At 43.2% G+C, this 71,192-nt stretch overlaps 2 protein-coding genes across 3 annotated transcripts; one reads left to right on the forward strand and one right to left on the reverse strand.

Moving 5' to 3' along the window:
• The first annotated feature begins 1,745 nt into the window (after positions 1 to 1,745).
• Positions 1,746 to 29,371, forward strand: AHCY (adenosylhomocysteinase). 2 transcript variants are annotated; one of them, XM_075166278.1, is made up of 10 exons: positions 1,746 to 1,883; positions 3,621 to 3,811; positions 6,069 to 6,144; positions 8,040 to 8,192; positions 14,467 to 14,579; positions 17,474 to 17,681; positions 18,531 to 18,618; positions 19,563 to 19,680; positions 25,417 to 25,611; positions 28,373 to 29,371. In XM_075166278.1, the coding sequence occupies exons 1-10, from the start codon at positions 1,856 to 1,858 to the stop codon at positions 28,502 to 28,504; spliced, it is 1,302 nt and encodes a 433-aa protein (XP_075022379.1). In that variant the 5' UTR covers positions 1,746 to 1,855; the 3' UTR covers positions 28,505 to 29,371. The 2 variants fall into 2 exon arrangements, with proteins under 2 accessions (XP_075022379.1, XP_075022380.1); XM_075166279.1 differs by lacking the exon at positions 1,746 to 1,883 and adding an exon at positions 2,858 to 2,915.
• A 12,506-nt stretch (positions 29,372 to 41,877) lies between these two features.
• Positions 41,878 to 50,615, reverse strand: ASIP (agouti signaling protein). Its single transcript, XM_075166079.1, has 3 exons — positions 50,435 to 50,615; positions 44,668 to 44,729; positions 41,878 to 42,994 (listed from the first exon to the last, which is right to left on the reverse strand). Exons 1-3 carry the CDS (start codon positions 50,613 to 50,615, stop codon positions 42,818 to 42,820), a joined length of 420 nt encoding a protein of 139 aa, XP_075022180.1. The 3' UTR covers positions 41,878 to 42,817.
• Between the last annotated feature and the right edge of the window lie 20,577 nt (positions 50,616 to 71,192).

Genomic DNA, 71,192 nt, shown 5'->3' on the forward strand with positions numbered 1-71,192 from the left:
GAGTTATATGAAATGATGTCTTTGTTCTGGCCTTGCTCATTAATTTAGGAAGGACATTTTATGTGTAGGGGTTGCTGTGGGTTAGTGACATTGACTATAATTGACAAAGTGATGATCAGGTTTGCTAGGGAGGCTGTGGGCTGACACCTGATGCAAGGCACATTTGGAGAATTTTGTTGCCCTTAGGTCACGCTGTATAAGGCAGGGCTGTCGGGAAAGCCCCCGTTTGCCTGTCAGCAGAGGCAGGTGCGCAGGAGCACGCAGAAACTGCAGTCTGCCAGCGATACAACCTTGGTGTCTCGGACAAGTGGGTGGGGAACTGCCAGAGCCTGAACTCCTGTCCTGCTGCTGCCAGGCAGCGCATTAGAGCTGTGACAAAAAGGTTGTTGGTGATGTAAACGAATGAAATGATGAACCTGTCCCAGGGGAACGGACATGCTACTCCTTTGGGCACCTTTTGATTTACAGAACTGCTTGGTATGGTGTCGGGTGTGCAGGGCGCACTCTGAATACCAAACACAAATGCTACCACTTTCACGTGTTCTGGCTGTAGGGCTACAGGTTTCCCAGCGGGACTTCTGTCTTTCTGTGTGGACTGTTCACTGTAGCACCAGTCACTGAAGACCAGCTGCTGCTCAGTAACAAATACGGAGCCTCATTTAGAGGGAGCACTGTGAGTTGGGATGTCGGGATGAACTCTGAACGAAGAACTATTTCAAACTTTGCAAAATAATTCAGTGAAAATTTATACATAAGCATGACGAAATCTTCACTTTCAAATATTTGACAGATAAAGGTGTATAACACCCTGGTTGCAAAGTTCACCCCAGTTTATGACCGAGGCTTATAAAAAATGTATTTTAGATGTTAGAACAGGAGCGAATGTGTGCGTGACCCCCAGACAAGGCTGAAGCAGGGCTCTGCCTCCTGCGTGTGCAGCGGGCATTGGCTGTGGCCGGGGGCAGGGTCCGGCAGGCCTGCCCGCGCTGTTCCTGCCCTGCACCTGGCAAACCAGCTGTGGGCTGGAAAGAGGAACAGGCCACAGCCAAGTCCAAGGTCCAGGCAGATAGAGCGACTCACGCGCAGCACCTTGGCTCCGTCTGCGGGGCATCTCACCAGCGCGCTGCCCTGCCTTGCAGGCCTGGCTGGCTGAGCTGTACGCTGCCCTCGGCCCTGCTGCAGCAAAGGGCCCGTACGCCAGAGTAACTGATTACACTAACGAACTCATGGGATCGTTTGGGGAGCTCCCAGGAGAGCGGGCCGGGGTGTGCTGCCTGGTCAGTGCCCACAGGGGCTCCACGGCCAGATCTGGTGCTGGGGGCCAGGGCCTCTCCCAGCACCGGTGGTGGTGGGCGGCAGGGCCGCTGCAGGTACCAGTGGGCGCCAGAGCCTGCCCTGGCCTGGGTCTGCGGCTCACTCTGGTCCCAGGGCAGAGGAGGCCTCTGGAGCCCTCTGTGGTGGTGGTGCTGGTGGGGGCAGCTCCTGGGGACAGCCCAGGCACGAGGGGGCTCCGGGGCCCTCTCCGGCGGCCCAGCGGCGGCCGGAAGGGCAGGGGGCGGCCGGAGGGGCAGGGGCGGCGGCCGGAGGGGCAGGGGGCGGCCGGAGGGGCAGGGGCGGCGGCCGGAGGGGCAGGGGGCGGCCGGAGGGGCAGGGGCGGCGGCCGATCCCCCTCACGCTCGCAGCGGCCGGGCCTCAGCGCGCACGTGCCGGCGCGGCCCCGGCGCGGCCCCGGCCCGCCCCGCCCCACGCAGGCGGCGGCGCCGCCTCTACTTAAAGCGCGCTCGGGGCCGCTGCTGCCTCCTCCTGCTCCTGCTCCTCCTCCTCTGCCGGCTGCCGCGGCTCGCGCCCCGCCAGCATGTCGGACAGGCTGCCGTACAAAGTGGGTGAGTGCGAGCCCCGGGCCCGGCCCGCCTCTCCGGGGCTCTGGCGGCTCCCCCGCCGCCGGAACAAGCGCGGTGCGTCGGGCCCGGCCCGCTGCGGCGGGGTGCGGGGCCGGGCCGCGGCCGTGCCGGGGAGCCCCGCGGCTGTGGAGGGCAGCGGGGGCTCCGCCGCCCCGGTGGCGCGGCTGGATGCGGCGGCGGGGGGAAGATGGCAGCTGCCTGTTCGCCGTGCCGCCGCGGGGGGCGGGGAGCGGGGGCAGGCAGGGAATCCGGGCTGCGTTTGCACCCGTGCTGCTGAATACCCGCGAGGAAGAAGAAGGGGGCCGCTCGGGGGGCTGCACCGGCCCTCTGAAGCTGCTGTCACTTTCCGCAGCGCGGCACGAGTGGGGTTTCCACCCGCGGTTTTGCTGCTCTCCCGCCCCGGAGCCCGTGGCGCGGGCAGCCCGGCTGCCCCTCCCCAGACCTTCTCCTGCTCCGACTGCCCACCAGAAGCCGTTCGCTGGGGCCAGGCTTTCGCTCCGAACGTGAAACTGCCTTTAAATCTGGGACCTGTGTTACACGTCTCCCTAACGATTTTGGCGGGTATTTTTGTAGACCTGAAACTCCACAAAACCCCCTCATTTTTATAAGGAGTTGTGTGTTCTTTGAAGGCTAAGTTCAAAGAGAAGAACGTTAGTCTGTAAGGCTCAGATTCATAAATAATTTACTTCGGAGGCTATGAACCTAAAATACTACAGGATATATTTTTAAGCAGCCCTGGTAAAACTACTGAGCCCTTAAGAGGGGTAAAATTCAAGACCCTCCCCCCCCCCCCCGGTATAGTTGTTTCCATGGTCCTTCCCTTGCCTGGGCTTTTTTCAGTCCCGCATTGGTGTAAAGGCTGCGCACCAGGCAGCCTATGCGTAGGCAATAGCTTCAGCGGCCCCTAGGCTTCATTCTGGAGCAAAATGCAATTAGCTTGTCTGTATTAAATGCAGCAGTCTGACTCAGAGGTCCTAGTGTTCCTGAGTGCTTTAAACGGCCTATGTTCACGAGGTAGGTGAAAGAAAAGTATCTGACCATGTTCTTTAGTGTAATGGTAAGCTTCTGAAATCTTCTCTGAAAGAGCTAACCGAGTAAGAGGGACACTTGGTGTTGGCCGATGCTGCAGTGGTGCACCTAGGCACTAGCCGTTTGGCCCTTGCCTTTTTAACGCTGGAGTCAGACGTTCATGGTGAGGGCAGTATTTTCTACCCTGAGCTAGCCTGTCGGAAGTCTCTTTTGTTCAGTTTTTGCTGAACCTTTCTATTATAGATCCTTTTTACAAAGGCAGAAGTAGACTTGTAACTAAGGTAGTTATGGTGCCTTGAAAATAATCTTTGTGCATGCAAGGGGGTAGGAACCCTGCAGCTTAGTTCTTAAGAGGAGCTGGCCTGTAAGGAGGAGTGCTTAAGGCTGGGGCTTACTGAATTAATGGGCCTCAGGATGTCTGCACACTAGATCACAGTTGACTAATATGCTGATACATATGTTTTTCAGAGGGACTGTTAGGTTTGGTCTAAACTTGTTTGAAAGCCTGTGTACCATAGTAAAAAAGCTGGGAGTAACCAGAAAAGGGTCTGTTTTTCCCCCAACTCTATCTCCCAGCTGTTGCTGGGTGTTCAGTTCAGCTGTTGCAGCTGATGCCTATCCACAAGTGTGTGAACAGATACCAAGGTCTCAGCTATTTAAGCTCTGACACCTGTCCTCTTCCTCTTGCAGCTGACATCAGCCTTGCAGACTGGGGTCGCAAGGCCATTGAGATTGCGGAGAATGAGATGCCAGGGCTGATGAAGATGCGGGAGATGTATGCTGCATCAAAGCCGCTGAAAGGTGCACGTATCGCTGGTTGCCTTCATATGACTGTGCAGACGGCAGTTCTCATAGAGACCCTTATAGAGCTGGGAGCTGAGGTAAAGTGTCTCTGAGTTTCTCCTTCAGTGTGCTCTTAGGTAATGCTCTGCCTGGGGCACTGCTTCTGCTTATATAACTACCTTAGGGGATCCTGGCAAATGTCTGTACTTTCTGGAAGAGATCTTGCTGCAATCTCCGGGTGGATGGATTATGTCTTCTCTCCTTAAGCAAAAAGCTTGTCACCTGTACTGCGTGCACCTCTGGGATGTGGTATGTGTCTTCCCTCTGGACAAGCTGCACCTTCATGAGTGCCTGTTCTGGGCTGGGTCGCTGGCTTCAGCAGCTCCGTCAGCTGTGTGTACAGCACCCTGAGCAGTGGTGCCGAAAGCTGCTCCCACGCAATTGTGTTGTGCTCGGGCATGCAGTGCTGTTGCTGGTAATGCTGAAGCTCTAGTGACTGCCTCCAGCACAGATTAGCCTGTATTAAGAACCACACCGTGCCCTGGTAAAGTCAGCAAAAACTAATGAAGCTTTCTGAGAGCTCATGCTGGCCCTTGAGCTGTGCAGGAAAACAACAGGGAGGCAGTGTGGTTCAGTGATCGAGGGCTGGGGACTCCACTGACTTTGAATTTGTTGTGTGGCTATGGACCAGTTACCCTGGTCCATATTAAAGACTGAGATACTTATAAGCCATTTACTGCATTGTGTCTTCTGCCTGGCTTGCTGAACGAAGTCCAAACATCATGGCTGAGTGTTCGCTGTACAGGCCATGAGGAGAGCCAGGCATCTGAGCAGAATCCACATGGCTTGCGTGCTGAGCAGGGAGCTGACTGGAACTTGATGATGGATTATGTTCAGTATGTATGTGATCTGAAATTCCTTTTTCCCGAAGTTTAGCTGCTTGAACTTAGGCTGCCCAGAGGTGCTCTATATGGGATCCCTCCCTGGGAAGGATTAAAAGAGTTGAGCAGTGTCATGCTGATCAAAAGGCTCTGGGAGAAGGGGAAGCTCTCTCTCTGTAGCAGCTAAGGCATTTCCTCAAAAAGCGGAGGGGGTAGGTCTAGACAGCATGCTAGGTTAACAAAGATAGAATAAATACTCTGTGCCTCAGAGTATAAGTTCTAAAATTGTAATAAAAATGCATCCTCTTCATAACCAATGACGAAAGTATTAGGCTCCGAGCCTATCAGGTATGCCAGTTATTCTAGAGTCTATGTCATTATCACAAACTGGTGTTACAGATCTGAGGATGCAGAGTTGAAGTGGCTTATGTCTTATATCAAGTGCTTGAAGTGTAAACAATATATAGGTATTCTGCATACTTTGAACTTCATGACATCATCTGATGTCATCTGTACTGATATGGAGGGAGCTTAGAAAAACCCAGGTGAGGAGGTGCAGTGCTTAAGGTCATGAATTCAGTTTTCCTGTGCTCCTTCCAGGTGTGTTTTCACTGACAAGTGGTGGTTGTGTAGGCTCTGATGAGGTGCTTCCTACTGCAGCCCTTACTTTGAAGTGTCAATTCTTGACAAAGTGGGATAAGTACCTGAAAGCAGGCTGAAGGATTATGCCTTATTGCCCTCAAGGTCTGTTACAATTAAGCATGCAAATACCTGCCAGCCAGCCCTGTAGGGAGCAGCGTGAGAACTCATGTGTGGCTCTGGGATGTGGTGGTTTCTGTGCCCGCTGGGGAGCTGCAGTAGGTATGCAGATACTTTTCAATGCAACTCAGCAACATGCTGTTGCTTTTCTAGGTGCCTGAGCCTAGTTATGAAATCTGTGTGGAAAATGCTTAGCTCAGCTGGAAAAGCTACTGGAGCACAGAGTGGGAGCTGGGTGAGCATAATCTTGGAGAATGCCTGTTGATAGAGTGTAGAGTTTCAGCTGCATTTCTGAGTGCCAGCAGGTGTGTTACTGCATGTCCATATCCCTCAGCGGACACTTGCTATGTGGCCGTTCTGAAAATCTGAACTTTATTGACCAAAACTTTCTAAGCCCACCCTACTGTGTACTTCCTGAAGATCTATAGCTGAATGTACGCTCTGGCTCTCTGGCAGAAGCTCTTGTGAGTAAGGAGATGGCTGAATATGTGGCACAGCTAAAGCTCCGTTACATTCTCTCCCAAAGTGACATTATTTTTCCTGGCCTAGTCAGATATTTAGTTTTCACCTTAACTTTGCAGAGCTACTGAGAAAAGCAGGAATCTGCACTAATATGCCTTTCTGCTCTTGCTCCCTTTTTAACTCCTGTGTCTGGAAGAGAGTGCCTGATATCTCAGAACTTTGTTCAGCAAACAAAACTTGAGTTGTTTTCCAGGTACAATGGTCAAGCTGCAACATTTTCTCCACTCAGGACCACGCTGCAGCTGCTATTGCAAAAGCTGGTATCCCTGGTAAGTTTTCCATGTTCTAGTTTGGCTCTGAGTTGGGGTGTACTGCCTGTTCTAGCTAAATCAAACTGTCTACAAATCAGCTCTTCTGAACAAGCTTCAGGATAGAAATAGCCCATCAAAAGCAGTGGCTGTTACAAAACAGGACATCTGATTCAAGCTGTGTTGCATCAGACTATGCATGGCGCTCCTGACAATGGCTGGTGGTAGGCTATGAGAGAGCCTGGCTGTATGTTACCAGGTTTAAGCCTGGTCATTAAGATGATAGAATAGGCTGGCTAATTAAATGGATTAGGTGTGTAGGTGCGTGCAGATGGAGGTGTGTGGTGCTTTCCAGCAAGCTCGGTGCTAAATAGGGGTCGGGGAAGGGATGTTAACTGCAGTGTGCCCTGTTACAGTGACAGGGTCAATACTCAAGATGTTTTAAGGCTAGAGCTAGGCTGGCTGTGTTGCTGCCTAATATCCCTGAAGCGGTTTATGAGGATGCTGCTATTTCGTTATTGTTACCTTCCAATAAAGAGTAATTCCTTGCGGATCAGTATGAATACATTAAGCTGTCTGCTGTGTTACTTAGCTTAGGGACAGGCAGTCCTCATGGCTCTGTGCTGGGAACTGCATGGCCTGAGCCCAGATGTTGGCAGAGGCTAACTCCGGTTTCTGGCAGCCTGGTTCTTTGCTTTGGGAGGTGTCCTTCATTTCTGTTATAATTGGCTATTGCCACAAGTCTTTCCCCAGCTGTGGTCCATTCTAAGGTAACAGAAGAAAGTGGTCCCTTCATTGGCTCCTTTAGCATTCCTAGCTGCAGGCATCACCTCCTCTGCCTCTGGCATGTGATGTCAAAGGACCAGGCAGGACTTTCTAGATCTGATGTTAGGATATTGCCTTTCTCACTGCTCTCAACACCCAAAACTCAAGAGCAGTTTACAGGTGAAGCGTTTGTTTAAGTTTTTGTCCTCTGCCCTTGGTGTCCTTGTTTTGTGGAACTTGCTTTTTTTGTTAATATTGCATTTCATGTACTGAATTTATGAGACCTTGGAGGAACGCTGATCCTTTGGATACAGTATGAGATACTGATGAACACTTCTCCAGAAGGGGCAATTACATGGTTGGCTCTTCATGGCTCAAGAGTTAGTTTTCTGTGTAAACAGTGAAAACATGACAACATAGCCAAATGTTGGGTTATGTAAATCATGTGCCTAATATATGTTTGAATGGCTGAGCACCACTGAGGCTCAAGTATAGCATGAAGCCAGTACAAATGCCTGGAAAGGCAAAAATACTGCTAGATACAACATGCTAGTGGTTGCAGCATGTTGTTAGTGGTAGATGTACTGATATAGAAATATGCCCTAATAAGAGCAGACGAGGCGTGGCAGCTTGGATTTTAGCACTGTGCGAGAAACTAGAATTTAAACTCAGAGTTGCTGAAGAGTTTCTAGTCTGCTGCTTAGCTCATGCTAAAGTCTAGTCCCTCTTTTCTGCTGTGCTAGAAAGTGCTGTGGTTTTGTTTCCATTTGTCTGAATCAATATATCCAGTGGCTATTTCTAATTCCTGGTAACATAGGGCGTATTAAGGGAGCAAGTGGGGTGTTGTAGATGTGAGTCTGCTTTAGTTTGCTTTGCCTTCTCCCTCTTAACATGGAAGAAGAATGAGAGCAGTGAAGTCTCAAAAATTTTGACCAAGTTCGTGGCCTGGAATAGAAGGCGAAGAGATTTCACTCTGCTCATTCTGAGATCTTTTTTTTTTTTAAGGCAAATGTCTTTTCTGGCCTGCAGGCACAGATAATCATCTCTCTGTTGGCTCTGCTACTGAGAGCTGCTGATGAAATCTTCCTTTGGCTGCTTTACTACATGCTGAGTAAGAAACTGGCTAATTGTGTGTGTTTGTTCCCATGTAGTGTTTGCCTGGAAAGGGGAGACAGATGAGGAATATTTGTGGTGCATTGAGCAGACCCTGTACTTCAAGGATGGGCAGCCCCTCAACATGATTTTGGATGATGGTGGAGATCTTACCAACCTCGTTCATACCAAATACCCACAGCTCTTGAAAGGTGACTTGTATTTTGTTTTGTCAGGCACGGTTCTCCCTGGGAGGCAGTCCGTTTCTGTGGGAATTCCCTGCTTGTGTAAAATGGGCTGGGGGAGGTGGGACAGGCATGTGCAAACAGGCTATGAATGAGTCTATGAAAATTGCTTACAGTCCAAGACCAGAATTTCTTATCTGCAGGAGCTGTGTCCATCTCTGCTCTGTAATATATAAGCTACAGTGACCTGTCCTGGCCATCCTTGACAGTGCCCATTACCTGAGAATGACCAGTGGTACTTGCCAAAAGCTTCCTGGAAATGGGCTGTGTTTTAGAATTGCTTAATGTCTGCTTGCAATTAATATTTTCAACATTAATGCTTTTTCTTCCCCATCCTCTTAGTGCACCTCTGGATGAAGTCATGACAACCTGTAGCCTTTCTTGGAAAGGGAACAGTTTTCTACCTTATGTAAACTACAAGGCATTAACTCATCCAGTTTACACCAGTGAAGATGCTGATGGAGTCAGGGTTGGGACTCATGCTTTGTTAACTTACTACCTTCAGTGTAAGTTATAAAACTGAAAACAGATCAGTGTGCTGTTACTAGCACATGTTTATGTGAAAATGTTTATCTGAATGGGGTTTGGCGTGACCTGCAGTAGTAGGCTGATCTGTGCCTGGCAAGTATGACAGATTCTCCTTAGCTCTGCCAGTGTCCATCTGTGCTGCTGCAAGCCACAGATGCCCGGCGTTGCTAAAGGGCGTGTTTGATCTGGGATGTGAAGAAGATTGGATGGTGATATAGGGTGGAAACTAAACTGATACAGTGGGGTGTGCTGATGCTCATTCTTGGTCTGTAGAGGTGAGGTTGCTGTAGAAGCCTGCTGGATCAGCTCTCCTCTGACTCTTGCACTGCTTTAAGAGGAAGCTGTGGGGAAAAAATCTGGAGGCAGCAGGACATGGATAGGGCTGTGTGAGGGGAGGAGTCTGGGGCTGCTTCCCATCCATGTGCTCATGCAGGTAGGGGCACAAGGAAGAGAGGAAACTTCTGAGTGACGGGCCTCACTTTATCCTTCGTCCTCAACCTGATGTCATTAGTAATCCAACAGTCAACATCTCTGTGTTATTTAAACTGTAATGAGAGGTTTTCATTGGTGTCTGCTCAGCCATGCTGGGATCCCCTCTCTTCTGTCAAAGGTCTCTTGCTTCCTAGATTGCCTCTGTCTGATGTTCATGACCTCTTGCTTTCCTGCCATTTGATGCCAAGGAATACCACAATTCTTCATGCCTCCCTGGCATTGTCAGAGGCCAAAAAATACATTTTCCATGTTCATACTCTGTTTTGCAGGGTTGTTTCCTTGCTATGCACATGCAACACCTCAGTTGGTGTCCCTGTTCCTGGGGGTCCTGTGCTGAGCTCCTTTCATACTTCCAGCCCTCCTGCTGTCTGCTTCTTTCTCCCCTCTAGCCCTTTGCTCCCTCTTACTTGTCTTGTGTTCCTGGTGTGGAAGGGACCAGTATAGCACAGTGCAGTAGGGCAGTGGCTGTTGAAATGTCTCCTGTCTTGGCATCCATTGATAAAAAACATCCCTACTGCCTGGGGTTGCTTCCTAAATTCATAGGAATGGCTCTTCCACGGGGTTTTTAAAGAGTCTAGGCAGGGTGCCATACCTGTCAACATTTCCCTTGCCAAAATGTGTGCGCGGTCTGCACTGACCATAGTTCAAAAGACTGATCTCTGCGGAGGGTGACAGAACTTGATCTGTTTTACTTTGCTCCTTGGAAACAGCAAAACTTCCAGAATGGGACCCACTGAGTAGAGTCTTGATCTCATTTAACTGAGCTCTGCGCTTAGCCCTTTGTTGCAAAGACTGCTTAAATGAAGCTGTGTAGCATCCATTTCTTTGTAACTTGAAGATAATAGAGGCTAATATATCCTAAGGGTTCGTGGTGATATTTGACCTCTTTGGGGGAAAGGTAGGACAAGAGTAACATTAGCAGAGCGTGCACAGTGTGTGGGAAGACTGGATTGTTAGCGCGGGAGACGTTTCGGCATGCAGTATCTGAAAGTGCCATTTGCCATTTAAAGGCTGGACAAGTTTTCTGGGCTAATTTCAGAGGAAACTGTCTATCTTCCATGCTTCAGCTGCTTCTAATTTAAACAAGTTAGTTCAGTCCTGGTGTGCAACTAACAGTTGAAAGTAGAGCTCATTCAAGTCTACTTCAACTAGGAGATGTGTTAAATAGCTGTGTGGAAATGCTCAGCAAGCTTTCCCTCTCCCTAATTGTGACTGTTGTTAGAGGGCAGAATGGCCTTTGTGCTATTGGCTTATTCCACTAAACTAAATGCCCTTAAAACCAAGATAAATGAAGGTAGGAGGGGGAAAACTAGAACTGAACAAAGGGGAAAGTCGTGTGAACTCATGCAAGGGAGGTCTCTGGCATCTGTGCAGAAGACTACTGTTGAGAAAGTATGGAGAAGACTGCATCATTGTGATCCATTGATGCAGACTTGCTCATTGATCAGGTAAGAAGTACAGAGGAGCAAAGTAGGTCTGAGTGTTTAGCAAGGCTTTTTCAATTTAATTCAACTTTTTTCTTGCTGTAGGCCCTTTGCTGTTCTCCTGTCACTTAAGTCACTCGGGCATTGAAATTGAGTGGTGTAGGCAGCACTTCTTTCAGCAGAGTTGCGAAGTAGTTTAGAGCAGCTACAGATGTCACCTGGGGGCAGCAAGCAGGTGGCCTTCAGGGAAGGGAAGCTGCTGGTGTGCATGATGTGAGGTTCGCTGAGTGCAATTTTAAAGACAATCTGCTAAGCTTAGCAACGTCAGCCTGGAGAGCTTTTGAAGGGTGACGAGTGTGTCTCCTATTTGCCAGATAGACCAGAACAGAGAGGACAGGTTTGAACTGGAGGTTTCTGCCATGACCTCCCACAGATTTCCTTCACAAGGGGATGATTGTACTTATCTAGGCAGTTGCACTGGAAAATAGATGCTTTTGGGAGGCTTACTACAGATGCTGTATTCCACTGTGCACCAGGCAATGTTCTTTAAGCTGTCCTGTCCCCTCCAAGCAAGCCCTAAACATGCTAAAGCCTAAACTTGTTCTCTCTGCAGGTAACCATGTGGGGATTCTAGTTACCAAAGGCTCTGTGTGAGATCTGTGATGAGACAGACCTCTGTGGGGACAAATCACCCTAATCAAGCTTTATTTCTTTCTAGCGTGGTTGGTCTCACTTCCTTCGTGTGACAGAGTGCCACAGCTTCTACCTGGTGGTCTGGGAAGCGAAAGGGAGGTCTAATGGCTCTGTCGGTCTTAGACTCCATTGAGACATCTGTACAAATTCTGGTTTGAAAACCACTTTGAATCACACTTGGAGATTTAAACTGAAGTTGTCCGTGTTCTTGGCTTGTGTAGCTCATCTAGGCTTAGATCAGTTCGCAGCTTTTTTTTTTTAAGCAGCAGGGATGGGTTTGAACCAGAATCAGCATCTGCATGCTGCTATCCTGACTAGAGGAGTGCGGATGAGGGGGTTGTAGTAGCATCTCCATGCACGGAGTGTGACTGGGGGGGTCCCCCCACAGGGGGGGCGTTAAGGGGGGTGATGTGAGGGGGGGGGGGGCCAGAGTGGCGGGGCTGCCACAGGTCCCTCTGGTTTGGAAGTGGGACGAGCTCGGGCTGGGGGCATGTGTCTCCCAGATGCAGGCTGGGGAAAATGCAGTGAGCTGCGCTTCCCGAGGGCTTAAGCTGTGAACTTTGAAGATGACTTTAACAAACTTTATTCTTTCTCACTTAATTGAGCTCTGGTACAAATTTGGGATTCCTCTTTCCTCCCTTTCACCCCCTTGCTGGGGGGCTGACCTTCGCCCCTGGGTTCCTGGTGGCTGTTGACGTGGCTTTTGTTCCAGCCGGGCAGATAAAACCCTGAGGGTTGGGGCAAAGCACCTGCCTGCCTTGTCCCAGGAACCATGCTCCTGTAGCCTGCTCGGGAGCTGTGCCGGGGAGGCACAGCACCCCTGGGTGCCTGGAGGGTGCAGGTACCCGCTCGGGAGGCGCAGCACCCCTGGGTGCCCGGAGGGTGCAGGTACCTGCTCAGGAGCCGTGCTGGGGAGGCGCAGCACCCCTGGGTGCCCGGAGGGTGCAGGTACCTGTGGCTCTGAAACGCGTGCTCTGGCCTTCCTGCCCTCTGGTGCTGTTGCAGGGTCCTAGTCTAACCTCAAGGAGCCTCCCCGGATGGTGGCTGACCTCTTCATTTGTCCTCTGTGGGCAAAGCCAGGTGCTCGGCTGGAGGTGCTGATCTCTTTAGCTTTGTACCTGCCTTGGGCTGTGCTGATGCTGTTGCTGCCAACAGCGATGATTGTTCTGCGTGCTGTTCAGAGAGGTGATTCTCCAGTTATTCCTCCTGTCCTATAAACTTCTCGTAGGTCTTGGTGGCTGGGGAGGTAGTGACACTTGGGCACTTCTCTTCAATACCCAGAATTAACAGACTACATAAATAATTTTTGGGATTTTGTCGTGGGTTATTGTTGTTGGTTCCCACTTGGTCATCCCTAAAGTAATATTGGCTACTGAGGAGGTGCGTGGGCTGTGGTTGAGGAGCCCCTGCCCTTGCTGCTGGCTGGTGATCTTGGGCTAGTCCTTTGGCCCCTCTGCTTTTGCTATTTGTGAAATAGGAGGGCTAATGCTCACCTTTTTGAAATACTAGGAGGGCTGTGGACAGAGTGTGGATAAAAAAATGTATGTAGGAATTGGGAGTGATTATATGTTATACAGTGAGGGAGAGGAATTAAGAAAAATGACATGAAAAGGAGCAATATTTCTGTCTGTTCATGTGCACTCACATAGGATAACCTGGGCTGTCACCTGCTTCATCAGTAAAAGGGCTTGAACAGGACAATTTATGAATGTTGTTTATTTCTCAGAGTTTTTCCTATAAAAATGACTGTAAAATTATTTTGCTTGTGAGCATCCTTTTAATTTTATTCTGTGAGGTCAACATGAGAGGTCCCTTGCCTGGAGGGCATAAATGTCTGCATAAATCTCTGGTGTAAGTAGAACTTGGTATTAATTGTTTTCATATTTTCTCTGTTCTTGTGAATCTGAATTAGCTCCAAGTGCCACATGGATCCCTTTATAGAGATGTTGCTCGTGTTTGTGGTTTCAGCCTGATTTAGCAGAATTCCTCTATTTCCGCTGATAGTTCATATGTCAGGAAAATAATTGTCTTGCAGCGTGCCTCCGGTCCTTAAAGAACAAACATAATTACTGTATGCTCTACAGTGGAAGTTCAGCCAGACTGGATAGTTTAGTTTCAGATTTATTCTGATTGTCATAAATTATGTACTTTTTTGTGCAGATAGGCTTTCTAAGTAATCAGGGTGTTGCCCAGTGTAGCAACTAGACAGTTTATATACAATGAGATTATTGAGGCGTTAGAGAGGAGAGATACCCAGAAGTCATGTGCAGTAGTGCTGCTTCTGAGCAACTGGCTGCTGTCAAAAGGTGCGTGAAGAGTCAGGACCCTTAAAGCAGGGGGTGCCTTTACAGCTTTGGCTTTTGGTGTAATGTGGAGCCAGGTAACCCCATGACAGTTCCTGTGTTATCAGGATCTTAGTCCATTATATGATATTGGTGTTTCTGCACAGTCCTTTGTCTCTGGTCTCTGCCTCCTGGACTGTTTTCAAGCAAGGATATATTTGAAATACTGTTTTTTGATTGTGCTAGTAATACCCATGAAACTGAAGTTTCATGTAGCTAGTATCCAAATTTAGGGGGGGTGTTGGCTGTTTAATCAGAGCTGAGGTTGATTACAACAGGAGGATTGGGAATGGTGAACTGTGTATTTGATTTTTTTAACTTTTTTTCAGTTGATCCAAGTGCTTTAGATTTAAGTGTGGTTATCTAGGTATCATCTCCTTTCAAGCCACCTTGCAAGAATGGAGTAGGCTGTAGAAACGTCACTGAGGTGAACATCTTGCCCCTTTTGCAGAAGAGTTTTTTTGATCATTTTGTGAGAAAATAGATTAGAGTGGGGTCTTTCCTGATTCCCTGGTCTAGAGCTGGTCCCTTCCATTTTTCCAAAGAATATTTTGTCGTGCTCTTTTAATTGCCTTGTGGGGGAAGAAACTGGTTTGAAGTTTCAAACAACTATTTGAGGATCCAAATGAGGGATCTCATCTCTTCCCTGCTTCCTTCGAAGAGTTTAACTTAGGCCTCTGGAGGATGCTCCCACCACCTGAATGTGTTGGTTTGCAGCAGCGTTAACTCCAACTAAGGTGAATCCTTTCACTCTCCCCACAGGAATTAGAGGTATTTCAGAAGAGACAACCACTGGAGTTCACAATCTGTACAAGATGAAGGCCAATGGGACCCTGAAAGTGCCAGCTATCAATGTTAATGACTCTGTCACCAAGGTAATGCAGCTAGAGCCCTTCTGCTATGTTCTGCTCTCTGACCAGTTTGGTGTTGGGATGTTGTCATTCCCATGCAAGTATTCCTTCTCTTGCCGAGCTATTCCTGACCTGGTACTGAATAGATTTTTCAACATATCCTTGAAGTGAGCCCATGATGTCTGTGATGGGCCATGCCATTGTAAATACCCTGTTTTCAGAACATCAAGGGCTTTTTTTGTATGTAAGGACATGCATTCTTCTGCATTATAATAATGTGAAAACACCTTTGGAAATCATGGCTCCTGGGGTACAGTCAGTTCCTGTGGCAAGGGGCCTCTCCCCTCTGAGTAGCTTCGAGCCCACAGGTAGGTGGCAGGTACCGGCTGGAAAAGAGTGTGACCTACATGAGCTTGTGGCTGGTGAAGGTCGGTTGATCTGAGAAGGTGTATCTGCGAGCGGCAGTTGCAAAGCATAGGGTAGGAGGTATTTATTCCTTGCTTAGCTATATTACTGCTTCCTGAGACAAATCCTGGTGAATTGAGGGATGCGTGGGAGTGGTGTTTAAAGGGTGCTGGTGCTTTTTGGATGCAGATGAATTGTAGTGGGAATTTCAGGTGTACTTAAGGTTTATGCGTCTAGATGTATTTTAAATCTAGTTGCTAAATCTATTTTAAGTTACCATACTAACATTATCCTGTTGGGCATGGCAGTTCTCACTGTTTGGCCTGCTTTCTCTGCAGTTTGCTATCTGAAGAGTATCTCCTTTCTGCGCACAAAGATGCATCTGGCATTTTTATTTCATAGCTAGTGGACTGGAATCCAGCTGATCTTGGAAGAAGCTTGTTTCTCTCTCTTTTCACCTAGATTGTGCCTCCTGCATAATAACTATTAATACTGTTTAGTAGATTTGGAAATCCAGATGTTTCTAAAAAAGCCTCTTGAGTGGATTTGGGTTGAGCTCACTTTATTCTAGGGCCAAAAAAGTGCTTATTTTCAAGTACTGTTTGGTATTTATGTAGTAAAAGATTTGTACTAACCACAGTTACAGATCTCCAGGAAGACATGCAACTGAGCTGACAAATTCTGCTCTCCCAGTTTGATGTTTTCACTTGGTGCCAGGTTCCCATACTATTTCCTGTAGTATTTGGAGAGAGAGGCAGGCAGCATCCAGCTCTGTTCTTCCCTCCTGCCACTCAAATGTATTTTTGGGTGGGACAGATGTCTGCATCTGACACTCTTCTACCTTGCCTGCACAGGCACCTGGAAGGCTTTGATTGCAGTTGGGGGATTTGGTGATCAAATGTGACCATGCTGTCTTCCTCCATAAAAAGGCTTATACTGCAAGGAAAATCTGCTGGAGGACTAGAAAAGAGGATTACCAACTGGCACTAGCTTTGGAATTTGGAAGGATTGGAAACACAAATTTTCTGAAATATTAATGGCAAATGTACCTGTGATAAGACTTACAGGCACTGAGTCAGGAACTTCTGTATCTGAAGTCTAACTTCTTACGCATTAGACCTCGGCCAGCTTCTGAGGCTGGGAGCGATATGCCGCTATACCTCATAACTTGCATAATGCATTGGAGTCACAGCTGCAACATTTTTATATGTGGACTTTACATTTCTTATTGTAAAAATTTTACAGTTGTAAGCTGTAGACTGAAAACCAAACTATAACATCTTACATGTGCTAGATGGCACCAGCCACAGCTGCAAGGTAGGTCCCATTTGAAAGATCAGTGCCCCTACTTGCGTCTAGGTATGCAGTCTTAAGATCGCTTGTAGCAGACAGAGTGCTACCTGTGTTAACTGAAAGCAAGAATGATTGGTGACCTAAAGCTGTAGAAAGCATGGGGCAGGCTTTGAGACCAGAATTTTGCTGTGAATGGTGAGTTCTTTATACCCCTGCCTTGGGAAGTGTAGCATAACTTTGGTGGCCAGAGTTTTTTAAAAATTCTTGGCTTCTGTAACTCTTCAGATAATCAAATCTGTTTATACACCCCATCTTCCTGGTCAAAACAAAGGGTTCAAGGAGAAAAAGGAGGAGCATTACAAAAACCAGTACAGCAGTACATGTTTCTGAGTTTAGGAAGATGGTCAAGTGGAGTACTGTTTGACGTCTGACTTAGCAGGGGAATTTGGATTTGGAGGTCTGGCTGTTAAGCTGATTCGTTAATGTTACAGTAGGAGGATGTTGTGCGATGGGGCATTAGGAAGTGAAATCCAGGGGTTCTTGGTTGCAGTGACCGGTATGGTGAACGGCTACTTGGTGGATTTTTCTAGATCTGAGCAGTGGTGAGGTTTGGCAGTGTTAGTGTAACTGTTCCTGGGGGAAGATGCAATTTTGTTCTTCCTGGGCTGCAGGAACCAATTTTTCATGGTTGATGTGGGCAACTTGCTGCTTCTGCAGGGTGCATGGTGTCTTGCAAAGATAAAAATGTGCGCTAACCAATTGGCCAGATATTCTGCTGGTGTTTTTTGCCTACCTGTAGCACTTGGTTCAGTTCATTGTCTGTTAGACAGCAGCAGAGAACTGGTGAACATCTGCTTAAGGAACTCAGACCTACCTCTGTACGCAGGAATTCTGTGCTTTTACTTGATTAATTCAGGTTACCTCTAACAAGCTTTTAACATGTCCAAGCCCTAGTCAGTAGACGCAACATATTTATGAAATGCTTCTCACCAGGGGTGTGCCGAGTCCTGTATCTGGTATAACTATATAGATTGAAACTGGATAAATAAAAACATCAAACCAGGTTATCTTCTCCCTATCCCTCACTGTGATTAAAGTATTTAGCTGACTGTCAGCCTCCTGGTTTGTAGTACTTGCGTATAAGTCCATTTTATTTCTCTAAGGAATTTTTACTTGAGTGACTTTCATTTGTTCTGAAACTGCTCCTCTTTCTTCCTCAGAGCAAGTTTGATAACCTTTATGGTTGCAGAGAGTCCCTCATCGATGGCATCAAACGTGCTACAGATGTCATGATTGCTGGAAAAGTGGCAGTCGTGGCAGGTTACGGTGATGTGGGCAAGGGCTGTGCTCAGGCCCTGCGGAGCTTTGGAGCCAGAGTCATCATCACTGAAATCGATCCCATCAACGCACTGCAGGCAGCCATGGAAGGTGAGAACTGAAGGAGATGCAGAAATTAATGCATCTCACAGGGGTCTCTGCGTGTCAGTGTAGAGCCATAAGTGATAGTTGGCCAAGAAAGTTTCAGTGGGTTTCAGCCCTGTCCCTGTTGAGGTAGAGGTGTCTCTGTTTAACTGTAGGAATTCTTTCCTTACAGTTAGGGAAGGAGTTTGTTAGTATAGGCCTTGAAGATGTGTTTGGAGTCAAGGATATAGAGAGAGTATAGTGGGGTAAGGCCCCATTTTATAACACCTGGTTTTGAATGGGTTCCTTATCTTCAAGTTGTGCAACTCTAACCTCCAGTGTGGGTTAAGACTTCACTAGGATATCTCCATGGTGAAACACCAGGCCTTACCTTCAGCAGATGTTTTTGAGAGCAATGCTATGCTCTCTGCCTTTCCAGCAGTGCCCACGGCACGCTCTGGAAGCTGTGCTCCTTCTCTTCTGTGGGTTCCTCATGTAACTATGCTTCTTAGTACCAGTTTATCCCATTTCTATTCATACCTGACTAGAAGCTGCAGGTGTTGTGGGTGCACTTCCCTTTGCAACCTTGACCCCGTGAATCCAGTCTGAGTGCTGTGCCAGATACTGCACCTATGGACATAAGATGTTGAATGTATAGATCTACAGATTGGAAACAAGTGAAGGATAGATATTTTTGTGCTACGTTGGTATTTAGTAGGACAAATATGCCCACTACCTTGCATCCTCCATAGGTCAGGTGTTGGCACAGACTTCTCTTACTCGTTCCTTCTCCGTGGTTTTCTAGTTGTAATACTGTAGTCCATTTTTAAATAAGTGCTGGCGGTTGGGTAGAAGAGTAACTCTTTCTCTTTTCAGGTTATGAAGTTACAACCATGGAGGAGGCCTGCAAAGAAGGCAATATCTTCGTTACCACCACCGGCTGCACCGACATTGTTCAGGGCAGGTATGGTCTAGCCACTTGCTTTAGTGAAAGCATACCTGTACAGTTAGATTTTTTTTTTAAAGACAGTCATAACTTGTCAGCAGTGTGGTGAGGGCTAGCACACAGTCTCATTTCTGGACATCAGAATTTAGCATCAGTTTAATGAGAGATCAGGGCTTTGGTCTGTCACTTCTGCTGGATGTTGCTGTATTGCAATTGTTCCTGTCTTACAGCACGTAACGATGGAGAAACAAAAGGTGTAGAGGGATAGATAGATAGACTTCTGGAGAATGAGAGTATCAGGGCTAAATTCTGTGTTAGGACAGATAAATGTGAACAGAAGAGGAGCGGGGGGTAAGGGTTGGAGTGGGGGTAAGGGTTGGAGGGGATTCCATCTATGAGTACACATAGACCCGAAACCAGCCTGTTCTCCATAAACTACCCTGCAGTTTTTCTGTTATCGCTTCTTAGATCTCAATTATAGCCCCTCCACTCTACACAAACTCATTCTTATCTTTGCTGTTATGATTGTACATGTTATAGTGGAAGATCAGATTAAGTGGGAGGAGATAAGGCCATTAGTGTCTAGAGATGTAAAACTGGTGGAACCTTTAAAGTCATTAAGAAAACGATTTCTTCTGTGCAGGAAAGAATAACTGCAGATATTTCAGTTTTGACCAATTAAACAAAGTAGTTTTACTTTCCCTACTGGGACAACATTTTCTCTCCAGTAACCTCTTATATCCTTGGGAGGTGTCCTTCCCTAGAAGCTTGAGAGTTTTTTCCAGTAGACTTCTCATGCCTGGAAGATTACCAGACCCACGCATCTTGTGAGAGTCGAATGCAGTCAGTGAGCCAGGCACTCTTCATTTCTCCTTGAGTAGAGCTATGGACCAGAGCATCTTCTGGTGCTGAAGAAAATATTTTTTGTGCATTCACTTTTGATAGAACTTTCTCTTTTGCAGGCACTTTGAGCAGATGAAGGATGATGCCATAGTGTGTAATATTGGCCATTTTGATGTGGAAGTTGATGCAAAGTGGCTGAATGAAAATGCAGTAGAGGCGGTGAATGTCAAACCTCAGGTAAGACAGCCCTTGCACAAGCTTTCCTGCTAGAAAGAAGCAATAGCTACTCAGTGTCTCTTTCCAGAAAGGGGAGTGTTTCTCTTCAGGTACTTTCTGTTTCTAGCTTTCTTAGAAGCCAGTGTTGCTCTGGGCTGATCAGAATGGAGATTCTGCTTTTCCCCGATTAACTGGAGCAAGCTGCACGTCATATTCTTGTGTTGGTATTAAAGCAATCGGTTCCAGCCAGTGCCCACGTGTACAGCGTGGTTTCTGTTGAGAGGTGCCTGGTACGGATGCATCTTTCTCCATGTGTTCCTGCTTCCATGACAAACAGGAACGTACCTCTTAGTGGTGGTTGTGTAGACAATTAATGGCATCAAGTTAATTCCATACAGAAGTCAGCTTTGATGTTTGGGGTATGGTGAGGAGGTATGGAAATGTGCTTTCTTTGATAGCCCCTAGCTGAAATCAATGCCATAACTCAGTTTCAAAAAGCAATTTAGGTGATGAATACAGAACAGACCATTAGAGACCATATAAAACTTAAGAACAAAGCCCATAGATTGGCTGGTGGCTGATCTGAATTTTCTCTCAGGAAGCTCCTTGCTCATGCACTGCTCTGCACCAGAACAATCTTGGTCCTGGTGCAGAGTGCCAGGATTAGAGTGGATCTCAAGGGAATGTCTTCTGGGATTCTGTTAAGGTTTGAAAAAATTCACACCTTTTTGTTTTCAAAGCATTTTTTTACTTGGAGATTGAAGCCTCAGGAAAGTCTATCTGGAGCTCTGCCAAACTCAGACTTCTCTTCCAGACTTAGTGGCTTCATTTTAGAAACCTGTGTAGACCAGAAGTCTATGTGTGGGCAGACAAGGCGAGATGTTTTATCCTTGCTCAGCTTGCATTCCCACCATGTATTTACTTAAAGCTATGGCTGTAGCTACACAGGAAAATAGGGATCTAAAAATTTCAGCTTTTCAGCTGTGTGTCCTAAAGCAGAGAAACTAAACTAAATCAAAACTGTTTTGTAACCCTAGCATTGAGGGAGAATATTACATAAAGCAAACCAGGCTGTCTGACTTGGCATGGGACTTCTAGTTACCTTTTAAAGAGGGAGTGTGCTTGCTGATAGCAGCATTCTGGGACAGGTTTTCTTTTTTTTTTTTAAAAACACCACACCCAAGCATATGTCTTAGTAGATCTCAATCTGCCCTTCCAGTTTTCATAACTCCCCTGTGGCTTATTTGCCACCCACATCAAACTCCTACTAGGCAGTTGTGAGAGTCCTTTCAGTATCCTGTTTGCTGTTGGGACACTCTACATGGGCTCAACTAGGTAAGAAGTTATACCCTCAAGTTCTCACTACATTCAAGTCTGTTCTTGCCCATGACCTTAGTGTGGAGCTGACTTTGCTCAACAGCTCTTGTCCTAGAGGAGCCTGCAGCTAGCTGCTTGCTTTCTGGTAGCTCGAGTTTTAAAATTAAAGCTGGGACTGCTCAAAAAATAAACCTTGTTGAAGGCTAAATTGGATGTTAATATGGTAACGTACAAACTACCTGCATATGGCCATTCAACGTGGCTCTTGTCCATATGAAAAATTGTCACTGCTGGCAGAGGTAGTAGTCCCTTTTTCTTTATATACTCTGTGTTGCAGGAGCCGGTCTCTCAGATGTATTAGATACGATGAGATGCAGTCTAGTCCAAGGTGTGAAAACTGTAACAAGTTTCTGATTAAAAACAGAATATTACCTTTTCAAAAGGATGGAATTAGGGTCAAGGTCGTCCATATAGCTTAATGCTGAAGACCTACCTCCTACCCTAAATCTCTCTGGTCTGTTACATAAACGGCGGCTGTCGCAAGCAGGATGTTCAGAGTGATGCAAAGGAGATGCGTGCTCACAGAGCAAAAGCTGTGAAAATAGCTGCTCAGCATGCTGTGGGTGCCATGAGTGTTTGCTTAAAAGTCATTAGCTAAAGTTTGTAAAAGGTGTTTCTGACAGACCTGAGTGGACCACCTTTGTCTCAGCTTGATGCACAGATAGCTGAAGCTGGGAGGATCTACTGGGGGAAATAGCACTTTACCCTTGGGCCGTTCTTGTACTTTTCCTTGCCCATCTACTGGTTACCACTGGAGATGGGATGTACCTAGAGGTAAATCTGATCTTATGTGGCCATTCCACATGTTTGAAGCTTTACTGAAGTGTGGATGGCCTATAGTTGTGTACATTGCCAAGCCCAATAAAAGCTGGTCCCTGACTCAGGTTAGTACTTGGGTTTTGTTGACTTCTAGCAGTGGATCTGAAGCACTGTTAACTAGTTTGAATCTCCAGTTGGACTCTGTTATTGGTGTATTTAATCCTATACGTAGCTACACTGTGCTAGTGGTATACCCCTATGCTCCATTTTGTGTCTGTTTAGATTTCTTGTCCCTAAAGACTTTAGACCTGCATGAAAGGTAAGGAGGTACCTGCTGAGTAGGTATTACGTGAACAAGTTCTGTGTAAAAGCTTCGTTATTCTTCGTTTTCATTCTTTACGCCTGATTGCCATGGTGGCTGGGCAGTTGAGCAGGAGTGGACCAATACACATCCTAAAAGCTTACTTGTTTCAAAAGGGGGAGAGGCAGGACTAGGAGGCAAAATGTGACTTTAGAGCCCCAAATTCCATGCTTGAAACAAATTAAAAGGCATTGAGTAGAAATTTGCTGCAATTGCTTGACTCTTCCAGGACATGCATTAACTTTAGGTTTAGAAACAAGCTCCCAGTAGGTATCCTGCAGCTTCTGTCCCTCACCACCTGCATGGGAATGCGTCTGCATGTGTTGGGACCTTTCTCAGGGCAGCAGTGATGAGTCATTACAATAATTGATAGACTTGTTCTTACACTGAAATCTGGGAAGGAAGTTATCAGTTTGCCACTTAGGCCATTGCTGGTGTCTCAGTTTTGTTGCTCAGATTCATCAAAAGGATACTTCTGTGGTCGTCTTGTCCTCAGTCTTTCGGGGGCCTCAAGGGGCGGTCAGTCCCATGTTAAAGGTGTGAGACTGCACTTATCCTTAGAATAACATGTATTTTTTCAATCAATGTTCTGGGTGAGGTATCCTATGTTTTATAATACCAGGTACTAACTCTCTAAATATTCAAATTTTTACTAAGACCTGGCAGCTTTTTTCTATATCCTGTAGCAGGGAGGGGAATATAGTACAAGAGCAAAAATCGCTAACCTCCTATGAAGACATCTGTCTCTTGATCAGAGGATTAATACCAGAGCTGAGAGTTGCTGGACTTCAGCTAGAGGTACAGAGTAATTGTGAAAGTGTCCAACATGGTAGTTTTCAGTACGATATGGTCTCCACTTACAAGTGGTGAGCTGGTGTAGGAAATGTTTAATACTTATTGCGCCATTCTGACTCATCTGTTGCTTTCAAGTTAAGGGGGAAATAGGCTTATTGCTGAAAAACTGGCAGGTTGTTTTGAATATGGGTTTGCACTGCAATCCTGCTCAGCTGCGTTCTGGTATTAGACTGATGTGTAGCGCAAGCTCAACTCTAGAGGGGAAGGAAAGGTCAGGGTGGGATCAATGAACTTTGGCTCTGAAAATAAATCATTCACATATCATGGTGTGGAGGGAAGTGCGAAGCAGCCAGAAAGTCTGGAGCAAGCTAGTTGCTGATGGGGAAAGGGAGGAGGTATTTGTATAAATGTGGAGATAAACTTAATGCTTGGATAACTCGAATTCTACTTCTGTAGCAATTTCTTGAGCTTATGAATCAGTCTGTTTATCTGCCCATCAATGAGATGTGTTTCCACAGTACTGACTTAAGCCTCTGCTGGTACCACTACTATTTTGTATTTATTTCTGTGCAAAGACATTAATTGGCATTTTCTGCGTTGCCCTGTGCATTGAAAGAGTCATGTCAGCAGTTGCTGAAGGTATGTGATTCCATGCACAAGCCAGCAGCTGTCCAGGTGCAAGTTGTGTGGATATTACATGGATATAATATTTTGACACCTAAACCACCTGATTCAGACTTCAAAACTGAAGTGCTACTTACTGCTACCTTGTAGTAATTTAATCTGTAAATACAATATTTAATGTAAGTAATATTGTAGTTGTTCTCAGGGTTTTTAGTGTTCTGCTTTCTGTATGCTTCCTTCTTTGTTTCATTACTTCCTCCCATAATCTTACGGTAGTCCATATGGTATTTTTTGGGTGGACTGTCACCAATGGAGAATCAGCATCCATAAGAAGTATTGCAACTGCTCAGTGGAGAGCATTCTTACTAACCCTACCTTGCTGTACTGCTCCTGGACAGGAAAAATTAAGAATGTTACTTAGGGCTTCTGTTTGAGGTGGTTACTGTCTACATATGTGGGGCTGAACACATAATAATCTGTTATATGAACCCAAGAAGTAGAAAGTAGTGCTGCGATTGAAGCACAGCTGGGGAAGACAGCTGGAGGCACAGACCTGCTCTGCAGGCAGAATATCTGTTCTAATAAATTGGTTTCTATTGGTTTACTTATTACAGCTCTGCTAAGGACCTGCACAGAGATGTTTTTTCAGAAGATTGTATTGTTACAATAAAAACTCCATCCCACATGGCTTTTAACTTACAGGCCAAAGCTTTAAGAATAAAACTGAAAGTGATGTGTGTTTTGCTTCATATCAAATAGCTTTTGAGACTAAGAGTATAAATACAGCTGTGGGGAGGGACCCTTTTAGGTCTTTCACAGTTGCTGTGCTATGACAGCATAAGATAAATGGACTTGTCTAAAGCATTAACCTTTGTCAAAGTTGGTCGCTGATTATCTTTTAAGTCTTTCTAAAGGTTTGCTCTACTCCCACATTCTTGGCGCGACATGAGCAATAAATACCAGTGAATACTGAATATTCTTGTAACTTATAGGCCATATTGGCATTTCATTCTGGGCTTTGATACTGTAATCCCCTACAGGGGTGAAGGCAGGGGAGAGAAGAGCTAGTGACTGGTAGAAAGGAGAAGCAGAGTTGACTTTAACACTGCAGAAGCCCAATCTGGCTGAGACAGTTGAGGCACGTACTAAGTGACATTATCTTCTGAATCGTGTGGGACTCTCATATAGCTGAAGACCTGACTCCTTAGCCCATCTGAGACTTGATTCTGTGTGCAGAGTCCAGTTGTCCCTAGCATAGCTTGGAAATTGGTCTGAGTGGAGGGCAGCGTCTCTGGCCCCTTGAGAGCAAAAGAGGGTACACCAGAAGCTGGGACAGCTGTTTATTATTACTGTAACGCACTGGCCTTATGGAAGTGGGAAGAGTTACAGGGAATTAGTTTCAGCAGGCAGAGGACTCTGGCTCCTACCCCTGTGTTAGATGCAAAGGCTCTGCGCTGTTGCATGCAGAGGTGTTCCCTCTTCTCTCCACACCAGTTGTTACCATTAGGCATACATGAACTGCATTTTACTGCTAGCAGCATGCTCCCCACCACAGCCGTCTGACACAACATGCATGTGGAAAAACCAGAAGAACTGGATAACTGGTTAAATATGAAACAGATGCTAAGATTCATGTTGTGTGAAGTCCAGAATAGCTACAGGCTTAGCAAACACGGTCTGGGAATTGAGGGGGGGGGGGTGGGTCTCAATTGTCATCAAAGTCTGTGTTGCAAGCTCACTGCTGAATTGTTGATGTGGAAAGAAAGCCCACCAAGCTTTGCATGATTTAAAAAGCTCTCTTTACCCTGACATCACACTGCTCTTGCTTTTTTCCCACCCAGGTGGATCGCTATACACTGAGGAATGGCCGTCATATTATACTGCTAGCGGAGGGCAGACTGGTCAACTTGGGCTGTGCCATGGGTCACCCTAGCTTTGTCATGAGCAACTCCTTCACCAACCAGGTGCTGGCACAGATCGAGCTGTGGACCAATAGTGACAAATACTCTGTCGGAGTCCATTTCCTGCCAAAGAAGGTGAGTTAGAATAGCAGAAAGAGGCAAGCTTGTAAGGAAGCCAACTTCAGATGTGGTCATGTAGGTTTGTTTCATTTGTGCTTGAGTTCATTCTCCTACTGAATAATGTTGTTGCAAGGAGCTTCTGTCCCTCACTGAATGCTTGGCTTTGGTCATGCCGAGTCTGAAGTGGGCTGTTTTCTGGGGCTAACCTGTTGTGCAGAACTGGGACTTGTCTGTCACATGTGATAGGAACATCCAGTCACTCTTTGGCTTGACCTGGGGCTCTTCCATAAGGTGCCTGGAAGCCCTGTGCTGCCTCAGGGTAGTCAAGGAACTTCTCCCAACCGACTTGTTCCTTCTGCTGAATGTTGGCATTCACAGCAAGCTTCCACATGCCTATCCAGCAGCAAAGCCTAATGGGGCAGAGTTGAAGCTGGAGTGAAACTAGGAATTGCTTTTACTGTTGTTGGTAGAGTCTGGGTCCCGTTTGCACCTGAGCAGAGCTTATCACAATCTGATCCTAAAAGGTTCACAAAATACTAATGACAGATTCCCTTGGGTTTCCCTTTAAACTTATCTCTGCATTCTTTGTTCTTGGAAAAATCTGGATATCACAACTCAGAAATTCTTTTTATAAAACTAACCTGGTTTTAATTTTCCAAAACAAGCCTGAGAATTTGAGGTGGTCATTGAAAAAGATGCTGAAGTTAAATCCCCCTGCCTTTGGAATGCCGCCCAGTGTGAGGCTAAACGTGAAAATACTTTTCATTTGGGAGATAGAATGTGTATGTTTGGGCTTACTTATGAAGTGTTTGCTGAAGGACTTAAGCTTCCAAAACTATCCCTTAATGATCAAGCAAAGTATACCAGAAATACAGTGTAAGAGTTGATCAGCGAGCTGACACTTACCATCTTCAAAGGAAAAGTTTTCTTGACAGTTCGCTCAAAAATGCTAGTCCAATGTGGCTAATAAAATGTGGCTTCACCCTATTCCTGAATAACAACTTTTAGTAAGCATACTTGAACTGGAAATGAGAAGTAATGCCCAGATCTGTTACTTAGAGTTGCATGTTAGTGGAGCATATAGCAGTAATCTTTTCAGGTTCATATACTGTGACAAAATGCTCTTTTTACCCTCTGTGCTCCATGGAGAATTTTAAAGAGTAAAGCAGTCGCCTTGTCAGAAACAACAAAAGGTGGGCAGAAGAGCTTTCTCTGATAATTTTCTGGCTAGTATCTTTCCTTGTTCTGTGTAGTAGCTTTGAGGTCCAAATGTAAAATTTAAGAATTACCAAATACCTTACCTTGCACTTTCTTTGACTGCAAGAATATCGCTTTGATGATCAGCTATTACAAACATGCACACTTTTCTGCAATGTGTGTTCCCGGAAATATAGGCAAACTGTTGTGTCCATGTTCTTGGCACCAAATCTATTCATCCTTATGCTCAGCTATCTGATTTTAAGGTAAGAATGTCAGCTTACCTTCATCTAAATTTGTGTACCTTTTTATCTAAATTTTGAAGTCCCCAAGCTGAAGCAGCTGTGAAACAACTTATCTCTGCTGCAGTTTGAGAACCTGATCTGGGAGATGTCAGGGACTCAGCTCCTTTTCAAGTGGGTGTAATATGGCTTAAACTTGCTGGAAACACTCTAATCAGGTCTTCGCATGTCAGTCTAGTCACCTAGCTATGCATTCAATTTTTAATCCTTTTTTTTTTTCTGGCAGGATCTACTAAGCTTAAATACTTGTTTCCCTTCTAAACAGAGTCCTTCCAGTTAGCATTTCTTTCTTTTGTGATTTTCCTGACTCTTATGTTGTGTTCGGTAGCTTTCGTGGTTCACTTCCACATTCTTCAACCACTTCATCTTATGTTTTTAATTTTGTCTTGTACATCTTTGGCTGTGTTCTCAAGAGATGTTGGCAGTTCCATATTCTCAAGAGATGTTGGCAGTTCTACTATGAGCAGGTTGAGCTGCAGTGAGTTATTCTCTATACAGTTGTAGCTTTTTACCTGGTTCATTACAATGGGATTACTTCGGAGTAGTTGCTTGTTACCACACTCTCTTTGAATGGGAAATCTAGGACTAGTTATTGAATCATTTAGGACATGCTGTTCACACAAGCTGAAGATCTGGCCCTTGATTGTTTTGTTGATTTATTGCCCTTCAAATATATTGCAACCTTTCAGATCTATTTAACTAGTATGGGGGTGCTGCTGGAATTTAGACTTACCTTTTATCTGTTTCCTTAGCAATGATTACTTGTACTTTGCAGAAATTACAAACAGTGGTCAAACTCGCCCTTCTGTTGTAACTCAGCAGCACCCGATCCCTGCTTAGTGCTGTCCTTTCTATCTTTCAATACCCTTTAGGGCTGTCCATTCCCCTCTGACATAGCAGCTAGTTTGCCATTTTACTGTTTGTTTTCTGACTCTTCTCCACCTATCTCCTGTAGCACTTAACTGTCTTGTAACTTTACACATTTTTTCAATCCCCTGAGTTTGCATGTCTGCCTGATACCTCTGGGATAAAAATAGTATATCAGCGTTTCCATCTGAACGTAGTTCTGTGCTCAGAGCAGATGCCTCTGCACGCAAGCAGGTGAGGTATCGTGGCAGGAAAAGAGCTGTCTGACTGCTCCTCTGTGTCCGTCTGTTAAGTCCTCCTTGGGGCTGCTGTTGGTTTTCATGTATTCATTTCTCACTGTTGACCATGACTTCCTGAACTACTAGGACTCCGTTCTGCTAATATTCTTGTCTCAATGTGTTGTTTTGCAGCTGGATGAAGCTGTGGCTGCTGCTCATCTGGAGAAACTGAGTGTGAAGCTGACGAAGCTGAGCGACAAGCAGGCCAAATACCTAGGCTTATCAAGAGATGGGCCATTCAAGCCGGACCACTACAGATACTGAGCAGGTGGCACTGCCCAAAGAACAAAGTGCAGGGATACAACCTTCCAAAGCTCTTGTGTGTGCTGGGCTTCTGAGAACAAGCCCTTTGCTGTACTCCTCTCAGTGCTGCAGAACCCCTCCCCTTACCAAGGGAACTTCAGGGCCTCATTTGTTAGTGAAAGAGGATCACTCTGACTCTTGGAATTAGAATTGGTTACTGAGCTAATGTCATGCTGAAAAGGATCCTATGCACCTTTTATTGGCTCCTAATGTCCCAATAAGGGGAGCAGGACAGAAGATTGCTAAATGAAAATGCATAATCTTGTCAAACATGTGGCTGACCAGCCTCTTTGAACAGGCTAAACAATAAAATGGGGAATGGTTTCTACAGGGAGATGCTTTCTGCTGTGCCCTGCTCAAATTAGATGAATCCTGTTAGGAGGCTGGCAGTGTCAGGCTTCTCTCCACAAAGGTGCCCTGGCTGAAGTGCATGTTGTGAAACTGGAGGGAGTAGGGAGGAGTATAGGTTGCTTGGTCTCTTTCCTATATAATCAACTTAATCTCCTACTCCGAGATTAGAGCTGGAGTTTTTTTCTGGGTTAATTTACTCCATCAGTTTTGGTCAGAACAAAGACCCTTCTATGCTTTTTCCATACCAACTTGAGGAGGGATGAGGCAAGAGTGACTCCTGTTAGCAGCGTTCTAGTCTGTCGTGACCGGCTGAGAAGCCACTGAGGGGATGGTTAGGTTTAGGGACCTTGTTTGATCCTCTGAAAACACCAGCAGCACACTTCTACCCCCAACTTGATTTTTCTGAGTTGTCATGTCTGCTGTATCATGTTTGTCACTGACTCAAAGTGCTTTTATTAAAGATCTGACTGTGGCCTGGCTTGTTTTGTAGAGTGAGATGCTTTGGGTTTTGCCATGGATTTGTCTACTTTTGTGTGATCCTTAAGCTACTGAAAATAGTTAATATATCCACGTGGGGTTTCCTCAAGGCAAAAGCCAGTGCTGTGGCTAGTCTTCATCATATACTTGAGCTGGGAAAAGCTGCTGCTCAGGTTATTTAAATATTTGAAAGGCTGAATCTTACAGGAAAAACACTCTGCCCCTCAGCCCACACAGATTCATCTCCATCTATGTCAGGGAAGTCCTCTCTTGCCACTGTCCTCTTCAGTCAACATTATACAGCTGGCCACCTCTGTTTCTGGGTGTAAGAAGAAAGGTTTGGCATGGTGTTAAAACATGCTTGAAGTGCTCTGAGATTCGTGTCCAAGCACCAGGTGTGATGTCAGTGAGCAATTAACAAATGGTGTAGAGTATGAACTGTTGGAGGAGGAAGAAAGGGGGATGAGTAAACAAGGTGTTTCTCAGTATGCAACTCTTTTTATTGCTTTGTTTTGCATTGACCTCTAAAAAGCACCAATTTTAACTGAATTTGGGTCCCATAAATCCCGAAGGGGATTATCCTTTAAACTTACATATATACACTGAGCTCCACACACATACACGCACCGTTGCAGTAAACATCTAAATGTAGGTGATGGTCACCTTGTGTCATACATAGCTGCATGTGGCAGAGAATAATGATGATAGAAAATGTCATTGTAGTAGAACAAATGGAATAGAAAAACAAGGACTGGGTGTTGTCTGTCTTATTCTTAGTTTCCTCTAGCTGGGCTTTGGTTTCTCTAAACCCATTTCTCAGCTGAACATGTGCTATCCTGAAGTACAGGGTTGTAACTCTGCTGTTAGACTTGGCTCATGGATTCATAGAATAACTTAATTAGGAAGGGCCTGCCCAGGTGAGTTTCAGTTGTCTCTAGGGACAGAGATCAAGTAACCTCCTTGGGCTTGTCTCCCAATATTTGACCACCCTCTAGATGAAAATATTTTTCTGTACATTTAACTGGAATTTCCTGTGTTGCAGCCTATGCTCATTGCTTCTCATTTTATCCCTCTGCACCTCTGAGAAGGGTCTAGCTCCATCTTCACTACATGCTTGCATTAGGTAGTCATAGGCAGCAATAAATCTCCCGTCACCTTCTCCGGCTTGAATAAACCCACATCTTAGTCTCTTTGTGCATCCTATGCTTTAGTCCCCTGATCATCTTGGTGGCCCTCTGTACTCAGATGGATGTTCTCAGGTATGTCAATGTTGTTATACTGGGGAGCCAAAACTGGATGCAGGTGTCTTTAAAGTGCCGAAGAGGGGAGAAGGATCCCTTCTCTTGACCTGCTGGCTCTGCTTTTGGTACAGCTGGTACAGTTGTACAGTTTTGGTACAGCTCTGGATATAGTTTGGCTGCTTTACTGCATTGGCAGTCAAGGACCTTACACTTCACAGTCTCTGGAGGAAAGGCTGCCTTCACCTTTCCGTCTTTGATCAGTTTTGTTTGGGTTTTTTTGAGCAACAGATCCAGCAGAGCATCTCCCTTAGTTGGCTCATTGACCACCTGTGTCAAGAAATTGGCCTTGATGGTCTCCATAAATCTCCTGGATTGCTTGTGCACAAACCTGCTGCCCTTCCAGCAGATGCCAGAGTGGCTGAGATGAAGTCTGCCAGGGTTTGCTATCAAGAGGCTTTTTCCAGCTGTCTAAAGAAACTTTCGGCTACTTCCTATTCTGGTCAGGTGGTCTTTGTCAGATGCCACCACAGTGCCATCTGAGTTGGTCTGTCCTCTGATACTTAACCCAGAAACTTTTGACTCAATTCTCAAAGAATTGCAATCTCACAGAAGTTAAAGATGAAAGGGCTAGCTGACACCCTGAATTTATCTAAATACATATTCCATTGGGTGATCAATGTACAGTGTGTTATGACAGCAGTGTGCTTTTTTGTTTGAAATGTTTTTTTTTGGGAAGATTTGTTAAGAATGTTTTATGAGCGGGGCCTAGCAACCAGTGGTTCTGTGTTAATGATGCTTTGTTGTCGTTTTGTATGTTGGGTAGTGGGTCAGGACCTTTTTTTTTTTCCACATTTCTGTTTTTGTTCATTACAGATTGTTTGCAGAATTGATGTGTTTAATATGTAGAGAAATCTATTTGTGTGTGCATAGACATATATATGTGTGGTCTTCCTCAGAAGACTTGAGGTCTTGTGTTTCCTGGTTATGGCAGCTCTTAAGAAGTCTGGTAGACATTAGGCTCAGGGGCAGCAGCTCCTGAGTTTCCAAAAATATTTCTAGTGAGAGATTCTGTGTGCAAACTATGCCTGGAGACCCCAATACAAATTCATGTTGTTTAGCCCCTGTTCAAACTCCAGAGGCTTTAAGTACATGAAATCACGATTCCGTAGATGAGTCAGGGAAGTGTCCAGACACCAGCAGCTTGACCAGGTCTGAAACATCTCGTCTGCTTTGCAAGGCCCTGGGCTAGAGCACTAAAGCATCACTGCGAGAAGGAAGGGAACTGTCTAGTGACTTCCTAGCACAGTATTTGCATTGATCAAACTCATGAAAATCTGATTTGCTGCTAAAAATATAGTAGTTTGAGAAAGTTAACAATGTGGCAATTTGACTTGAAACATGGTCTGAGTTGATAAAATATAAAATTTATATTTGGAATATATTCTGCTAGATCTTCTATTTTATTGGTTGAAGAGAACTAGATCAAACACAGACCCTAATATTATTATTGGCAGAATTTCTGTTCCTCCCTCCCGCTCCCTGCAGTGCAATTGTGGTTTAGTGCTGCCTGCAGAAGAAATGCTATGCCCAGTACCTGTCAACAGTATGGTTTGTGAATTAGCAGCATTAATGCGAGAGGGTGTTTGATATTTTTGTTCAGCTCTTATTGTGCACTGCGTAGCCATTGTTCATGTACGGCTTAGCAGCCTCTCTTCCTAAACAGGACCATCTTACCTCTTGCTGTGGCATGAGCTATACTTTGGCCAAGCTAACGTGTTGCTTCAGTTTGAACTCTTCCTCAAGGGCAATTTTGAATATCCTTTACGGTAAAATATGCAGATTTCACTTCCGTTTCAGAAGCTTTCCAGAATGGATGGAAGACCTTGAAACATGACCTTTGTAGCAGCTAATTTCCTTTAAAAAAATGTATATTGTTGTCTCATGTCCTGACTCCCTGCTAGTTTCTCAACAGGTGCCTGATCTGTATTGAAGGAAAAGTGTGCCCAGGTGGCCAAGAAGCCAATGGCATCAGAACTAGTGTGGCCAGCAGGAGCAGGGAGGTGATCGTGCCCCTGTACTGGGCACTGGTGAGGCTGCACCTCGAATCCTGTGTTCAGTTTTGGGCCCCTCACTCCAAGAAGGACATGGAGGTGCTGGAGCGTGTCCAGAGGAGGGCAACGAAGCTGGTGAAGGGCCTGGAGCACAAGTCTGATGGGGAGCGGCTGAGGGAACTGGGGGTGTTCAGCCTGGAGAAGAGGAGGCTGAGGGGAGACCTCATCTACAACTACTAAAAGGAGGTGGTAGCGAGGTGGATGTTGGTCTCTTTTCCCAAGTAACAAGTGATAGGACGAGAGGAAACAGCCTCAAGTTGTGTCATGGAAGTTTAGATTGGATATTCGGAACAATTTCTTCACCAAAAGGGTTGTCAAGCATTGGAACAGGCTGCCCAGGGAAGTGGTTAAATACCCTGGAGGTATTTAAAATGTGTGTAGATGTAGCATTTAGGGACATGGTTTAGTGGTGGACTTGGCAGTGTTGGGTTTACGGTTGGACTCGGTGATCTTAAAGGTTTTTTCCAAACTATATGATTCTATGAAATCACTCAGCCTTACTGCTTACTTGCTTTTTATTGGCAAAAGCACATCTGCTGTCACTGAGAGTTTCACTAAATCATCTACAACTAATTTTTTAGCTGTTTTCTCATTTTTTTGTTTTTAATCTACATGCAATTAATTTAGTATTCAGTCTAGCCTGAGGTTGAGCATCTTGATTCCTGAATACGGATTGTCTGTCCCACTGTTATTAGCTTACAATGGTTTTAGCAGGAGCTAATGAATGAAGAACAATAGCACCGAAGACAGCCCAGCATCTGTAGGTACCAAGGCTTGCGAGTGCCCCCTCCTCAGCGCTGAAACTCCGTGCGTCAGCTCATATGGCATCCCACATCTGGCATCGTGAGTCTTATGACAGTACAGAGTACAGCTTTTCTCGCCTGTGCGACACTGCACAGCAGATGTCATGTAGGTGGGGTGCGATGTGAGCCGCAGGCTCTCTGGATCTGACACACAGGATCCCAGAGAGGGGGAGATGGGTCATTGCGCTGTGTTGCAAATACAGAGACCTTCATACGGGCAGGGATGTGAGCGTGAAGTGGGAACAAACGCAGGTTTCATACTCGAGTTTGTGAAACTCAACAGGTCTGGTGTATGGGCCAGCAGGGTGATGCGCTGAACTGTAGACTTGCACATGTTCTCTGTACTGCGCGGAGGCTGCCCCGGAGCAGCGAGGAGCGCTGCTCGACTGTGGAGTTCGTCGGGCTCGTGTCCTCAACCAGGCTGAGCAAATGGAGTAAGTCTTAGAGCAGCCCAGCCTTCCAGTTCATCAGCCTCTTCCTCCAATCTTCTTTGCAGGCTCACTTTGGAAGGCAAAAATAAAAGAAATGAGATTTCCAACTGTGCATAAATGAGGTCCAGTTTTGAAAAGTGTGTACAGTATGTCAGAGGAATGTGGAGAGGTGGTGTGTGCTCTTTTTCATAAAATAGGAATCGACTCAGATTTACAGCTTCCCCCCCGCCTATCCCCCAAACACTGGCAACCACTGGCTGAGAACTGGGAAAAGCCTAAGTCCACTCTAGTTAATAGCTGTTCCTCAAATTTAGCCATTCCTAGCTATTAATTTAACAGGAATTTTTAAGTAGATCAGGAAAAAAACCCCAGTAATAAAGTAGTGCTAAAACAGACCCGTTTACCACACTGGGAGAAATTCCTGTTTAATGCTATGTCCGATTTCAGTTTGTTTTTCAACATCTTCAGTAGTTTCCACTGCCCCACTGCCTTTAGTGTGGTTAGGCTCTCCCAGGATGGTAGTGAGCACAATCTTCTCGGGCAGTCTGCCCTTGCAAAATGATGGAACCTGGAGGTAAAATGAAATTAATGATGAAGGATTGTACTCCTAGTCTTTAGACAGGTCTCTGATTTGGCCAAGAAGAGTAATCACGTATTTCCTCAAATGTCTTTCAGATTCATTTTCTTTTAATGCTTTCCTTGTTGTTACTGGTGAACATACTATTCTAAATACGGCAACTCTTGCTCCTGTTTTCCCTCCGCTGTTGAGTCAGAAGTAATAAGAGAGTACAGGCTGTACATTTTTCTCCATTTATCTCAGCCAGATACACTAATGTCTATGATTTTTAAAAAGGAACTGATTTGCAATGGTCTTGCTAGGTCCTGCTCTTTATTTTTTGCATGGCTAGATGTTCTGTGAAATGGAGATTGATGGAGGAGTACAGATAGCCTTAGGAAATATGGATCACTGCGAGCAGAGAACAAAGGATGGGTAAATGAATGTTCCACTATGACACTGTGATATGACTGAGCTTGTTTTCATAGCAGTGGTTCTTCTTGAAGATGATACGAAGTTTCTCAGAAGCCAGAAGAGAAGTAGTTTCTCTTTTAGCCTTTGGGGCTTCTTTGTTAAGATAAATCAAATGTAGTAAGTGTACACTGTAAAGCCTCAGTAGTTCCTGCAGTAGCATTGTTTGCCACTGGACAACTTTGCATAATTGTAAGAAGCATCAGTTACAATTAAGTATTTTTTTTTTCCTTTTTTAAAATCCCTAACCCTTCATGAGTGCTTGTGGCTTGCATGCCAACTTAGAAAAAGCAAAAACAAACAAAAGACTGAAAGAAGAAAGAAAAAAAAGTCCTGTGGAAAAATACTTCCAGAAGTGAACAGGATGAAAACAAAAAAGGTTTAAGGTTCTGCAGCATCCTTTTGATCTGGATGGGGACTGACATCCCTTCTGCTTGTCTAATTCCCTGAAATTTCATAGCAGAGCGACTAAACTCTTCAAGATATTTAGAAAGTCTACAGCAAAGTTTGTACTTCTTGTTCCATCTGTAGACTCCAGAGACACTTTTCAGCAAACCTGTTTCTTTTCTGTAGCACTCCGATTTTGGTTTCATCAACTGGGAAGTCTTTTCCGTAAGGGAATATTAAATGGGCCACACTGATAGGCATGTGCTCCTTTTCCCTGGTGGAACAGCAGCATTTTAGAAGTAAACTGCACAGCATCTTAGTTGCAATATTGCAGATGTTGGAAGCACCTTTAAATGCTTAGTAATCAGGCTGACACTCGGGTTTTGTTTGGAGCCAGTGCTTACTGTAGGTATCTGCTTTGCATTATTAACTTGATTTCCACTCAGAACAAACATTTGGTGGTCCTGTTTTTCCTCCCTTCCAGAACTTGCTTCCAATGTGTATTTTATTAACAACTGGATACAAACTGCTTTTGACCCTTTTTTGGCAGCGAAGGCCTTTGCCTGTGGTATGGTCTGACCTGCCACTGAGATGCCATTTTGTAGGTAAAGGATCCACGTCTCTGACCAAACCCTTGCACTTAGAAGAAAGCAGTAGTGATGGAGGGATGTTGAACAAGTTGAAGAGCATAAAGGGAGGTAAACCATCTGGTATGCTCATTTAGTGCTCCAAAAATTTGCTTCCCAAATGGAGAAATTATTATGAATTGAATCACAGCTTTATAGCCAGGAGGTCTTTCAACTACTAAAACCTTCTAGCTTAAAGTGGTCTGACTCTGCCAGATATTTCTGAGGCCTTTTCAGAATGAGGGACCCCTGGCTGTTGAATTACTTTAAATACATCTGCTCCCATTCCCATTCTAGAAGACTTAAAGAACTGCTGTCTTTCACCAATAGGTGAAAGACCATTAGCCTTTAATGAATTTATATGTTGTTTTAAAATGGCACACTTGTTTGTTATGGAACACAAGGAAGAGTGAGGCTGTATATTCTCATGGTTGATTTCTGGCTATTACTGTTATAAGTTTACTTATTTGAGGCAGCTGCGCAGAGTGAAGGGAAGCCCATATGAGATCACGACTGACATTTTGGCTGAGGAAACTGCCAAAAATAGCAAGGGTACCACAAGAACACTGTTATTAGCTAAATCACCTGATGGTAGAGAGTGAGCGATGATTTTAATACACTTTAATAAACACTGTTAATAGAAAATTTCCATTGATTCAAAGGTGCCTGAACTGGATCACTGGAGAGGGTATATTTTTGTCTTTTCCTGCCTTTATAAGTGGCACATATGAATTGTGTTAGGACACTATGTCCTGGTGTCGGCTGGGTAGAGTTAATTCCTTCCTAGTAGCTGGTATAGTGCTGTGTTTTGAATTTAGCATGTGATAACACACTGATGGTTTAGTTGTTGCTGAGCAGTGCTTATATGAAGTCAAGGACTTTTTCAGCTTCCCGTGCTCTGCCAGCGAGGAGGTGCACAAGAAGCTGGGAGCGAGCACAGCCAGGACAGCTGACCCGAACTGGCCAAAGGGATATCCCATGCCATATGATGTCACGCTTAGTATATAAGCTGGGGGGAGTTGGCCGGGGGGCAGTGACCGCTGCTCGGGGCCTGGCTGGATGTCGGTCGGCGGGTGGTGAGCGGTTCCATCACTTGGTGTGTTGTCCCCTCCGCCCCGGGTTTTGTTCCTCTCTCTCTTGTTGTTTTACTTTTCATTACAATTTTTTATTATTATTATTATTTTATTTTATTTCAAGTATTAAACTGTTCTTATCTCAACCCATGAGCTCTTCCGATTCTGTTCCCCATCCAGGGCGGGGGGATGGTGAGTGAGCAGCTGTGTGGTTCCTAGTTGCTGACTGGGTTAAACCACAGCCATTTTAGGGCTCCCGTATTTCAGCCCAGGATTTTATTGCAGAGGATTTCCTGGATAGAAATATCTGTGTATATGCCATGCAGCAATTGTAGTATTTGAGCTCACTGAAAAATCTTGCAAAAATGACTAGAGCCTCCTTTTTTCTTCTGGGAGAGGTGGGAGAGGGACTTAGCCATATGTTGGCCATCTGCATATTATCTGAGAAGTTTGCCAATAAAATCTTTGTATTACCTCAAAGTAATCTGCAGGCCCCACAAATTTAAGGGCCCTTTGGGAGTGATTGATTGCTCTTTCAGGCAGCCTAGTGTGTCTCTGGCCGTGTGCTGCTGCTCCGGATGGGAACAGTCTCCTATAGGTCCCATGTCACATCTGCCAGCTTTGCGTGGGTCTTCCTGATGTGTCTGAGATGGCACTGGGCACTTACGCTGATGCTGCTGAACTGGTCCTTTTGTGAAAGTCAGTTATCAGTGGGGGGGGGGGGAAGGAGGGGCGAATGTTCATACCCCTCTTCTTAGCTCCTTCAAATACAACTTTGCAAGAAGCAGAAAATACCTGTATTGATTCTGGAGGACCAGAACAACCTAAATTAGGCTGGCAAGCCAGACTAACATTTGGGTGTCTTGGCCCCCAGATGAGGGTAATTTGCTGGAAGGGGATGAAAGTTCCACCAAATCCTCTCTAGGTATACAACTTCTCTCACCGTTGTTCAATGTACTGGAAGTAGCTAATCAACAACAGAACTGCAAGCTCCTGCTGACTTCAGGATCCTCAATATATTGTCAATATAACATGCTCTAAAGCATGTTAGATAAGCTATCAGCAGAACATCTCAGGATCTCCCATCTGGAGCTTTCTGGAGCAGGTGTTGTCTCTTTTGTTGTGGTCAAGAATGGCATTAAGCATGTTATGAGTACTGGGCTATTACCACAGGTCCTGTAGCTGGCTGTGTATCTAACCTGGGTGAGGAACCACAAGATTTCACTTCCATTTTACAGGCTTAAGGGGCTACTAAGAGTGAGGAGATGCATTGCAGTTCTATTGTGTGTGTTCTCACGCTTTGTGCTATACCCGCGTTGACAGGAGGTGATGATGCCATTGAAAAATACCTAATGGAGCCTGGATACTGGCAAAATGAAAGCTGAAACAGCTCAGACTGGAGATTGTACAGACAGAGGTGAAAGAACCGCTCACGGAGGGCCAATGTGTGGGCCCACCTGTGATGCCCCCGTTGCATTGTTATGACTACGTTGTGACTTGCTAACCATAGCCTTTAGCAGACTGGGGACTTCACTCATTGCCTTTGGTGGGGTGCCCCTCAAAAGTGACATGGGACTTTTTCTGATCCCCACGGTTAGAAAAGCATGCAGTGGTTGAGGTGGTTTGCATCTGACGCAAGAAGGAATTCTTTCTTTTCAACTGTTAAATATACTACAAAAATCTAAGATAAGGTTTGTTTAGAAATGAGTAGCTGTTTGCTGTGCACTTTCAGTTTTGGAAATTAAGTGTCTGTGACCAATCTTTTACAGGTATTACAGTGGCAATTGGGATTTTGCAATGCAGTAACCATAGCAGGCCATCCCATGCGTTTCCTTCTGTGTGTTGGAGATAGCTGTGTGGAGAAGGCTGTCCAGAAGGGCAACAGTTCAGAGCTCAGAAGTAGACAGAAAAAAAATCTGAAGTGCTCATGCATTTGTTAGGGGAGTCTGTTTTTAAATATTTTCTTTTCAGCCCTGATTCTGCAACTCAGTCATGTCTGAGGATGCTGGATGTGAATTGGTCTACTTAGTGTGCTTATAGAGGCACTTCTGGCCATAGAATGGTCTAATTCAACTTGAAATGCTTTGATGAAAAATGTTATGATTTAATGCATTTTTGCACTGGCCCTGGATGTCATTTAATGTCTACACCCGTACAGTGAGTGACCTCAAGACTGCAGGATCTCACAAATAGCATGTCCGAGAAGCACGTTTGCCATAGGACTAAGATGATGTAATTTTTGCACTGTAAAATAGAGCTCCCACAGCGTCAGCTTTGGGCACAGCATGTGCAAGTTCTTCCTTGGCTCCTCAGTTTGGTTATACAAATCTCCATCTGGTTCTCCTATAATTCATTTCATCATGAGGTTAGCACTATCTCTGCATCTCAAAGGGACCTCATTGAATCTTTCATCGCCCTCAGCCAAAGCAGCATCACAGATACTGTTTACTTATCTATAGAATTTGGCAAAAGTTCTACCTTCCATCAAATCTTTCTTTCTGTGAGAAGACCCTAAAGACTGACATGGGGAGTTGTTTCTTTTCCTTCTGGGGTCTCCCAGACAGTTTCAGTAATTAGCTTGGAAAACTATGAGTTTAGAGCTAGTTTGGTATAGTCATTAAGATGTTAATTCTACTATTTGTTTCATCCATCAGGATAAACTTGGATTTTATGGTCTTTGAGTGTGACAATAAGCAATCAAGTCAGGACTTCGAGTGGGAAAGTACAGTATCTGTTTTAAATTCACACAAGATACGTGATATTCAGAAAAGCTAACAGTGATTTATTTGTGTTTAATCCTACTAAGCTGTAATTAGGGTAAAATTCCATTAGTCTCTAGGAGAAAAATGACTCTGTCATGGAGCATTACTGGGTCTGTCTCTAAGCTTGAACTCCAATAAGTTTTCAGTGGAGACATTTTGGTATGTGACAACTAAAAATTAAACTCTCTTTGTCATGCATATGTTTTATCTGTGTGCTGATGACATTTCAGATAGGTCCCTTAGAGAACTCTTACACTTACAAACAACTCGATGTAAATATCTGTTCAAACTAAATACAGGAAGCAAATATTAGGTGTACATGTTTTACTGATTTCTGTATTCTATCAATACCTCATGCAATGTGATCTTTACCCAGACAAGTAAAGTCACTAAGGCTAATAACAATTTCGGAGTACTTGATTATATATATTCTTTGGTGTGATAGATGAATGGCAGAGAAAGCATAACATCTTTCTAATCAATTCCAGTTACAAAAAAGGCTTATTAATAAATCACATTTGTCAAAATGCACTACATGTAAATGCTATATTAAAAAGTACGTGCATATGTGTTGAAAAACAAATCCCCTCATTCTCATATGAAGGGATCTTTCCTTTTCCTTTATTGCATACGTGCACCATCCTGTACTTTGCTGGTTCAGCTTCCGCGTCTCTAGCTCCTCATTGTGGGTCTCGGCACTTTCTGTTTCCTTAGCTGACAGTCGCAAGCTGTGGCTTACATTTCCATTAATGATCTGGATGATGGGGCGGAGTGGAGGTCTGCGTGTGACACAAAACTGGAGGGAGTGGCTGATACGCCAGAGGGTCGAGCTGCCAGCCAGAGGGACCTCGACAGTCTGGAGAGACGGTCTGATAGGAAGCTCATGCAGTTCAACACGGAGAAGTGCAGAGTCCTGCACCTGGAGAGGAACAGCCCCATGCGCGAATGTATGCTGGGGCCCGCCCAGCTGGAAAGCAGCTTTGCAGAAAAGGACCTGGGGGTCCTGGTGAAGACCGAGTTGAACACGAGCCAGAAATGTGCCCTTGCGGCAAAGGAGGCAAATGGTGCCCTGGGCTGCGTTAGAAGGACTGTTGCCAGCAGGTTGAGGAGATGATCCTTCCCCTCTGCTCCGCACTGGTAAGGCCACACCTGGAGTACTGTGTCCAGTTTGGGGCTCCCCAGTACAAGAGACATGGGCATACTGGAGAGATCAAACATCAGGAAACTTTTTTTTTTTTTATGGCAAGGCTGACTGAGCACTGGCACAGCTTGCCCAGGGAGGTGGTGGAGTCTCCCTTCTTGGAGATATTCAAAAGCTGTCTCGACATGGTCCTGGGCAACCAGCTCTAGGTGGCCCTACTTAAGCAGAGGGTTGGACCAGATGACTTCCAGAGGTCCCTGCCAACCGCAGCCACTCTGCGATTCTGCAAAGCTGGAGTGGGAGCTGCTGTCTAGAGAGCAGCTGTTTGATTTCTGGCTCTCCTTCCTTCCCTTTCCTCTCCTCCTGCTCCCCTCCACCCTGGTAAAATATAATTTTTCTGACCAGCTGGATGTTCTGGTAAGAAAATGGTATTGTTTCCACATGAGAAGTTGTTGTGTGATTATTGATATGATTTTAATATGAACCAAGGACAATTTCTTATAGTTACGAGAATTTTGAAACAACTTGACGGTAATCTACATCTTTACCTAGTAAAAGAAGGGGCAAAATTCTGTTTCCTAAGCCCGTTGTAATGTATTATTCTTCCTTCTCATGCTCTTTTTATCATAACTGAATAGCTTACAGATTCCAGAGCCAGGATATCTGGTTAAAAGACATACTTATGTACATTTAAAAGAATTCAAGCTTGCATCATATATGGCAGCGGATGTATTTTATAAAAGATAAGGAACACAATGACATCCTGTCATCATTTGGGCTCTTTCTTAGATTAATCTCTGTCATCTAGATATATCTCTAAGATGAACAAACATTTCTGTCAGCATCTGGCCTATGTTTTGAGCTCTGGGCTTTGGATTGATTATTAGAAGAAGACGACGTTCATATGGCTTGAGCCCCTTTAGAGTATCATCTGTATCATCTTTGCCTGCCTGGAAGATTTTTGTAGCCCTCAGCCGTGCCTAGAAATAAATCAGTAAAGAAATTTCCTCTCAATTAGACCTGCACAGAGCATTAGAAAATTCAGGATTGGGATTAGAAATTCATCGTTAGAAAAATCTGATTGTGAAAGCTAGAGAGCGTTGGTAGGGACACCAGTGCAGTCATCTAGCGGGCAGGTGGAGTGAACACAGAAGATGTGGTTCTAGCCCTGGGAGTGCACGTGGCTCCTGTGGTCACTGGCGATAGCAGCGGGACGAAGGGAAAATACTAAAATCAAGAAAAGCCCATAGAAAAAAAAAGTGTACAGGAGTGGGGGACAGCAACATTGTAGATACAGAACAGAGGAGGTGAAAAGCAAGAGCTCGAGTCTGGCAGATGAAGAGTCTTCAGTGCTGGGGACAGCTTCTGGCTCTGCTCCCTCCTTGCTCTCCTGTGACCTACCACATTTCTCCGGGTAGTTTAACCAAGAAGGGGTTTCCTCCTGTGCCATCTCAGATAACTCAAGATTAAGGCAAAGAGCCTCAAGAACAAGAGAAAGACGTCTTCTAGACGCCCGTTTGCTGCTGCCTTGAGCTTCATCCATACCTTCAGAGCTCTTTCTGAGCTTTTAAGGGTTGATACAGCATTTGATAATTTTTTTTTCCCTGCAGTCACTGCTTGCATGCAGCACATGGAGATTGCCACCTAAATTCCCTGAAAAAAATATCCTGCTTATGATAGCATTCACCCCGTAAAATTTAATGGACAATTTTTTTTAAGAGGGGCAAATCCAAGCTGCCAGCTTCAAAACTCTCTACTTTGGTTGCTGTACACATGGGGCAGTTTGAAATATACATTTGAGAAGCTAATGAAAGACAGAAGCCTTATTGTGTTCCTGGTTTGGCTTAGCACTTCGGGTTGAACATTAGACATTGGCAGATAGTCTGAAAAATTCGACATTTGCACAAAGCACAGTAGTTACAACATGAATTCAAGTGTGGTTTGCAGGTTTTGAAGTTTGGCACACAGTCAGCAGCTGGTGTGGGCCTTGGTTTCGGAGATATCTTCAGTTCAGCTTTTTTCTAGAAGAAAAAACATGAAAATTCATATAAACATAAAATGACTATGGGTCAGAATAAAGCGTAGGTGCAAAGAAAGTGAACTGTGGGAACTTCTGGCTTGAGATGAGTAGGAGGTTGCTAGCAGTGAGACCTATATTAGGAGCAATATAGAGATGTGGTGGGACTGGTTCATGGGAAATGCTGGCTGGAGACCAACCTACCGAGCAAAATGGTAAACCTCATGAGCCCCGTATTTTGGGCAATTAGAAATATGACTGGATAGAGCATTGGAAAATGCTCTGTAGGGAAGAATGTGGCAGCGGTAAAGAAAGGGATGCAAGAATCTGCAAAGACGACAACGTTATCAGTAAAACAAAGTAAGGAATTAGTCTTGGATCCCCAAACTTTTCACGTGAAAGAGTGAAACCTCCCTGGCAATCTGTGGGGCTGGTACCCACTTTGTCTCCTGAGCTGCGAGGCTGAGAGAGAGGGAGGTGACTTGGCAATGCTCTACCTCGCATGGTTTGTTCGTCAAGCTGCCTTTGGAGCTTGGTAATCCTTTGTGCACCAGATTTGTCCATGGGAATCCTTAACTGCAGACACAGGTGAGTGAGCTGAAAAAGATCTCTCAGCCTACCCAAGGAGCGCTGCTTCTCTGTCTGTGATTTGGAAAGGTGGAAGGCTTTGGGTTGATCAGCCTGTGCCTGGGACCTGGGAAAGATCTCTGGAGCCCTCCAGTTACAGGCACCCTATGTACTTTTTTAGCTTGGTGGTTTCTTAGGAGTTTCAGTTTTAAGGTAAAATGTTCTATGGTCTCTAAGTGCCTTAGGACCTTTTAAGCCAAAATACTTTGACAAAGTTTGATTGCAAGAATGTCCTGCTTTGAGCTGATGTCCGGAGGCCCCTTTCAACCTGGGTCATCCTGCGAATTTAGGAAGTGTTTTAAGGAAAGTTAACGACACAAGACATCAATTAGAAAGGAAAAGAAGGAGCTCTAAATGTTTCTGCTTGTAGCAATGACTGGTTTGGCTATAAATGGCTAACATGACATATTAAAAATAAAGTAAAAATGCTATTTTCTACTCTTCTAGACAATCTTTAAAATATAGGAGTCCAGCCCGTGTAATACTTCACATTCGAGACCTATGGGTAACATCACATTAAGGAAATCTATCAGTCTGAATCTACTGATCTGATAAAAGTACTCGTTAACATTTTCAACCAAATACCAACTTCTTTGTATGCCTCTCTTAATTTTTTGTCACCTGCAGTTAAAAATCAGCAGATAGTGAGTTTGTGCCCCTGGGCTGCAGGGCCTGTACAGTTAACCTGCACGGTGTGACTGAGAATGAAACCTCTTTATGGCAGATGCCTAAATAATTTAATAAATACTTAAACCAGCTCAAGGTTAAAGTACCTTTTGCATAAGAGATGACTGTGAAAAACAAAAGCAAAATCAAAACCAACAAACCCCCCCAAACCCAAACAATAGCCTCTAACTAATGTAAGATCACAGTTTTCATTCCACCATTAATGTTTTGCATCTGTTTTTACAGTATTTGGAGCTTCAAACGGTATGTAAATTATTTAAATCAGGGAATGGCTGTAAAAGCCTTGCAGATGAATGCACTGAGGAAAACTACAGAAGTAATAAACCGTTCTAATTCAACAGTGTTCTCTGAACAGGCACCCACCTTGGAAGATTTCTTGTTCTCTGCCTCTTTCCTGCTCACTTTCTGGGATCTTTTAGTTAAATCTTCAAAGAGAATAGCACAACATAATATTAAATCAATTTTACAGCACATATTATTTCATTGAGATGCTTAATACTATTTTTGTGCGAGAGAAGGCAGATAACCTGCATTGCACCTCATCACCGCATGTTTTGCGGTGAAGATGTTCATCTCTAGGAGCCATCCTCACTTACACGTAGCGTGAGTTGAACTCGTGCCGTCGCTGTTGCTCGTGTGAAGCAGAAAAGCGCTGATGTTTGTATTTTAGGAAGGCTTTTTTACACATTGGTTGGCCAGATGCGAACAAGGAAAATAATTTCAGAGAAATGAAATGAAAGGTCTCTGTGTAAAAGATGGGGGTACTTATGCACATTAGTCACATGAACAAAAATAGGAAAAAACTTTAGAATTCCATATTTTTTTCTGTAAAAAGTGGTGTTACCTGCATAATTTTGGCTGGAATTAACAAGCGTGTGCTGGTTTTCACAAGCAAAAAACTCTTTGCTGATTTGGCATGAACTCTTCATCTGTATGATGCCACCTTTCATTCTTCAGTTCTTTGTTCCTTTTTCACCTACCATCTTGTTTTACAAAACGTTACTTGCAAAGGTGTTTTGTTAATGTGCCTGTAGCTTTGAAAGGTTTGTGAATATTTGTAGAGTTGAATCTTGGATCTGGTAAATTTAGGGGGGGGAGTTAATGATGTAACTTTTTTTTTCTTTAGATCAAATCACTAGTATTTGTGAACTGGCTCATGTTATCCTTTGAGGGCTAATAGCATTTACAGCAGTTGTTGTTATCATATCAGCTCTAATGCTATTTATTACTATATATAAACTCCATGACTAAGACTTGTCTTGGCATCTAACACAGCAAAACTGTTAAAGTGTGAGACACTTCCCAGCTCACTAATCTGTTATGGTATTTTTGATACCTTAATTGTTTGTGTGTGAGGTTTGTAATAAACACTACCTGTACGTAGTGAATGATTGGGATAAAAAATTTACATACGCCCACTGATGAATAGTGGCTCCTTGTCTATTCCAGTATTTGCTATCCACATCTTTTAAAATATTTAATAATTGCCAGGATTTACAGAATTACAGAATGAAGAATACATATTTTGGGCTGTTTTGGGGGGTTTCATTTATTATCCTTGCATCATTATAGTTAGGGTTATACATCTCTAAGAAACAGTGGGAGGAAAAACTATACTTCAAGCATGTAAAGATATTGTCACTTAACATGAGCATGTCTTAAAAAAGGCATTGCACTAACTGGGATTAGTGGTTTAGATCCGCTTCTAGCTGGCAGATTATGTTGACTTTGTTATGCCGCCCTTTGAAACATTCTGATGGTAACCAAGATGCTTATAATCCATTTAATTCCACGTTAATTTAACTTTCTATACAATTTAACTTTCTTTACAATGGCACAGGATTTTCTGGATTGCTTTGCCTATAAAATTGTTTTGATAACATTCAGTTAAAGGGTATATGATGTCATTAAACAGAGATTTAAACGTTGGTATGATGTAAATGTGCTTTTTTTCAAGAAATTTGGTAAAGAAGAAAATGATGCCCAGTGGAGAGATGAGGGGGAAATGTAGAGATGCTTTTTTTGACAGATGAGTGCTGTAATTGTCTCTTCTATAGTTCCTCTGCGTTAGGTAAAACACCTGCTTTTCTCAACTGGCCTCTAATCTCACATTCCTCATGCTCTACCTACTATGTTTTCAACTGCCCAACTGACCAGCTCCTTACAAATCTCGTCTGTGACAATAGGGGAAAATGTAATACAGGCTTGTGAAAATATTGATAACACGCACCTCTAACCCCTGTTGATACAACTGTGATTTGAAGTACTATAAAAAGCATGCATTAATTAGATGATTGCATGTTTTACTAGTTGATGCTAGCAAATCCTCTGCTTACCTTTTAAGATGTGATTCAACGCCAGCCTCAGGTTTTATGGAATTTGAGCCAGACATATCATCTTTCGATACCATGAGCACTATGATTGATTGACAGGTGTGTAAACAGCTGATTGCAAATGAGTTTTATTACTCAAGTATGGCTACAGCAACATTTAAAAACTGAGCTGTAACACGAACGCCTTCATCTCTGTTCTGTGTAGCCAACAGGAAGGAACAGGACTTGGTATAAGAAAATGTCACTGAGATAGGAAGCTCTATCCAAAATGTTTAAATCAAGCTGACAAGAAATTTTTCTGTTAGCTTATACAAAAATAGATTATATGTATCAGCGTGACAAATTATAACTCATAAATCATAAAGAAATTGACAGTATTAGGAGGGGAGACGAGGCTGTAGTTATTTAAACACTCTCTTAATAATTGCTCTAAATTAATTGTTTCTGTGGTGGAGATGGGAAAGACCAGCCTCTCAGCCTTTAGCCATGACACTGTTGTTATAATAAATATTATCACGTGCGGCTTCATCCTCGCCCCCGAGCGTTGCAGGGGTTTTGCTGGGGCTGCAGGCAGAGGAGCAGTGGCAGCGCTGGAGGAGCCACCTCTGCGCCTGCCCTTCCAGCTTCTGTCTGGCTGGTTTCTCCAGCTGCTTTCCCCTGTTTGCATTAGACCTGTTTCCATCCTCTGCAGGACTGTCTCCAAGGCAGTCTCTCTCCCTCTCGCAACAATTCCCAGTCATTTCAGCACCCAGCGCCGTGAAGGGCACGGCTCCGTTTCTTCATCCAGCTGCTGCGCGATGCACAGAATCCAGCAAAAACCAGGGGAAAAGGATGGGCTTCCAGTTACGTCTCACAATTCGCCGGAGTGAGGCAGGTGACGTTATTCCCAGCTCACTTCAGTGAAAATGATGAGATCTGCTGTCATCCTCCTGCTCTCGGCGGGAGGTATCAGCAGGGCTGGAAGGTCCCTTGGTCTGGTATCGTGAACCCCAAAACAACGTCAGTGCGTGTCCTTTCTCCTGCACCTTCTTCCTCCACCCATTTCAAAGGTGGCTACGAACTTTCAAACGCTCTTCACATGCCATGCATTAATGCATGCTTTCAATTAATTTATATTTATTTTATCAGGTTATAATTCAATTATTTTAGTTAATAAGTGATAATGTGGCACTGGTTGTCTGAAATAAAACCCAGAAAGGTTTGAGCATGTGCCATTTCAACTACAAAATCAACTATTTCAAAACTTAGGTCAGATTCAATGGAATGAGAAAAAGAAGAATGATTTATTTCAGTTTTATTACTCACTTTGGATTTTTTCAATTTTCTTTAGGTGTGGGGTAGTGGAGGATCAGACTGGCCTCTCGCCTTTGAACAAGTGGGCTGCAGAAAGGCCTTGGGGTACCTCTGGACATGCCTCGTGCCCCAGGAAAGTGAGTGCAGCCCTGGCCAATGGTGTTACAGTGGGGTTTGCATCTGTATTTTCCTTTTTGGAATAGTCAGCCAAGACAAGCGGACTATGGAAGAGCTGAGTGTTATGCCAGGATCTGCTCTTTTGATTTGTTCTTGCATTTTCAGTGTCAAATGTTCATTCTGTTTGTTGCACGTAGGAGAAGAACGAGTGTAAAGGTGAGCTGGAGGTTATGCTGTTTGCTTAGATTCAGCCCCTTACTCTGCTGTGGATTTCTTTTCTTACCTCAGCTAATTGCTTCATCTCTCTGTTGACTATAAAATGGGAAAGCAGCGCAGCCGGGCTTCACCATGGAGTGGTGAGGATACATGGATGCTCTTCTCCTGCCGGAGGAGGTGTCTCTTGCAGACAACCCAATGGGGCAGAGAGGGAGGAAGGGTTTTTGTGAGGCATTGCAGAACCATCCAAAGCAAAAAGACCTGAGAGCATTAGGGCATTTTTGCTATCTTGGATGTCTGTTGGCAAACCAATATGGCATGACATAGCCTATCTGCCATGTTTAAGGCATGGGCACGTTCTTACGAGAAGATACATAAATCAGCTGAAGGGAATGTATTTTATATCTGTGATTTTAACTGGAATAAAAAAATTATTGGAAGTATGAGACTGAAGGCATCTAGGATCACAAAAGCCATGCAATTATATGGCTTGAGAGGCTGCAAAACAGCACAAACTTTAATAAACTTGCAGTTAAACAACCTTGAGTTAACTCGGGATTCAGAGATTCAGATTTCATTGGAAATGCATTACGGGGCAACTGTTTCTCCTTAAAGAAATGTTGTCCTGAGCAAGAATGCAGTGAAAATACAGGAAACAAGGTAAGAAACCAACCTGCTTTAAGCAAACCAGCCCTGCCGAGGAGGACTTGGGGGTACTGGTGGACGAAAAGCTGGACATGAGCCGGCAATGTGCGCTCGCAGCCCAGAAGGCCAACCGTATCCTGGGCTGCATCACCAGCAGCGTGGCCAGCAGGGCGAGGGAGGGGATTCTGCCCCTCTGCTCTGCTCTGGTGAGACCCCCCTGCAGTGCTGCGTCCAGCTCGGGGGTCCTCAGCACAGGAGAGACATGGACCTGTTGGAGCGGGTCCAGAAGAGGGCCACCAAAATGATCAGGGGGATGGAACGCCTCTGCTATGAAGAAAAGCCGACAGAGTTGGAGTTGTTCAGCCTGGAGAAGGCTCCGGTGAGACCTTATTGCAGCCTTTCAGTGCTTAAAGGGGACTTATAAGAAAGATGGGGACAGACTTTTTAGCAGGGCTTGTGGACAAGGGCTAATGGTTTTAAACTAAAAGAGGGTAGATTTAGACTAGCTATAAGGAAGAAATTTTTTACAGTGAGGGTGGTGAAACCCTGGCACAGGTTGCCCAGAGAGGTGGTAGATGCCCCATCCCTGGGATCATTCAAGGTCAGGTTGGACGGGGCTCTGAGCAACCTGATCTGGTTGAAGATGACCCTGCCCATGGCAGGGGGGTTGGACTAGATGACCTTGAAAGGTCCCTTCCAGCCTAAACCATTCTATTGTAAGCAAAAGTCCTAAAAGCCTGTAGAAAGGAGCTAAACAAGAAAAGCTTTATTTTTAGAATTATTAAAATTTTGACACAGTTATGAATGACATACTGCAGCTAATTATCCCCAAATGCCTGCAAGTTTCTTGAAAGAAAAAAGGCTTAAATTGGCTTAAATTACATTGAAAGAGTTAGGGCAGATACTAGGAAATATTTTGTGAAGAAAAGAGTTAAGCATTGCCCTGACAAGGTTCTTCCCTAACAGGACAGGTGGTCACCTGCCAGGAACGGTGGGGACATAGCTGGTTCTGTCTTGGATAAATAGATGACCTCTGACTGTCCCTTGCAGTGCTCTTTTCTTCCCCCGGTTAAAGATCACTTGGCACACAGGTAAATTGAGGTTATATGAATACCTTAGAGAACTGAGTTCTCTGCCACAAGAGCAGATCCTAAAAAAATAAAAGTTATGTTCACTTCTCCTATTTGCACTAGACTTTCAAAGGAAGATTAATGCCCATATTAACAGAAAAACACTTCTCTTCAATATAAAAAGACTTACAGTATGACAGGACCTGAAGTGAAATCTGAAACTAAAATAAGTTGTCTGATTTTTTTTTTTTTTTTTTCCCCACTCTAAACTGTGGTTTGCCACATTGCCGTTCTTGGATGCTGTGGCTGCATTGCCACTGCAGTTCTGCATACTACTAAGGCATTTGAATGAAATTGCAATGTTGCAGTAAGCTATCAGAATAATCCATATTAATCGACAATTGTATTTTCTGCAAATCTTTGTTAATTTGGCACCGAATGGCCGATTTTACTAACCTACTATTGAGATGGGTGGGAGGTCTTGGAGATTCATTTTGTTGCTCCTCGACACGTTGCATTCTGTCTTTTCTTCAATTACCATATAAGAAGTGGCAGCTCTGAGCAAACTGTAGCAGAGCAACAGGCTTAGGAAAAGGTTCTTACTTTCCATCCTGGTGAGGAAAAATTCCGTTGTCATGAAAACCAAAGTCGGTCAAAACCTGCACGTAGAAGAGACACAAGGATACAAATCTCAGCAATGGTGTTCTGTCATGTTGTGCAGCTTTAGCGACACACCTTTGACAATTCTTTTATTTCCAGCACTTTGCCTCTGGTACTGGAATACCTAAGATTGCAGTTGTCCGAGTGGAAAAATGCTATCTCAAATACAACTCTCTTAGATGATCTTGTTTTCTTTTTTCCTGATTCTTTTCTCAAAAGATTTATTTTCCCAAAAGCTGTAAGTGAATTCTCCCCACTGAGTTTTACAGTGTTGTTTATTGTATGACCAAGGTGAGAAGAACATCTGCTGTCACTTTTGACCAGCTTAATCACATTTTTCCCAGAAAATCTTATTTACAAATTTGTGCTAGAAAACCTAGAAAAATGATGATAATTTATAAAAACACAAATTATGTTTCCTATTAGTTTTCTCCATTTCAAAATAAATAATGAAGAAATGTCTTGTTTTATTATACCCTGATGTGGCTGCTCTGATCCCATAGTGAATCATAGCCATAACTCATGCAAATTATAGAAGACCCAGTGCTGTGAAGTATTTATGGGCCTTAGGGTTTAGTATGTACTTAAGAACTTCTAAGATGTAACAAAGTCTATGTGATTTGAGCATACTTATGGAGAAACCCGAGCTTTGCAGAATGTGGCCATACACCCTGGAAGAAAGCCACTGGCCCTGGCCAACCTCTGCGTGATGCAGTGCAGGGTACACAGAGCGTATCACCATCCTGGTCTCCTTTTCTTGTAGATTCTTAACACTGTTGACGTTCACAGTTGATTTTTATTTCCATGTGCATTAGTTTTATGCTGTGTCAGAGTTATGGGAGTCTTCCCCCAGGGGCACTGCCAGCCTCCAGGTTTATGGGTAGCTGCCTCTAATGGAAAGCAACCAGTAGCAGTAAAAAGAGGGAGTGAAACCGAATGTTTTGAGCGATTAGTCTGCTTGTAATGACTTAATTATTAGAAAGTTAAAAGATGAAGAGTTTCTGCATTGGAAGAGCTTCAATCTAATCACTGCTGCTAAACTGAGTCTATATTACACTTGCTTTTATAGCCTCCACTGACCCACTCTTCCTTGTGAGATGTCGAATATTATGCCTCTAATTCCAAGTGCTTGGGTTCATTTCTATAATAGTCTGTTCTACAGGCCATGCTCATGTAACAAATCAGTGCTGTGTACATCGACGCTGCTTCCATTGCTGGATATAGCTGTGCCATGAGGATATGCACCCAGATCTAGTCGGACTCCATTAGGATTTGCAGGGGCACACGTGCTGGATCCTTTGTGATTTAAACATCTGCATGAGCTGCCACAGAAATAGATAAATCTGAGCTTGGAGTTTTACAGCAGGGGGATTAACCTATGGGGAACTGAGTGCTGCCGTCTCTGTATTTCAAATGATATGCAGCTGGTGTGGTTCAGAGCTGGTATGAAAGTTGAGACCCAAGCTGGATCATAGTCGTGACTGTGGATAGACGTATCCTTTGAATGAGTTGATTAAAATTTTGTAATAGGAGATGGGAGGAGTCTTTAATTTGATCACAAATCACCTACTAGAGGAGAAAGTACATCTTCTTTAGAAGAAAATAAAAATTTCAATAAACAAAACGAAAATTTGTTGCAATGGTAAAATTGTGGGCTTGAATTTTCGGCTATTGCAGTTTAGTAAAGAATCAAGATGGCATGTCTGGTTTCATTTTTTACATACTCTGATCTTGCAAACTCTTATGCAGAAGTTCAGCCTTTGCCTGTGGTAATTGCCTATGAATAATGGGAAGTATGTGAAAATATTTGCGAGGTCAGGAACCTAGCCTGAAATTTGTTTTTCTAGGCAGAAGAGGTACGTTTTTATTGTTTTTTCCCTGTCTCCTTTCACAAAAGATGCCAAAACCTGACTGAGATTTCTTGATGCTTTCTAAAGACTGTTCCAACACACAGTTATATATGTAGATAACCATTTAGGTCATAACCATAACCATTCAGGTCAAAATTAGAACTTCTTTTTATGTAACTAATTTTACCAACCTGAGTATCCCTGGTGATGTTCATATTCTAGGTATATGCTTAAAATTAAAAAAAAGAGATGAGTAAAAGCTTGTGTTCCCAAAAGCTTGTCTACATTTTCCAAATATGCAGTTGGTCAAATAAAATGTATTACTTAAAAAATTTTAGCTTGCTTAACATTTAGTATGCTGATTTTCACAAGTCCTAGGCATACAGGGAAGGAAGAAATTTTTTACTATGAGGGTGGTGAAACCTTGGCGCAGGTTGCCCAGAGAGGTGGTAGATGCCCCATCCCTGGAAACATTCAAGGTCAGGTTGGATGGGGCTCTGAGCAACCTGATCTAGTTGATCCTAGCCACGGCAGGGGGGTTGGACTAGGTGACCTTTAAATGTCCCTTTCAACCCAAACTGTGCTATGATTCTATGACACAGGGCATGTCTATGACAGGTAGATGTAGACATTTGGGCTCTAATTCTTTCCATGCTCTGAGCTGGAATGAAGAGAGCTAGCTGTGAGCTGGAAGCTGTTTAGATTTGCACATAGTGGTGTTCATGCTGTAGCTTTTGTTTTTTAAAGCAACTTTTTAGCCCAGTTGCAGGACATGCTCTATAACATACCTATGATTTTCATATCAGTGTGTGCTGCCCATCTGGAGTATTGGCATAGCTGGCACAAAACTGTCTGCTGGACACCATGTCAACATGCCCCCAAAGTACTGTTTAAATAAACAACTTCTGTCCCAAAATGTGGTTTCCATTGTACTTGTCTTTATCTCAGCAAAATTGCCAATTAATGCAATTGTGCTTGCAGAAATGTAATAAAATAGTAATATTTTACAGCTTGCATATGTTCACTTCAAAGAACGCTTTGAAGATGCAACTTCAGAGTGTTAAAATGCAAACCTAGCTGCATGTGTCGATTTGAATTCTTGTACACGGGTTTTTTCGGCAAAAGCACTTAGCACTTTTACAGCCTTTGAGTGACTATTTGAAGCTGGAAAATACATATATTGGTGAATATGCATTTGATCTAAAAACTATACCAACTAGCTAAAAAAGTAACACTCCTTAGAGCAGCATAGTCTGCTAGAAGTGTGCAGCAGAGTTCATGAAAAGGTGAAAGAGGTGGAAAACGGAATCAGAAGTGAAGATGAGAAAAAAAGGTGCTTGTAATCTTGGGTTTCATCTTTTGCACTGTATCACAAGACCCTTGCCCAAGTTCGCTTTTTTTCTTTTGGCATTAAAGAGAGGTTTACCTTCCAATTTTGCTCATTCGTTTTCTAATTTTCCTTCTGGGACTCATGAGAGGCTGTTTAAGGCATTCAATCTATTTTCCTTAGCTCCAGCAAGCTTCACATCTCCTCTTCTATGAACACTTAGTTTTAAAAGAGTTTATTTTCCTATTGAGCTCCTAACAATGGAGAAGTAAATTGCTTTAACAGTAGTATCTTTAGAGGGTTACCATTTATTGCTTTAATGAAGCTAAAATGTACTAGGAGAACTTCAACATTTTTTAATTGTTTATGGGGACTTAGGCTTGCACAGTGCTGAAATCTAACCGCTGAACTTTAGTCACAGTTCAGCAAATTATGTAAGTAAATAGTTAACGTGTGGCAGTGCCCTTTATTATCATGGGAATGACAAGTACATTTAAAAACAAAACAAAAGCAAGCATTTAAAAGTTTGTTGACTATCATCAGAGATTGCAGTACCCTTTTCTATGCTTTTTCCTCTGTGCTTTGGCTTATTATATTTAATATGTAAATAAGGTATTTTAGTACGTACCCCAGCTGTTCTCTCTTATCTATTTTTCCTGAATGTAAGTTTGGAAAATGACAGATGATCTGAAACAGCTTTTGTCTCTTTTTAATCTATTTTTTTGTGATGTCATATTAAAAGTCTTCATGAAGAAATTTGATTTCCCCAGAAACACCCTATACATTCAACACTTTTGAGGAGAACTAATTTCAAGTCACAGCTAATTTCACTCTATTTGGAGATTTATCCTCATATAATAACAGAGTGAACAGTTTGAGACATTCGTACATAAAGTCTGCCATAAACATTGGAAGGGACAAGTTGAAATTTTCTTAGGGGGTCTGACAAATTCGGACCAGCTCATAAATAAACCAGCATCACTATAAATAGCTGAAAACAGCTGCTTAGAAAAATAAAAAAGAAAAATAAAGTACGTGACCAAAGGAATACAAAATACTGAAAACTGTGTTACATCACTCAGTAACTCGCTGACAAATCTTCACCTATGCTCTGCTGCTGTGATCCCATTTTGAAAAGGATAGGACAGAAAAAGAAGGAATGCAAGGAAAACAGCAAGAGTTAGTGGATGCCTTGAAAGATGTTGAGATTTTAAGATGGAGGGAGACTGAAAAAGTTAGGAAATTAAACGTGGGGGTTATTAGGATGACTGGGGAGTTTCTGAGTGATTATTTCATGGTCACCTAGAACCGTGCTATCCAGTCTTCAGAGCAATCCCATCTCAACCATCAGGTTTCAGCAAAGGAACAGCAATAAAAAGGAAATGGTCTATTAAGGGGCATTTGGAGGGAAAGGAATGAATCCACCTGAGACAAATGGAAATCACTAGTGCTCCAGGCAGTGCTCCACTGACCCCAGCCACAGGTGTTCCTCTGCAGTATTAGTTTCCTAACAGCAGATTAGGATTGACTGTACAGAATGCAAAGCAAAGATATGTGCTTTTCCAAGGCTTTAAAGGATGTTATCAAGGTGTAAAAACACATGAGTAAATACAAATTGCTGCTACTCATCCTCAAACCACAAAATAATTTAAAATAAAATCAATGCAAGCAAAGCTCTCCGCACAGAATAAACCTGGAGGCCCTATTTGGAGTCTAAGCTGAATCTCGATGCATTTGAGTAGTTTCATTCAGTGTTGGGGGAATGGGCTGAAAATCTTAGGTTCCCTTTTGGCACAGACCTCTCATATACCTCTGAGGTTTTGGGATGAGGATCACAGGGCCTTGCAGAGAGTTTTTGGTGTTCGGGTAGACACCTGAATTCCTCAATCCCCTTCCCGTGTTCTTCCATGCTGCCCTGGAAAGCTCTTTGCCAGCCCCACCCAACACATCTGCCCTTGTTTTGCATGCTGTTGAAATACAAGAAAAGTTGAATAAGAGCTTAACAACAGCAGCTTGATGAAAATGTGGCTATGTAGTATGCATACACACTTAATATATGCTCAATTCTGGTTGGTTTAGTGTGGTTTCTAGACTTTGTGTGTTATGAGGTGGGCCCTTGGAAGCATGAGAAGGAAAATAACAGTGTGTTTCTGTTCCTCTTTTGTGTTCTGGTCTTTGAGTTCTTAGGCCATTTGGGGATTAAGTTTTCATATTTTTCAAATGCAATTGCAAAAGCCAAATACTTGAGCACATCCAAAACAACAAAAATGCAAGAAATTTTTAATTTCCTGGGTGCATCAGGGAATATGTTTTCCTCGTCGTTCTAATCTGTTAATACTTTGCTTTAAGTACAGCTTGACAGTTGTGATACACTATTCGAGTAGTTGGAGGAAGACCAGTACAGGTTGTTTTATATAGCCTGCACTTCAGACTAAGGTGAAGGGTTTCTCTGGGACTGCCCATGAAGCTCAGTTTCCAAATGTTGTCCAACCTTTTTCACCTTCATTGACTCTGCTATGTGACGATGCATCACCCATGTTAGTGACAGGGGAAGCTTATTTCTCAAAAAGGGAGGAAACATTACAGCCATGACTTGCCTTGCTGGAATTTTGTAGGAAGAGAGGTGACTGTCTGGTTCTTCTCTCATCCTCCTCAGAAAGACAATGTCTGGCGTGGCTTGATATAATGGGAAGGTGTATACATGCAACAACCATAAGAGCTGTGCCAAACAAGTTTTAATTCCTGGCACAATTCCCTAAGCTATCTACAAAATTTAAAAGCTATTCAGGGGTCCTGCTGCTGAGAAATGCTCAGTTAGCTACTATAGTATAAGTGAAAGCGAATGTATAGAGAAACAATTGAGGAAATATGCCATGGCAAATATTTTAGCATGCTATCTTGAACAAAATGACAACTGTTGAAGAAAACTGTCAGGAAACTAAAGGTCTAAGAGTTCCTTAACTAATGTTAAACATAAAAGGTTACTAAATGTACCACTTCGGCAGAGAAATCTTCATCTATGATTCAAGGAGTTACTGAAAATAACAGAAATTTCTATACTAAATAAAAAAATACTGTCAGTGGCCCAGCAGTGATTAAAAGAAACTGTAAGAGTATTACATATTTGGGAAGGCAAGTTGTCTGCCGTTCTGAAGGAGTATGATGACTTGTAGTTTCAAGAGAGGAAAATTACTTCTAGATTGCTTTTTGCTCCAGACAGGTTTCACACATATCATTGACACTTTCAGACATTTCAAGGCTAAATATCAACAAGAACCACCAATGGTATCATAGATCAGCTCTGGTTTACAGCTATCTAGTGAGTAATGACAATCTTGGACTTGATGGTCCCTCAGCAATAGGGGTTGCCATTGCTGACACTGGGAAAAACGATGCTAAGGCAGAAAGTGTTACAGATGAAGATTTGAATTGGGGCTGATGTTAAAGGGTTATCACTAGAAGCATGCTTTTTCCTCATAAAAATATTAGTAAGTAAACTAGAATTTCCCAGATAGAGTCTCCAAGGGCTGTAGTGACCTTGTATACTGTATATTCAGGAAATTCATATGAAATTTCCAAAAAGCAATGAATATGGTGGGACAACACAGCGAGTGAATATAGCATATATGTAGTAAAACTGAGAATTAAGGAGAAGAAACATGAAATCTTCAAAAGTAGCAAGAAGATTAATAGCAGAAGGTTACAACAGCAAAATAGACATTACCCCATAGAAAATTGTCTCATAGTGTAGAAGAACCATTAAGAGCAAACACAGATGTTTGACAGAGTTCAGTCTTCAGAAACAAAGGAGAGAAGGAAGCAAACAAAAGCAATGGACTTCAAGAAAACAGATTTCCATAAATTCAAAAATGATAGGTAAAACTCCACAAGAAACAAATCCAAAGTAAAAAAACCCAGTGTTCAGAAAGCTAGTTTGTGGTTAAAAAGCTAGAATGGAACTGAATCAAATGATTAAGAGCAAATACGTGATGATCTGTTCGGAAAAAAATGCTTAGAACAATTGACACAAGTTTGGCCTACTTGTTAGCTGTGAAAGAAGGGGATTGCAAATCTTTTCATTTTGATTTTTTGCAATTTGAAATTTCTGATGTTGTAACCATTTGGTGTGATTGTTAACCTTCTAGCTCTTGAGGCTGGAGGAAGAAAATCTGAGTGGAACTTCTTGAATTGCTGAGTCCAATACACTGTTATCCCCCACAATCAGCACATGTTCATCTCTTTGTAGGTTCAAGACTAGGTAGACCTCTGTTATTCCAATTGTAAAGCCCTTCCATATCTCCCTCCTTAATTTCCATATAGAAATTAAATTTAATTTTAATTTTCAGCCTGAATTTATTCATTGCCACTATGTATTTATGGGCCTTGTGGCAACATTCTGTACTGAATTCTCTCCTCTTCCTTTCCTGTTCAGCTATTGGAGAAAACAACCATGCACTCCTCTGTCTTTATTTTATTACATGAGATACTTTCATAATCTCTGTGGTGCTGTGGAATTGCATTCCTTAAATCAACTTTGACAAGTCATTTGCCATTGAGCAAATTGAGTTAGTTTAGGCAGTAAGGGACATATGGAGATCTGTAATCTTACCTCCTGCTCAAACCAGTGCTAAATTAGATCAGGTTGACTTGGGGTCTCATTCAGTCAAGACCTGAATATCTCCATGGACAGAGTTCACAAAACGTCTCGTTTTATCGGATCCTCCAGCCTATCAGCCACTCCTACCAACTTGGTATGACGAGCAAACTTGCTGAGAGTGCACCCTATTCCACCAACTAGATGGTAAGCAGTACTGGCCCCAGTTTTGACCCTTGATGGACTCCATTAGTAACTGGCCAACAGCTGGACTTCATACCAGTGATCACCATCCTTTAGATCTGTGCACCAGCCAGTTTTCCACCTCCCTTATGGTCCACTAATCCAGTCCGTATCTCACCAGTTTGACTGGTGGGGGGGGCTACAGGAGACTTTGTCAAAGGCCTTCTTGAATTCAGGGTATACATTGAGCAATATGCTCTTTTTTCCATTTATGCATGCATTCAATCATTTGCACCTCCAGTCACCTCAGCACAGAAAGCAATCAGGTTGGTCAGGTATGATTTGCCTTTGGTATATCCATGCTTGCTGTTCACAATTCCTTTTTGTCCTTCCTGTGGCTGGAAATGGCTTCAAGGAATATTTGCTGTACTACCTTCCCAGGGACTGAGGTCAGCCCATCTAACCTGTAGTTCCGTGGATCCTCTTCTTGTCCTTTTTGAAGATGGATGTGATATTTCCTTTTTCCAGGTATGAGGAGCATCCCCCAGTTGCCATGACCTTTCAAAGCGAGCAGCCTGGCAGTAACATCAACCAACACCTTCAGCACCCTGGGATGCACGCTGCTTGGTCCCATGGACTTTTCTATATCCAGCTGGTTTATGTGCCCTGTGCCCTGTGCCCAGTGCCTCTGCACTGTATCTTCCTCTGCAGTGGGTAAAACTGTGTTCCCAGAGGCTCTGTCTCTAGGCTCAGGCCAAAAGCAGACGTGACCAATCTGGGGAAGACATCAAGTACTTCATCTTTTTATATATTCCTGCTCCACTGACTCCTTGAGTCGCTCTGGATATGCTCAAAGCCTCCCTTGGCTGTGTTGTTGGTGCCTGTGTGGTTGGGCAGCAACGGGTAATAGCACGAGGGTCCAGAGGAGCATTGGCAATCTCTCTGCAACTTCCCAAATCTTCCCCCAGCAAGCAACAAACCTTCGAAGTTTCGCAGATAGGGCCCTCCACCTCCAGGAGGGTGTCTCTGATGACTGTCATCTCCCACCACTTCCTCTTGATGCGGACACTGGGTTCAGCCTTGTCCTTCCGGATGCCACCGAGTCTGCTAACCCCCTCCTGCAGATCCTTCACCAGTGACATGGCACCCCAACCAGTGTGCATCTCCCAGAGGTTCGAGGCTCAAGGGGATGCCCGGGGCACTTGCTGCGGCTGAGAACCAATGGCCGTATCCTCCTTCTGGGTGGTGCAACTTGGCAGTGCCAGCAGTGTGCCCTGCAGGGTATCACCACTGTCCTTGCGCCATCCGTAGCAGCCTCGCGTGGACTCAAGCAGTGTCTCCAGGGTGTCTTTGCATTGAGAGTTAAGTGCTGCGATTCACGCTGGTCGGCTGCTGAACTGCAGTGAGTCTCCCCTGTTCACAGCCCCGCTACGCATGTGATGCTGAATGTGCTACTTTAACTTAAACATAACCATAACCTAACCACCTAACGACCAGTAATAGTCATAGCAAGAGTATTTTTATGGCCTCACTACCCATGGCAAAGATGAAATGGAGTACAGTGGGTGTCTTCGTGTGCACATCCATCCTCTCCCTTTGACCTTAAGTGCAGGGCCAGTATAAAAGGCTTTTTCCTATGGGAAATACCCGATATATCCCCATAGAAAATCCTCAAAATACTCCAAGTTTTCCTCTTTTCTTCAGTACAGCTAGATGTAGTACAATAAATACCACTACATTGCCTGGAGGTAACTTTCTTGGCTAGCCCTACTGTTTGCATCTGCTTGCATGGGCATATCTCAGCAGGGTTTGTTTTTCACTCGTTCAAATCATTTGCATTTACAATTACCACAGCATTTGAGTTCTGCCAAACTCAGCTATTCTGGAAGCCGTGAAAGCAATGTTAATTCCACTTACCAAGGAGTTTTGACATTAAATCGGAATTCAGATTTACGTTTGTGTCGGTCCCTGGTACATAGCTATAAAAATCATTGTACAAATGCGTTTTACACAAACCATAATAGCCATTGCATTTGTTCTGAACATGATTACATATTTATAAGAGTTAATAATTCTTAATTTCCTCCCCCCCAATATCTATTTTGTGTTAGTCAAGGGCCAGGGGAAATATCACTATTTGATTGTCCCATTTATGTACTTTTTTCTGGGCATCTTCCATTCTAACTTACCTTTTCTGATTTGCTCTTAAAAAATTGCCCATGATTGTGGAAAACAGGTTCCATGTTTCAAGAGTTTCTTCCAGTCTGATACCTCATTCATTATTTCATATTCTACCTTTGCATTTTGGCTTGTTTAAAAAAATGCAAAGTGCGCAGTCATGGTGCTTGGGTCTAGATATACCCTCAGTTTTGTTAAAAAATGATCCATGTGCTATCTATGAAGATAGACATGTCTGTGGCTGAAAAGCACCCTTTTTCAGACTTCAAGCAAATTTAGGTCCAAGTCTTTTTTCTTTTAAGGGTAATAGTTGAGACTATTTTTCCTCTACTCTAATACCTCTACTTAGTGCTATCAGCCAAGTTTCTCCTCCAGCCTACGCATTTTCCTTTAGGCTTTCCAGAAATTACCCTGGAGCCAGAACTGCAAGTAAAGCTCAGTGGTTACATACCTTTCGCTCAGGGATTTCATCAATCTGCCCAAAACAGATTGATGAAATGAATCTGCCCTACAAGCACGTGTTCCTGCTGCCTGTGCGAGACCCTCGCATGGAGCACGGTGTGGTGGCAGGACACCAAGTTCCTGCCTGCTGTGGCCAGGTGGCCACAAGAACTCAGCTTTCCCTTTTTATAAAATGGGTTTAAATCCTTATTCACCTGTATAAAATGGTGCAATCTTAACTTGTTTTTAGACAAAAAAAGGACATGAATTTCCAGGATTAAGACAGGGGCACTGTCTTTTCCCTAGTTTCTCTATACCAAAACCACCATCAGTTTACTAAAATGAATTGCACACAGGGATAAGTGCACCAGAGAGACTTCTCTAGTGTTTGATGTGGTATGTTAAGTTTCTGGGCAATTTTAAGTTATTGAACTCAGTCTACCCTTCTTGCTCCCCTACTCCATTTATTTCTATTTTCTGGTTCTATCTTTTGTTTTCTTTCATTTTCAGTGATCCACTATGCCCTGTTGCTTTTGACACAGTTTCCTTTAGACAAATTTCTCTTGCTTTTCATGCATTTAGTTCTTTTTCTTTTTGCATTCTTTCATTGTTTCCCTACCTTGTCCTCATCATCTCCAGCTGGATAATCCTGAGAAGTGAAGCAGTGAAACTGGATGAGATGCAACAGTGCAGAAGCCAAGTTCAAACACTTAAGCTTGAAGGCAAAAAAAATTCTGAAGTTATCTGGATTTCAAATGATAGAAGGGGAAGAACTGGGTGTATTGATCACAGCATGACCAAGAGTGACAATGTGATGCAGCTGTGAAAAAAGCAAATTCAATTCTAGGGTGTATCAAGAGAAGTATCTGTAACAGAAATATGAAAGCATTTAACATTGTGTGCAGGATACTGGCCTACATTTAGAGTAGTGTGTCCAATTTTGATCACCCATGTGGAGCAAAAATGCATTTAAATTAGAATGGATGCCAGCAAAGAATAATAAAATGATTACAAAATGTCATTGCTTGAGATACCATGTGATCTAGCATGTCTCCAATGATACTGACCTATACACCGAATTTCTTTATACTCCACCTGACATGACAATGCAGGAAGTAGCGCAGGCCTCCGTTCCCTCATACATGTTGATGACAAATGTGAGAACATTTTATTTACACTTGTCATAAGCCTGAAAATTATCAGGCAAAACGATCTTGCTCTATGCCTAGGAACAATGCTTTAGGGGTTAAATATTCTTGAATTTTTTAAGGATGCCTGGATACTAATACATTAGTTATTACATCTAACTGCACAGTTTTAAAACCATCTTAATAACATATACCGTTCTCTCATTTCCTTGATTGCATCAAACTGTTTTATTGCATTTTCAATAAAAGTAAAATGAGCTACAGTGAAAATTGTTTCAAACTTCCCTCTTTACTTTGAAAAAGGAAGGCAATTCTTACAGTGTCTGAGACATGTTCCATCTCTGTAGTAAACTCAGTTGTAATGACTTCGAGCTTTACTCTTCTTGTGTCTAATGTTACCTGTTCCTTCATTAAATAAAGAATAACGTAACAGTCATTCTTCAAGTCCTCGAATCCTGGAGGACTGCCATCAAACACTGGGGGAATAGAGTGATCAAAACCTGGTGGAAGGCAGTCCTCAAATCCTGGAGGACTGCAGTGCTCAAATTCTGGATGGGTGGTCTTCTCAAAGACCATTTCAGTAACTGAAGCAGGAGGCTGTACAGCTTTCATACATTTGAGTATCTCATATCATGCATATATATTACAAAAGCGTCAAGATGAAACTGGTGGCATCCTCTACAGTCTATTCCTGTTAAGAATAGTCATAATTTGATCAATGGAAGAAAGCTAACCCTTTCCTTTATCTGTGTCTGATAACCATACACACAGATGCAGTTGCAAAAGTCGTACAGACTGCATCAACCTTTCTTAGGACCTCAAACTGCTTGGGGCTTCTTGATGACTACAGAGCAGTTAAGAAAGACAAACGAGGCACACAGCCAATCTAAAAAGATTTGCCACGTGCAGGAATATGCAATGACAGGCATAATTCGGTTCCTATATATTTAAAATCCCTGATTTACAGATGTTGCATGTATTATTTTTGTAGATATATATAAATGCAGTCATTTTTAACTATCTATGTGTGGATGTAAGGGAGAAAATAGCTCACCACAGACTCTTTCAAACCGCCCTGCATTTATTTTTCTCTCTGCAGCTACACTCTTCTATCAAAACCCCTGTAATGAGGCCATATATCACACGGTTTAGACCAAAACCAGTTGAGCTCGGATGGGCTGAAAAGGAAGGAAATAAATTTCCATCTTGAGGATCTTCAGCTGAGTCCACTGTGCCATCATAGCTCAAATTTCAGGATGGTAAAAAGGGTGAGAATCACTCTTTATGGCCGCTAGAAGCCAAGACTCACTGGGGTTCAGAGATCAACTCTGTTTGAACTAAAAAGGAAGAGTCCTATTAGAAGAAAAACTTGTCCATCACAGTTACTATAACGCACTATAAATTACGCTGCTTGCTCTCTTCCCTTCTATTGCTCATTCAGAGCCACCCCTATCTGCTCAGGTGCTGCATTCTTTGTTCAGGATGGACAGCACAACAAGCAGAGGTTTAAATTACAGGAGAAAAGGTTGAAATGAGACATAAGGAAAACCTTTCCAGTGTTCAGGATAGGGAAGCACTGGAATAGCTTGCCTGGAGGTAATTATTCTGTCTCCAAAGTCAGAGATATATAGGAATGAATTAGGTCTGTCAGTCAGTCTGCTATGCCACTTCTCATATTCAAAACTAACACAGATTTAAAAAAAACCCCAAAACTAGACAAAACTACACCCTCTTAAAAACTATCCAGTGTGATGGTGCATATAAAGCAAAGGGTTGGATCCTTGTCTCACTTTTCATAGAGATGTTAGATGCCACAATTGAGGATGGAGTGAATTTTAAAACTAAAACCAGACTGTAATAATAGAAATACTTAGACACAACTAACGTCAAAAGAAGCAGCTCTGAATGATGGGAGCTGTTGTTCTACCCAACATCAATAATTTTCATCAATCAATAATTTTTATGCCCATTTGTAATCATCAGTATGAATGATGTGGTTCTTGTAAATTGTTTCATGGATACTGCCTCTAACAGAGTTATTGTGCTTGTTACTCTATGTTTACAATGCAATGAACTGATGATTTAGAAGGGCTCTTGAGAACGCAGCCCGAATAGGACTGGATAAAAAATGTGCTGCTAAATATCTAGGAGAGAGCAAAGCTGTAATGAAGCTACAGGCTTACAAAAGCAAACAAGACCATTTAGATCATATGGTCTGACTTCTTCTACGACAGACTATATAAACCCTGTCTGGATTTCACTGCTTAATTCTTAATTAATCAAGTGATAAAGTGTCTGGTAATTTATGACTCTAAATTTGTCTTATTTCAATTTCTAGGAACTGAATCCTTCTAAACTTCTTCACTGTGGAAAATGTCTTTGTTTTCTTTTTTTCCCCCCCTCATAAGAGGTGTTGGATGAACAGGGAGCTTCGTAATATTCTCCCAGCTCAGGTGAACAGATTGAGCCCGTAGAATTACTAAGTATAAATTACTTTCCTCCCAGTTTTTCAGTTATCCACATGGCTCTTCTGTTCAGTTTTCTAACTTTTCATTAGAAGCAGAGGTAGCGTTCCTTTAGCGACCTTGCCAATGCCAAATAAACTCCTTATTCCACTCTAGTTATTCTTAATCAAGTTCTCTATTTTCTACTCCAAAATTTTTCTAGGATCTGAGTCAAGCCAATGCACGTATAATTGCCTTATTGTCCATGTAGTCATTTAAGCAATTGTCTAGCTATTCCATGTCTTATTGAAAATGAGCTTCCCACCCAGCTTTACCAGCTTAACAGTTAGCACCTACTTTAAACTGGTTATCTAGCCTTCCTTCAAGGAGGAACTGATTCCACCAGTATGGGATGAAACCATGGGGTTGTGGTTGGATGGATTGATTGATTGATTGATGGATGGATGGGTGGATTCATCAATCAATCAATCAATCAATCAATCAATCAATCAATCAGCCCACTGATTAGAGGAGGAATCCCGGATTCCTGCCTTAAGGACTACAGGGGGAAGGAGTGCTCTTCTCTCTCAATGCTGAATGCACATCTCAGTTATGAGAAGCTCTTTGTTCATCAGCCAGCATGTTAAATGCTTTGTGGCAAGTTATTTAGACTGGTTGATTTAAAACAACTTCAGTACCTGTTTTCTGATTGACTGGTGGAAGGTAAAGTGTTTTTAATACCTGCTTTTACCCCAATAGTGAATGGAATAATTTTTTTTGAAACTTTTGCCTTTTCTGTATTGTTATTTTTGGTTTAAGTTCAAGTCATATGCTATCATGATGCTTAGCGTTATTGGGGGGCTTATCTCCAGTACACTCTATAAGCCCTACTTGGAATTTAATCTGCCTGCCACAGATTATAATTTTGCTTCCTGTTTTTAAATAATTCTAATATTCTGATTTATTTTTTACTAATATCAACCTCTTACAATATTTTATCTTTTTAAAATTGCTTTAGAGCTGTGTTCTCCTGGTCCTCAGGTTGTTTGAAGCTCAGGGACAGGACTCTCTTTGATTGTTTGAAAATGTACTCCTGCTTTTGTACTGGGATTTAGGGCACTTTATAAAGCATTCTTTAAGTGTTCTGGGCTGTCCCTCATTTTCTGCATGTTTAAGTCTTTCTCCTAGCTCATTTGGGAGAAATATAGGTTATAATTCTTTCCAGCTCTATGGAACTGCCTCTAGGAGCATAGGCATGTTCTCAGAAGATGGGAAACCGGCAAAGTGTCTATCTTTGAAGACTGTAGGAAAGAGGAAGCTGTGAAGCTATTGTTGCTCCATGCTCACTTTCCAGAGAAACAACTATATGAAATATTTTTCCCTTTATTATCTTGTAAGAGCTTACATATTGTTTTGATTAAGAGACATTACTTTTTCGACATATCCTTCTACTCTCTTCCTATACATGACTAGCTACAGGCTTTACAGACATGGATACATGAAATTTCCCATTTGTATTTGATGTAGTAGGTATAGTTTGCTTGTTTTTTGTAATTTCGAACATTGCATACTGTTCTGTTCGTTTCTGTAATTTTAAAACAATGAAGATTTGATGCTTAAAAAATGAGGTATTGTGTTTGCAGGTGTGTAGTATTGTTAGACTCTAGCAAAGATTAACCTTAAAATTAAGAACCATAAATGAATGTGATCCAGACATGGCTCGGAGACAAACCTTGACCTTATAAGGGAAGAAAAGAACAGGTTCATGGAGAGTTCACTACCCTGCTGACCACCAGAGACCACTTGAGACCCTCAAGAAGACCCCAAAGACTTTAGTGCGGCATGTGTCTAGGATGACGTAATATTATAATTAGTTCTTGGAAATTTAATGAATATGTAAAAGAGAATCTGAAAAGATGTATGAGAAGCATTAGATATAAGCAGAAAGGTGATTAGACCAGGTGTGCTTGATTTGTGGCAAGTCCACCGAGCACCCAGGCCTGAATAAAACAATTTCTCTCCTGAGCGTGTGGAATTGGTTACTTGCACGCTAGGCACGAATCTGCTTTTCGGACAACATATTCACTATAAAGCCTCTATTGTCTTAGGTTTTGTTCTATTTGTACCTTCAAGAACAAATTGGCTTCTGTGTTACAATCAAGACATCTAAGAGGTGAAGTTATTTTTTTTTAATAGGATATGACTTATGAAATATTTGGTCTGTGACTGGTGGAGGCTGATGGTGGATTAGCTTCAGAAATCCTTTGGGCAACAATAATCCTTCTGGCGATGATGGCAATGTGATAAATAAGAACAATGGTCGATTTATATCTAATGACTTTTCCTGCTGATTAATTTTAAGTGACTTGTTTGAAAGTCAGAGGATGGAGAGTTTCCACAGTGAAGGTAATGGGACCAGAAGAAGTGCTGAGTGCCATACGATACCTGTTTGCAGTGGATATAAAGCAAAGTGAGTAACAGGAGATGTAGTATTGGCAGAGATTCTTACTGTGTGGTACGTGCATAGAAGATAGGTTACAGCTGTGGTGATCAGACTTGGTGATCAATCCAGGATGTTGTATCTGAGAGACTGTTAGGGCCCCCAAGTGCACCAACAGGCTCTGCAGCCTCTTCCCCGCTGCTGGCGGCTGCCTGTGCCCGAGCCCGGCTCTCATACGGCACAGTTGTAACCTGGGATCAGGCTGCTGGGGAAGAGCTGGGAGATGCCTCCTCAGGGGCTCCCTGCTTCCCTTGGATGCCACAGAGAAGGCAGGAATTCCTCCTTAGCCAATGGCAGAAGGACCTGCAAAAGGGAAACTTGAACGGGCTATGACTAAAGGGCTAAACTTAAAAAAGAATGATAAATGTCTTTTATTCGTTTTCCACGTGTGACGGAACTTCTAAATATCCTAACCTTCTGCTTGCCCATACCTTTGACATCCTAAACTAGAGGGTTCTGATTCGTGTTAATCTTTGTCTGGTAATAAGCATAATTTCTGCTTGAAGGTACCACTTGCATATTGGTGACACATTTTGGCCTGCCACAGCTGAGAAAGTGCTGAATGCGGGGGGAGGGGAGACCTTTTTGACATGGTTGCTGATGACTATGGGAAGAAACAGAGGTTTCTGGACATTCCTTCCACATCTGGGCAAGGTCGTGTTGTCCTGACTGTGGCATGGACAAATAATAACAGTTGGAGCCATTAAAGTTTGCAGCTACTTAATGCAAATCAATTTGTTGCACTTACTTGCCCTTTTAGAAATGAGGAAATAGAAAATAAGAATAAAATCAACTGCATTGTTCTTGACTGTGTGTGGAAAAACCTGGCATCAGTGACTCAGACATCGTGTACCATATGGAAGGAAGATGTCGGAGCAGTCTTGGGTATCTACGCAAGATCAATGAGAGATCTGGGCTACCTCTACAAAGTGCTGTGAGGCACAGCTTTCTTCATGGAAGAAGGGAAATCCATGTGTGGCCCATAAGTGGGAAATGGACAATTGGGAAGACAAATGCCTGGAAGATGTGTTATTTGATAAACCACCCATAAGAAAACAACACACATTCTAAGAATGAAAAAATTATGGACAAATATCTGAGAAAAAAATTAATATTGTATATTCAGCATGGGAAATACTGTTCTGGAAAGTAGCGACTCAAAAGGTTTGGGAGTTGTGGAAATGAGCTCACAGGGTAACACTGCTGTTGAAAGTGCTAATGTAGTTCTTGAATGAGAAAATAGGACCAACTTCAATAGGAGAGAGAATATTTATTTGAGATTGGTATGGCTATTTCTGGGAGACACTCCAAGAACACCACTGACTGAGTGGAAAGAATTTGGATAGGAATGGAAAAGTATTTCGAAAAAGAGCTCTTAAAGCTCAATCTCTTTAACACCAAAGAGAAACTGTAGAGTGTCTCAGTTCCTGAACATACTTGGCAGGGTTGGAGGGAGGATGGGGTGACAGAAGGGTTTTCAAGCAAGATGACAAAGGTATAATGAGATGCAAACGCTAATATGGGTTTTCTACTATAGAAACTTAAAATATAATTTTTTTTTTTTGCTAAGAAATACAAATTCTAAGCAAGATTGCTGGAAATTACATCATTGCCTGTGTTATATGCTAACTAATGATTAGACCTCTGTGCCAGGAGTGTGGATGTTCACTTCAGCTGAGGCATGCTGGGGATGCACTTCTCGCAGATAATCCTGGAGGCAAGGACATCGTTTTTACAGTTATGGCACTACAGTTTTGTACCAACTTGACCTACCTCTCCACTTATTTATTTCAGAGTTTGTTGTTTCTTCTTTTTTAAATTCTGAAACCTCTTTACCTCTAGGAAAGTAAATCATATTTACCTCCAGAGTGTCAGGCTTTGAGTCACACCTACTGAAGCAGCCCATTCCAAAATCTTAGAGAGCATACACTGAAACAACAAGCTTTGAAATTCAACATGCAAATGATAAAAACCTTGGGCTGAATCCCTAAATAATATATGCACGGACATTATTTAGGGATGATATGTAGTAACTGTAACGTACTTATTTTTTTCCTGCATTGTGTCCCCTGAAATGCATCTGTATGCCTTTCAGATGATCTGCTCGAAGTTTCTTCTTTCTCTGCCACTTTGTGTAAAAAATAGGATAGGAAGGAAGTCTTTGTAGATTCTGCATAGTTTGGGCTCAGAAAGGTGTCTGTATGGATTCTTTCCAACTCATGTTTTTAATTGATCACAGGAGTGAACTAGATCTGCTCAGCACAGAGCTTTATTTCATTTTATCATATGTTAAACAGATGATTCATTGTGGGCCATTGCGGATGGTTCCCCACAGTGGGATCGGTCACCTTTGTAATTGTTTTTTTAAGCAAACACATTACCACCAACAAGAAACATGGGTGTCGTTACCAGCTGCAGCCTCCCCAGAAGGTCTCCCCTGAAAGAACATATCTGCTGCCATCCAGCTCGATACTGGACCTGAAGCTGCTCTGAGCAGAGCTCCTTACGTCAGGGTTGCTTTACACTGGTACAGGAAATATCTCAGTTATAGACACCTTTGAAAAGTACATGGCAAAATCCACTAAAAAGTGTACTCTGCAGGAAGAATAGAAACAGGCTTATATGTGTACACTCAGTTTAGACATTTTTAACTGGGATACTTCTATTGTCAGGATGAAAACATACTTAATACTTTGCTAAACAGTCAAAATTATCATGTTGAATGGATTTGAAATGCTTAATGAAACACTGTTATTAACGTAGTGTCTTCCTAAGTATTTGTAGGTGAGAGTGCATCTCAGATTTTTTTCATGGCATGATTAAAAATGCAGAGAGAAGCAAATGAAAAAGGCGTAGTGAGTGCTTCCTGAGTAGAGCACTGGTCAGTGCTGCTTTCTACTTACTTATAACTCAAATTCAATATAGTTATTTCAAATTAAATAAAATTTTAACCACCCAAGTCAAAGAAGATTGAAGAGAAATAGTGTGATTTGAAAAACAAATTTCATAAGCAAATGCTATTCAAGAAGTCCATGGGTTTTTCCATTAAATTTGCTGTTTTTAAGAAATGTTAAAGCTTAAAAAATAAAAAAGTTAGGCAATATTTCTTCTATGCAAATATGCATCAGAGTTCATTCTTTATTAATCTGAGTGATTTTACTGCAATACCATTGATAGCAACCATAGAAATGATGATGTACAATATCATATAACAATTAACATCATACAATTCAGTTCATTGGCTGTTTTCACCCAAAATCAAATCCCCCTGAGGTACACACCGGACCTCCCCATCCTTTCGCATTACCCAGCAACTGCACCCAGGTCCTTGAACAAAAACAATCCCATGAATGGGTTTTCCCTTGCCTGAGGCAGGAGTAACCCAGACTGTCTTCCCCAGCATATTTTTTATGTGCACGACAGGGACTTTATCTCCATCTACAATACGCAAAAGTTTTGATCGGGTAGGGCCAGCTCGATTGAAAGATCCCCTGGTGTTGACTAACCAGGTGGCCTTTGCTAAATGTGTGTCCCAATGTTTGAATGTCCCACCACCCATTGCCCTCAGTGTTGTCTTTAGCAGCCCGTTGTATCGTTTGATTTTCCCGGAGGCTGGTGCATGGTAGGGGATGTGATAGACCCACTCAATGCCATGCTCTTTGGCCCAGGTGTCTATGAGGGTGTTTTGGAAATGAGTCCCGTTGTCTGACTCAATTCTTTCTGGGGTGCCATGTCGCCACAGGACTTGCTTTTCAAGGCCCAGGATGGTGTTCCGGGCGGTGGCATGGGGCACAGGATACGTTTCCAGCCATCCTGTGGTTGCTTCCACCATGGTGAGCACATAGCGCTTAGTGTGCCGGGTTCGTGGGAGTGTGATATAATCAATCTG

This window comes from Calonectris borealis, chromosome 17, assembly GCF_964195595.1.
Source record: "Calonectris borealis chromosome 17, bCalBor7.hap1.2, whole genome shotgun sequence".
Classification (NCBI taxonomy): domain Eukaryota; kingdom Metazoa; phylum Chordata; class Aves; order Procellariiformes; family Procellariidae; genus Calonectris; species Calonectris borealis.

Excerpts from the sequence above, each read along its gene's own strand:
- AHCY (XM_075166278.1), top strand. The coding sequence starts at position 1,856 with ATGTCGGACAGGCTGCCGTACAAAGTGG. Across the intron at positions 14,580-17,473 it reads TTAATGACTCTGTCACCAAG|AGCAAGTTTGATAACCTTTA; the intron begins GTAATGCAGCTA and ends TTTCTTCCTCAG. Across the intron at positions 19,681-25,416 it reads CGGTGAATGTCAAACCTCAG|GTGGATCGCTATACACTGAG; the intron begins GTAAGACAGCCC and ends TTTCCCACCCAG.
- ASIP (XM_075166079.1), bottom strand. The coding sequence starts at position 50,615 with ATGACAACGGAATTTTTCCTCACCAGGATGGAAAGTAAGAACCTTTTC. Across the intron at positions 44,730-50,434 it reads CCCACCCATCTCAATAGTAG|ATTTAACTAAAAGATCCCAG; the intron begins GTTAGTAAAATC and ends TTCTCTTTGAAG. Across the intron at positions 42,995-44,667 it reads AGAACAAGAAATCTTCCAAG|AAAAAAGCTGAACTGAAGAT; the intron begins GTGGGTGCCTGT and ends TTTTTCTTCTAG.